The 72089-nt window shown below is 34.3% G+C and overlaps 1 protein-coding gene and 1 non-coding gene across 2 annotated transcripts; one reads left to right on the forward strand and one right to left on the reverse strand.

The window, feature by feature from the left end:
- The first annotated feature begins 22770 nt into the window (after window positions 1–22770).
- Window positions 22771–49448, forward strand: LOC110110688 (serine incorporator 1). Its single transcript, XM_020842286.2, has 6 exons — window positions 22771–23107; window positions 36731–36970; window positions 46806–46917; window positions 47010–47184; window positions 48556–48796; window positions 48916–49448. The coding sequence occupies exons 1-6, from the start codon at window positions 22924–22926 to the stop codon at window positions 49197–49199; spliced, it is 1236 nt and encodes a 411-aa protein (XP_020697945.1). The 5' UTR covers window positions 22771–22923; the 3' UTR covers window positions 49200–49448.
- Window positions 49449–66210: 16762 nt separating this feature from the next.
- On the reverse strand, window positions 66211–66317 carry LOC114579383. The gene has a single exon (XR_003700322.1). It is a non-coding gene; the product is annotated as a small nucleolar RNA R71 (small nucleolar RNA).
- Window positions 66318–72089: the final 5772 nt, after the last annotated feature.

The following is a 72089-nucleotide window of genomic DNA, read 5'->3' on the forward strand; positions in this document are numbered from 1 at the left end:
GGGGTAGTTCCCAAACAACTATCTAGTGATGTGTTGTAAAATGTTTGGAGTAAAAAGACAAATATCATAGTCTTAAATCTGAATTATGGTGATTATTTAACGGAGAATGGTTTAGTGGTGAAGCTTCATTTACAAAATGAATTAGAAAATGCAAAAAAGCTGCAAAATTCATTGTTGATCAAAGTATTTGGTGAGAATGTTCCCTTTCATGTCATTAGTATGGAATTGAGAAAACAATTGTCTCAATTTGGTAGATTTCATCTAACAGTGCTTGGAATGATGTGGGTTCTATGTGTGTTTTTTGAGCCAGAACCATTGGAGTCAGTCTTATCTGATGGGCCATGGTATGTTAATGGACATATCATAGGAATGGATAGATGGTCGCCATCCTTTTCTCCCACCTCTTTAAATGGGTTATCGGCTCATATATGGATTAGGAAGCTAAATCTCCCATTACAATGTTGGGATGAAATTAATGTATGTAGGATTGCATCAATGGTTGGTACTCCATATTTTATTAATGGAAATATGTTTCAATGGCGGAGAAGGGAATTTGCAAGAATTTATGTTCGTATCAAGTTGGATGGTAAGCTGCCTTTGGGTGTTTGGGTGGAGGGATGCTCAGGTAGATTCTTTTAGAGGATCATATATGAAAGGATATCCAATTTTTGCTTCAATTGTGGCAAGATTGGGCACTTAAAGAAGAATTGTATGGATAGTTATGTGGAGGTTATGCATGTTTCTGATCAAACAGAGAAGTTGGCAAAAGATGTAATTCCTCTTATGATAAAAAATTTCAGTAAAGTTGTTGATGCAAGTAAAGTTGATATTGCTGATGTTAGTAAAGTTGGTTATGGACTTTGGGTTCATGTCAATTATGGGAAGAGAAGGTTTAAAAATTATGACTTTAAGAAGGTTGGGTCCCGTCCATTGAAGGTAGATGATGGAAAGGGATCGGAAAAATGAAGAGTGCTAGTAGTGGAAAGGATCCTAATGCTATTTAGGTGGCTAATGGAAGTGAGGTCTCAGATCAATTGCTTGGAGGAGTGCAATCTGGCGGTGTAAATCCATATTTGGCTTTAATTCAAAAATGTCCTTTGCAATTGCCTGCTTTAGAAACAAGAGGGGGTATGGACTCTAATACTTCTATACTTTCTAATAATGATAACAAATTTAAAGTCTTAAATGATATTATTGAGGAAGGGGAAATAGCTTTCTCAAAGAATGTTATTGTGACGTCCCCTGGTATCTCTGTCAATAAATAAGGAATTGCTGATGGATCAATGGAGGTGAGAGTCGAGTTGATTAATGGAGATTCAAGATTTAAAGACGGTGGTTCTTCTAATGTCAATAAGAAAGGTTCTAAACAACTTAAAGGATTGGGTCCAATTCAATTAACTCATAGGAGTAGGAGAATAGAAGGTGAATAGAAAGATAAAGTGGGGATTTCATCCCCTCTTGTTCTATGATGTCTTCTATAGCTTTCTGAAACTATATAGGAGCTAGAGAAACAAAAGCTTCTCTATATCTCAAGGAGTTTGTGAAGGAGCATGGTGTCTTTTTTCTAGGTTTTTTGAAAACCGAATTGACTTCCATTGATAGGAGGGAAGTCAATTTGTTAATTGGTGCTGACTGGGATTATTTGCAAGTTCCATCAGAAGGTATGCCAGGAGGCATTCTAGTGTTATGGAAGTCAAGTTTGGATACATTTCATGTTTTGGAATCTTCTCCCCAATTTGTAATTGAAGAGTTAGATGTTCTTAATAAAGTATATGGAGGATTGCTTCTATTTATGGGAATAAGGATGTTTATAAAAAAAGGGTTCTTTAGGGAAACTGGAATTTTATTCTTCAAAAGACTTGCCTAAGGTGGTAGCTGGAGATTTTAATTGTTTACTTTCTAGGGAAGACAAAAGAGGTGGGAAGAGATTAATCTTTTCCCAAGGACCAAAAGAGATGAAGTCATTTTCAACTAATAATGACTTTCATGGGTTGGTTGTGTTGGGCCAAGATTCACTTAGTGTAACAAAAAGACTGGTGTTGATCGAATTCTAGAGAGATTGGATAGGTGTTTTTTGAATTCAACTGCTATTAGTTCTTCCCATCGTATGGTGGTTAGACATTGGCTAGAGTTACATCGGATCACTACCTGATCTTATTAAATGTTCTAGATCACAATCTTATGACTAAGAGAGTCATTAAATTTGAATATGTTTGGGCTTCTATCCTAGCTTCATCAGCGATGGTGAGGGGAGTTTGGAGGAAGAAATTTTTTGGGAGTTTTTCTCATATCCTTAACACCAAGTTGAAAAGAGCTTTGAAGGCTTTGTTTTATTGGAGTAAAGCCAAGCATAAAAATTTAGCTCAATTGAAGGAATGCCTTATGAAGGATTTATTGGAGCTACAAGTAAAAGGAGCATAAAGTGGATATCTATTGGTTGAAGATAGTTGGTCTATCAAAATAGAAGTGAATGAGCTGAATTCAACTTTGGCTTGGTTAAACACTTGGTGGAGACAACGTGCAAAGGTCAAGTGGTTGATTGATGGTGATTGTAATTCCAAGTTTTTTTCAAGCATTTGCTAGTGCAAGGAGGAATTCTAATTTTATCTTTAAAATTAAAGATGAAAATTGCTTTCTGGTGGAGGATCAACATCATATTGAAGAAGTTCTAACTTGTTTCCTTAAGGAAAAATTAAAGGGTAGAAGTTGTATACTAGAAGGTTGTCCTTCTCTGTGGAGTTGCCTGGATGAAGAAGACAAAAGAATGTTGAATAGAGAATTTTCCTTTAAAGAAGTGGAGGCTGTGGTCAAGGGGGCTGGCGACCATTCCTTTAAAGAATTGATTCTTCTTTAAAGAAATTACAATTCCTGAAAATAGAGAATTTTCCTTTAAAGAATCAATTCCTTAACAGAATTGATTCTTCTTTGCTTTCTAATTACCGGGCTGGTATTTGAGGCATTTTCAGAGATTACAAAGGTAGAGTGCTCCTTGCTTTTGGAAAGAATTCTTTACATTGGGACATTGCTCAATTAGAATTGGAAGCTATCCTTGTTCTTCGAGATTTCATACAAGGATGGATGTTTGAGAGTAATGGTGTTATCATTGAAAGTGATAACATCAATGTGATTTCTTATATTCAACAATCCTTGAAGAAGACTGATTGGCATTTGGAGGAGAGCTTCAATAATGAGCTTTGCTTTCTTAATGACTTTAATAAAATCATTTTTCACCATGTAAGTAGAAAGTGTAACAAAGTAGCTGATTTTTGTGCTACTTTGGCTTTAGATGGTATTTTTTTTTTTTTTTTTTTTTAGTTCCTCTTTTTTTTTTTTTTTTTTTGATAGTTCCTCTTTTGGTAGTATTCCATCCACCTTGATGGATTTGATCAAGATGGATGGCTACCCTTTTATCAATTGTAATTAGTTTGCTTTGATTCATTTTCAATGCAAATTTGCAAATTTCAAAAAAAAAAGGGGGCTGGCAACAATATTGCTCCAGGCAATAATGATATTTCTTATTCCTTTATGAAATCTTATTAGGTATTATTAAAGAAGATTTCTAGAATGCTATTAATTAGTTCTTTTAAACGGGGAAAATGAGTGTTGTTTGGAAAGAAACTTTAATTGTGCTGGTTCCTAAGATAAGCAACCCTATGGTTCCCTCAAATTACAAATTTATCAGCCTGTGTAATACAATTTACAAGGTAGTTGCAAAGGTTCTTTTGAACAGGTTGTCATCTATTATTCCTAAATTGATATATAAGGATCAAGTGACATTTCTTAAAGGAAGGTCGATGTCGGATCATATTCTGGTAACACAAGAATTATTCCATAAATTCAGGTATTCTAAATCTTCTAAGGGTTTAGTCTCTTTCAAAATAGATATGGAGCAAGCTTATGATTCTATGGGCTGGTCTACATTGGTGAAAGCTTTGGAGTATTTTGGCTTCCCATTTAAGTTTTTTAAATTGAATATGGAATGTGTTCAAGAACCAAGGTTCTCTTCGTTGATTAATTGAAACTTTTAAAATTGGATTAATGCTAGAAGTGGCTTATGTCAAGGTTGTCCTTTGTTGCCTTATTTATTTATTCTCTACTCCCAACTTTTATCAAATGCTTTTATGCAAAAAAAAAAGAAATTAAATTAGAGTACAAGTTTGTCCAAATGGCCCAAGGATTTCACATTTGCTTTACACAGATGACATTATTATTTTTTCAAAAGCTAAAACGAAGGAAGTGAAGGAGATCAAAAGAATTCTAATGGACTTTTGTGGTTGGACAAGTCAAAAAAATAAATGTTAACAAGTCTTGCATTTTGTTTGGAAAACCTGTATGGAAAAATAATAAGAAAGCAATTTCTTGTATTATGTGAATCAAATCTGTTAAGGAGTTTTATTACCTTGGAGTTAAAATTTCTTTGAGGAGGCTTGTAGGAGCAAATTTCTCGTTCATTATTGATAAAGCCTTTAGAATGTTGAATGTTTAAGGGGCGGGGGGGGGGGTAAGTTAATCTCATTAGTTAAAAAGATGTCTCTTGTAAAATCAGTTTTGCTTTCTTATCCAACATCTCATTGTACACATTCACCGATCCCGAAAGGAATTCTAGATGAGAATGATAAGATGTGTAGAAGCTTTATTTAGAATAAGATGAATGAAAGATGTGGGCTTCATTATGTTAGTTGAAATGTAATGTATGTTGATGGAATTTTGAAAACAAGTTTTGAAAAATATTAGTCCTCTTTGGGAATTTTAAAATTAAAGTTAAATTCTAATTCTAAAATCGAATTGCCCCGTTAAAAAAAGTATATCACCTCGAAAGATGAAAATAGAATTTCATGACGGGATTCAGATTTAGAATTATGAATCTCATCTTGAGTATTGTGACCGGATGCTAAAGAGAACTTCGTATGGCCCCGAAGGGCCAGGATGATGTTCAACTAAATATCCAGCTACAACAATTAAGAAGTGCGATCATTTCATATCCAAAGCTTTATCAAGGAAAGATATATCTCCCCAAAGGGAGAAAAAGTCATTCAATGATAATTCTTTGAATATGATAATAACGATCATTTTTAATCTTTTCCAAAGGAATCCAATATAAATTTTGAAAAATTAAAATATAAAATCAGGTGCGTGCGTGGTTCTAAATCTCCTACGAGTGCATGCCCTCATAGTTAATTACATCATAGGAAGACAAAGTCCCCTACGAAAACACTCGATTAAAATAGTGGCAAACATTTGTTAGATTTTCTAGAAGTGACATCAAAAAGAGGCGAATTTTGGAAGCATATAGGTGAGTGGAGTAAAATTGAGCATTTATTATCAGAATCAAGTGAGGAAAAGTAGGGGACACTTTGAGATTCGGGAACCACCCGGAAGTGTCCCAACTTAATCTAAGTGTTGGGCTTTACATTTTAGGATTAAAGGAAGATTTAATTAGAGTTGACCATTTTATTAAAAATTTTGTATTATATTCCTGAAAGTTGGGGTCTTATAATCAAAGATCTGTCCTAGATCCTAAATCTAATTTTGGACACTAAACCATAGTCGTCTGAACCTAACTAATGCAGTGCAAGATCTGGACTTACCCTGGCCTGAATTAAGGAGCCAACTAACCACCTAATCAATTTAAAATACATGAGTCCGATCTTTTATGAAATAGTGGTAGGGACACTTAAAGTTTTGGAGAGCTGGGGACGACATCTAGAGATTTTCCTAATTGGCCTCTTTGACTTATGTTGGGTGCAAAATGCTGACTAATGCAATTTAAAATTTTAACTCTTCTAAATATATTTCTAATGTAATGCATGCTGGTCAACGACTGTAAATCAAGAATGCTTGAAATTTTAAAAATAGGCTTAGAAAATAATTTTTTAGAAGACCAAACTTCCCCATGTCTGGTACCTCGTCCTCATAGGTCAGACTATCCGGACTCTACCTGTAGGCGGGAAAGGGTCTAAAGCAAGGAGAGAAGAAATGCAAAAATATGCATGCGACCCCGGGGTCGATCCCCAGCTAATTCTCTAGATTTGTTATCTTTCTATGTTATTTAGACTCACTAAATTTTAAACTATTTAATTATGAGTATAAAACTTTCACACCCTTACGAGCCTCACGTATCCAGGCGAAAACAAAAGTGGTACATAAATGCCAAAAAACTAAGAAAAGCAAGTGTTATATATGTAATCATTTCATCACATCAAATATAAATAAATTATTTAATAAATGTCCATAGGCAAAGTTCCCTTTCTTATTACAAACTAGGGTCTTACAGAAAGTAAAGTGGCCAGACACTACTGACAACAACCCGGATTCTAAACTTAATAGAGACGTAACTGGTTTTGAATGAGATAATTTCTATCTTCAAATCTTTAATCTTGTTCTCCTCCAAGCTCCTTTCCTTCAGGCTCCTTGGATTCTTCGTAGTAGGGTACCCAAATGGATAAGAGGACACTTCCTTTGAGGGGAAGGCCACTCTTTTCTCTTTGGGTAGGGAAGAAGTGATCCAAATTTGAATTTCCAAATAGAAAAAAGCTACTCCCCTAAGGGGTGTCCTTTTCTCTTTGGAGTCCAAGCTTTGGACCTATGTATCCAAATTCAAAACTCTATTTTCACAATACTTTATATTTACACAAATTACATTTATATGAAAATGAAAAATTATAGACTCTCCTGCAGGGTTATCCTAAGAAGTTAATAAATCAAAATCATTTATTTCCAAGCAGATATATATATGTGTAGAAAATTAAAAACACACTGGTCATACTCTTTTTATTATTTGGGGGGCTTAGCAGATGAAGCACCTGTGCAAGCATTTTATAATTTATTTTATTTAGCCCCCCTTTTTGCTGCCCTGCATGAGCATGGCCACCTACAAAAAACTATGTGAACATCAAGATCATTCATATTCTAAGGGTAATCTAGTTGCCAAACACATCAATCATCCATAGAGTGCAGTAAAAAGTAAGCAGACACAACAAGGCAATTTCATCCACAACATGCAGTAAAATCACAAAAAATCTGGCACACAGCGAAAAAGTAAACACCGGCCTAACCTTGATCTAGATTTGGTTATCCTAGCAAACCATCTAAAGTGTGTGTAAAAGGTCGTGTGGCTGGGGTAGATCCTAAGTTAGGTGATTAGTTAGAGTTGTCAAGTATTTGAGTTTGTTAAGGGTTAAAGAAAGATTTAAGTTAGAGTTTAAACATTAATATATTAAGAGTTTTATTTAAATATATTTTAAGGGTTAAATAATTACTACCTTTGTTTCACACTGAGGCCATGAAGTTTATTTCATCTTCCTTAGGGCTAAGCTAATAGCCTCGTAGGCCTGGGTCACCCAGTAGTAATCAGGGTTGATTAAGTTAATTTAAATTGGTTGAATTAAAAGAAAAGGTTAATATTAAAATGATTAGTTACTAATTTTAAAGAATTGGTTGAGAATTTTATTAATCAACTTAGAAAATTCTAGAGTTTGAAAGAATTAACGGGTTTTGAGAAATTATCTAGATGCACTGATTAGGGGGTCAAAAGTTGATTTTTAGAATTAGAGGAAAATTTAATGGTTTCATATTTTTAATAAATACTAGGCCATATTATGAGTTGTTAGACCACTAGCACACTCAATTTGGAGTTTTCTTTGAAAAGTTATGATTTTTAGAAGTTTTGACCCGATTTTCACCTAAGGTTGACCAAATTGTTGTCTTTTTTACTTTGACCAGATTTTGGGGTTTGACAATTTTATAAAATACTAGATTTTAAATAGAGTCATTAGCCACTGAGTTTTATTAATTTGGAATTTTTTATAATTAGTTATGAATTTTAGAAATTTGGGCATTTATTAGATTTATTAATTGTTATAATTAAGAGTCATTTTTAATGAATTGAACCCAAATAAGTCCTAAAGTCATTGAAATCTTCTCCAAAGATCATAAATGATCCAAAGAGAGATCAGCAAGTGTTTAAGAAAATTTTGTAATTTTTAATTACTTTTAATTAATTAAAATTGATTAAACATTGATTTTCACTAATTAAGAGTTGAATTATGGTTGATTAGAGGAATTATGGGTATTTTTTGGAATTAATCTAAATTTATGATGATTTATTAAATTTTCTAAGTCTTTAAAGGGCTGAAATTTGACATGCTTAATGTTCTATCCTAATGCCCTCCAAATTCAGTAAAATTTGATCCTGAGGTACCTAATATCATTAAGTTTACTATGTTCAAGTTTCACCACTATTGGGTATATGTACAATCCCCTATGAATTTTCTAATTTTTCTAGACATTTACTTAATTATTTTTCCTAGGTGCCTCTACTATTTAAATAGGCTTGAAATTTGGTATGCCTAACCCTAACACACATGTGATCATACCATAGAAGCATCACAGCAAAATACTAAAATCCAAAGGAGTTATGAATATTCAAAGTTTTGGGTCCAAACTGGACCCTTAGCTTTGAAAAATTCATATCACAGAAAAATAAAGAGCATCAAATCCTATAAAAATTACATAATATGCCTAAGATGCTCATAAACGTTCCACCAAAATTTGGGCTCCATCTGACCTCTAGATTGCAAGTAAATTGAGAAATATTGAAATTAAACAAATTCAATTTACTTATAATCCATTGTGCAAAACAAGTTAAATTTAATTTTAATAAATACTACAACTAAATATCTTTTAATGAGCCTAAAAATGGCCAATTTGGTGGAAAATTTAATTTTTTATGAATTTTGGAAGATTTGGGACATTTAAAACATTTTTTTATTCAATTATGGGTCAAATCAGCTGTTGGCCAATCATTGGCTGCGGCAATGTGGCGGTGCGGCATGGTGCCATGTGTCGGGTCCTGAACGGACCACTTAAACACGTCAGATCAATAGATCCGATCATCAGATCACAAAGAGGAGCGATCGACGGCTTTGGTTGAACTAGAGTTAAAAAATTTCAAATGCCCATAACTTTCAAAATACTTGACAAAATTGCACAAAATTTGAACTGTAGCTAGAGGGCAACGAGATCTAACATTGCCTGGAGTTTGGAGGCTCCATAGATTGTATATTTGCTATAGTTTCAAATTTAATTTAAACTAAAAATAAAGATATCGTACAATATATCCAGTGGAATTTCATGATCGTAAGCTTGTTGGAAAGCTGCGGTGATCCTCTACAACTTTGATGAAGACACCAAGAGCTAGATCTAGCTGAATCAAGAGTTATATTAAAAAATTTTTCTTTCTCTCTCTATAATGCTCTCTCCTCACTAAACTAGTGATTTGAGGCTTGAAAATGGTGGGGGAAGGCTTGAGAAGGCCTTGGGGAGTACTGGAATGTGTGGGGGAGCTCTTGGAAGGTTGGAGGCTGCTGGAGTTTTAGAACTTAGGTGAAAATGAGCATGCTATAGGATTAGGGCAAGTTCTCCCATCCTAAGCCCTTTCTTTTGATTTGGATGGCTAGGATTCAATTAAGAAGGGCTTAGATGAGTGACATGTGTCCATGAGTAGCTTAAAACCAGGGGAAAGGGCTGTGGTTGAGAGTGATCTCTCTTGGTTAATGGGAAAGGGGACCACACCTTTTCCCCTATTTGGCTAAATCCAAGTCAAGCCTTGTTTAAGGGGCTGCTTTAAGCTCTATTAGGGGAGGAAATGAGTCACATTACAACATGTTTGAATAGGTTTTGGAATGAGGATTGGATTGCCAAGGTGGCATGGCCATCTTAGCTCAAATGAGAGCTTTTTTGACCATTTGACTGGTCAAACCAGTCAATGGGAATGAGGTGGCATCCAAGGGAGTGCATTTGGGTGGTAGCATGTATGGCCAAGAGTTTGAGGTCAAGGATTTGAAGTTTTGAAAAAATACATGAAGTTGGAGAGGGTTTTGACCTCTCCAAATGAGTTGACCAAGTCAACCCAAGATGAGGATTTACTTGAAAGTCTTCGGACATGTGAAGGGTGTCCAATTAAATAATTTTGAAGGGTTGATTTGATTCAAATGGGTTGAATGATTGAATTTAACAAGTGTGTAGTTTAAGGGTTGATTTGGTCAACCATGGTTGACTTGGTCAACTTGGTCAAACCATGAGTCAATTTTGGGTCAAATAAGTTCAATGAGTGTTTTGAGATCAATGGAAGTGATCTCATGCATTGGGTAGGCCATTTGGGTTAAAATGGATGTTTAAATCCATTAAGGGTATTTTCGCCAACCATGATTGACTTGATCAACCAGGTCAAATCAAAGAGTAATTTTGGGTTCAATGTGTTCCTAAAGTCATTTAGGATCCATTGGAATGAAATTATGAGTTTAATATGGGTTGGACATGTTGAAACTTGGGGAAAAGACCAAAAATATCCTTAGAGGGTATTTTGATCATTCTGACCCCTAGTCAAACCTGGGTAAAATTGGGTCTGTGAAAGTGTTGATTGTTGGTCAATATGTCATGGGGGAGGCCATGGTCATGTTCAAGTGGTTTGGGGAAGGTCCCAAGGTCAAATTCTTCTAGGTGACAAGTCTAGTGGCATAGGCCATAAATATCTGAATGTTTTACAGTCATTAGAATTGAGTTTAGTTTATGGGCTTAAAAACATTGAATTGAGCTCAAACTTGGAGGGTTGACCCCAGAGACATGTCTTATCAACTTGTAATTAATAGAATTTGAATCGGGGGTCAGTTAACTAGGTTTTAAAGTATTTGAAGAAGCATTAGATAAGGCTTTCAAGAACTAAGCCCTTGGCCTTAGATTTTGGTCTGGGTGTCCTAAGATCTAGATTGATCCTAGAGTCTAAAACTAGAAGGGTCCTATGATCTAGGAAGTTCTGGGCTCTAGAGTTCAGAAAAAGGTTAAAGTGACCCATCCAAAAATGAGGTCAACAAATGGACCCCCAATATGTGTAGGAGGAGGAACTTCTGTTGCACATATTGGCGTTGATCGAATGACAAGTTGGAATAGGATTTTGGAAGTCTAAGAAAGGGCATCACCCAACCTTAGGTCTATAGGATGCTGATTGAAGACTTACTCCTAATAGATAGATTAACTGGGAAACTAAGGTAGGGATCACATAACCTTAGGTCTAAGGAAGGGCATCACCCAACCTTAGGTCTATAGGATGTTGATAGAAGACTTACTCCTAATAGACAGATTAACTGGGAAATCAAGGTAGGCATCACCTAACCTTTGATCTAAGCAAAAGCATCACCCAACCTTAGGTTTATAGGATGCTGATAGAAGACTTACTCATAATAGACAAATTAACTTGGAAACCAAGGTAGGCATCACCTAACCTTGGGTCTAAGGAAGGGCATCACCCAACCTTAGGTCTATAGGATGCTGATAAAAGACTTACTCCTAATAGACATATTAACTAGGAAACTAAGGTAGGCATCACCTAACCCTGGGTCTAAGGAAGGGCATTACCCAACCTTAGGTCTATAGGATGTTAATAGAAGACTTACACCTAATAGACAATTTAACTCAGAAACCAAGGTAAGAATCACCTAACCTTGGGTCAAATAAAGAGCATCACCCAACCTTAGGTCTACAGGATGCTAATAGAAGACTTACTTATAGTAGATAAATTAATTGGGAAACCAAGGCAAACATAACCTAACCCTGGGTCTAAGGAAGGGCATCACCCAAACTTAGGTCTATAGGATGCTAATAGAAGACTTACTCCTAATAGATAGAATAACTGGGAAACTAAGGTAGGCATCACCTAACCCTGGGTCTAATAAAGGGCATCACCCAATCTTAGGTCTACAGGATGCTGATAGAAGACTTACTCCTAATAGACAGATTAACTGGGAAACCAAGGTAGTCATCACCTAACCCTAGGTCTAAGGAAGGGCATCATCCAACCTTAGGTCTATAGGATGCTGATAGAAGACTTACTTCTAATAGACAGATAAACTGGGAAACCAAGATAGGCATCACCTAACCCTAGGTCTAAGGAAAGGCATCACCGAACCTTAGGTTTATAGAATGCTGATAGAAGACTTACTCCTAATAGACAAATTAACTGAGATGGTCATATGGGGAGAAAACTTGCTCCACACAGAGGACCAAAACTGGGAAACTAGGATGGTGCCATGAAGGGCGTACCCCATCACTAGCGAGTGTGATTTAGGATGGTGCCATGAAGGGCGTACTCTACCACTAATCCCCATGTCAAATGCCAAGATGGTGCTTCGAAGGGTATACTCCACCACTAGCGGATCTAATCCTAAGGGAAGGAAGGACCAAACCTTAATAAAAAGTGAACTAAAAACAATCGATTGATGATTTTGAATTTGATTTAATTTAATTTTTTTAATTTGGAGGGGTGAATTTGATGTTTAATTTGATACTCATTCGGCATGGTATTTCTTGAAGAACTACCCAAATGAGAGGAAGCATCTGGTGGTATCTTCAAAATTAATCAATTGTCACGAACCTCCCTTATAAATCATCTCTAAGGTGGTCGATCCAGTCAATATTGATTCAAAGCTTCCATTAATCTTATGGTGGACTAAAATTGGTCTCCAAAGAACTATGGCCAAGTCTCCTACTTGGAAAGTCTTGAGGCGACATAATTTATCATGAGCTTGAATCATACGTGACTTATGTAATTTCAAATTTTGTTGAGTTTAAAAGAAACTTTTTTCGAGGCCTTCGAGATACTCCAATCAGAGTCAGACACTCTACTTAGTTGTGACTCAATTTTGAAAATTAATTCCTAGCGATGTAAAACACACCTCTATATGAGAACAATCTTGGACACAACATAGAGTATTATTTTACTGAGCGGATCTTAAAAGGAATGATGCCTATGTTTAAGGAATCACATATTTCCCTCAAGAATGAGATTTGGATTCTTATCAATGGTAGAAGATTCATTCTTTTTATTGAAAAATTCCTCTTAATCATTTGGACCCTATCAGAATGACAAGTGGGAACAAATTTAAAAGTATAGTGAGAAGTAAAGTGACTTCAATTGACCCGAAAAGAGCTAAGGTTTTGGATTTTGTTGACCCAGATCAAGTTTAATAGAAACTGAACTAGGTTCTCCCTTATAGAAATTTTGAATTAAAATTAATTTAAAAAATATTTAAGATGGATAGAGAAATTTAATCTTCTCAATTCTCTTGTATTGATTTTTCTATCTGATAGAGCATTTATGTAGGAAAATAAATCTAGATTCAAGATTTTTAAAAGTCAAGCTATTAAATATGATTGGGCTCTTTAAGATTTAAGGATTTAAAAAGAAGGAAGCCTCTTTCACTTTTTTTTTTGTGATGTGCTTTGCACACCTATTTTTATTTCTTTGGCGCACTTTGCGCTTCTTTTAATTTTGAATTTTTTTTAATGCACTTTGTGTATCCTTTAAATTTTTGTAACAAGAGGCTTCAATTTCTTTAAAACCTTAACATGATTGCACTTTTTGTTTTAATCCAGGATTGTATCACAAGTATAAGAGAAGAAAACTCATTCTCTTATCCAATGAAGAATAATCTCCAAATTGAACCCAATCTTTTGATAAGAAAAAAATCAACTTGACTTAGAAAATCGTTGAATAGATTTAGGACATGCAAGAGAAGCCTATAAGATGGAAAATCGCTAGAAGACTAAAAAGATTTTCATTTTTAAAATCAACTTAAGTTTGATACAAATTTTAATTCAAAAATCCAATTGACCCGCAGAAGCGATGGTAAGGATGGGAATTTAAAGATCTAGTGGAGTCAACCACAACTCTCTCCTATTTTTGGTTTAAAGAAGATGTCAATTTTCATTAAAAGGATGGATCAACTATCTTGAAAATTCTGACACAGTACACTTGAGAAATAATATGATTTCCTTCAAAATAGCAAGTCCAGGTGGCAAGACCCTATCAATATAAATTATATTTCCATAATCTCTTAAGAGAGAGAGATTATTATGGGGTCTGCACTACTCCTAACTAGTGCTGCATCATCTCAATCTAAGGATCTATTACGATAATACCCCTTTTAGAAGTTAAATTCAAATGGTGCCACTATCTGATATGATCTAAGAACCATTATTTTTTTCCTCCCTAATTACTAGTAACCTAGCAATTATGAGAGTGGCTCCCCGGGTGGTTTCTGCACATCCTCCTCTATAGATGATATAATGGGGCACATGTAGTAACGTGACCAAATTTCATCTAGTAGAGTTGATGGGTCATAACCCTCAACTAGGGGCCTATGGTCTATTACTGGTGATTACTTAGTTCTTTCTTGATTGATTTTCTCTGTATAGTAGTCAAGAAGGTGTATTGGAGATTGCGCTCTCATTTTCACAAGCTCCCTCCTTTGAGTAACAGAAGTAGGGTGAAAAACATTTCCACTATGGAGGGGGTAGGTTTAAGGAACAACAAGTTCTCGACTGGCCTCAGATTTGACTTGCTTTAAGGCTCCTGACTCAGCAGCCCTTTTAGCCTTAGTAACCTTCTTTTTTACTCTTTTAAGGCAGTTCTTTCACTTATTTTTGCTGGCGACAGGGGTGCTAGAACTTAACCCAATCTCAAATTGAGATGGTAATTCTTCCATTGTTAATGGTTCTTGGTTCTTATCCTCATGAGTAGAGAGCATAATGGTCGAAGGGGTGACAACGACCTCCATCCTAGAGATTGGGGAGTCAACTCCTAACCTTAAAGTAATCTCGACTAAGGGGACATCCCTTTATATTCCAGCAGAGAGATCAATCATTTCTTCTCTATTGACTAATAACTTGAAGTTTTGAAATTCAACTCCAAACTAGATCGCGCTGCTAGAGGTTATTCCTTCTACTATTAAGTTTCTATCCAAGGAGAAGATGAGTTTCCCAGCCATTTGAGTATTTGAATTCCTGGAATTAAGGAAAAATAATTTGAATTACTCAATTTTGGATTAGAATTTAAATTTTGAGCGTGATTAATTTAATCTAAATCTTGAACCTCAGCATGCTGAGTTTTCACCAAACAAGAGAGTTTACAAAATTGATTAGGAAAATTCAAGGAACCTTGCTTGACTCCTTTGCTCTGCCAATTAACTTGGAGGCAAAATGTTAAAGCCGGGCTTGGACAGAGGTTTCCTCGTTCACCTCTCTTCTTGATAGGTCTTATCTTTTAGATGTTGGTTGCACTCGCCCAAGAGAGAAATGGGTAGAGGGACCAATGGAAGAAAATATAGTTAAAACTATCGATGAAACAAAATTTTTCCATTATTAAAGATTGAGAGAGAGAGATTTAGTCCCATCGGGCGCGCCATTTTTTGTTGGTGGAATTTTGAAAACATGTTTTGAAAAATATTAGTTATGTTTGGGAATTTTAAAATTAAAGTTAAATTCTAATTCTAAAATCGAATTACCCTGTTAGAAAAAGTATATCACCTCGAAAGGTGAAAATAGAATTTCAGGACGGGATTCAGATTTAGAATTATGAATCTCATCTTGAGTATTATGACCGTATGCTAAAGAGAACTTCGTATGACCCTGAAAGGCCAGGATGAGGTTCAACTAAATATCCAGCTACAACAATCAATAAGTGTGATCGTTAAGTTCATATCCAAAGCTTTATCAAGGAAAGATATATCTCCCCAAAGAGAGAAAATACCATTCAATGATAATTCTTTGAATATGATATTAATGATCATCCTTAATCTTTCTTAAAGGAATCCAATATAAATTTTGAAAAATTAATTTTTAAAGTCAGGTGCATGTGTGGTTCTAAATATCCTACGAGCGCAAGCCCTCATAGTTAATTATATCGTAGGAAGACAAAGTCTCCTACAAAAACTCTCAATTAAAATAGTGATAAAATTTTGTTAGATTTTCTAGGAGTGGTGTAAAAAAGAGACGAATTTTGGAAGCACATAGGTGAGTGGATCAAATTGAGCAGTTATTATCAGAATCAATGGAAGAAAAGTAGGGGACACTTTGAGATTCTGGAACCATCCAGAAGTGTCCCAACTTAATCTAAGTGTTGGGCATTACATTTTAGGATTAAAGGAAGATTTAATTAGAGTTGATCATTTTATTAGAAATTTAAGATTATATTCCTAAAAGTTGGGGTCTTATAATCAAAGATCTGCCCCGAATCCTAAATTTAATTTTGGACACTAGACCACAGTCATCCAAACCTAACTAATGTCCGACACCTCATCCTCATAGGTCAGACTATATGGACTCTACTAGTAGGCGGAAAAGGGTCTAAAGCAAGGAGAGAAGAAATGCAAAAATATGCATGCGACCCCGGGGTTGATCCCCGGCTAATTCCCTAGATTCGTTATCTTTCTATGTTATTTAGACTCACTAAATTTTAAACTATTTAATTATGAGTATAAAACTTTCACATCCTCACGAGCCTCACGTATCTAGGTGAAAACAAAAGTAGCACACAAATGCTAAAAAACTAAGAAATACAAGTAGTTCTATATGAAATCATTTCATTACATCAAATATAAATGAATTAATTAATAAATGTCCATAGAAAAAGTTGCCTTGCTTATTACAAATCAGGGTCTTGCAGAAAGCAAAGTGGCCAGACACCACTGACAATAACCCAAATTCTAAACCTAGTAGAGATGCAAGTGGTTTTGAATGTGATACTTTCTGTCTTTAAATCTTCAATCTCGTTCTCCTTCAAGCTCCTTTCCTTTAGGCTCCTTGGATTCTTCGTAGTAGGCTACCCAAATGGATAAGAGGACACTTCCTTTGAGGGGAAGGCCACTCTTTCCTCTTTGGGTAGGGAAGAAGTGATCCAAATTTGGATTTCCAAATAGAAAAGGGCTACTCCCCTAAAGGAATTCCTTTTCTCTTTGGAGTCCAAGCTTTGGACCTATGTATCTCAATTCAAAACTCTACTTTCACAACACTTTATATTTACATAAATTACATTTATATGAAAATGAAAAATTCTAGACTCTCATGCAGGCTTATCCTAAGTAGTTAATAAATCAAAAGTATTTATTCCCAAGTAGTTATATATGTGCAAATAAATAAATAAACACACTGGACACGCTCTTTTTATTATTTGGGGGCTTAGCAGCTGAAGCACCTGTGCAAGCATTTTTATAATTGATTTTATTTAGCCCCCATTTTTACTACCCTGTATGAGTGTGGCCACCTGCAGAAAACTATGTAAACATCCAGATCGTTCATATACTAAGGGTTATCTAGCCACCAAACACATCAATCATCCATATAGTGCAGTAAAAACTAAGCAAACACAACAAGGCAATTTCATCCACAACATATAGTAAAATCACAAAAAATCCAACACACAGAGGAAAAGTAAACACCGGCCTAACCTACATCTAGAGTTGGTTGTCCTAGCAAACCATCTAAAGTGAGTGTAAAAGGTCGTGTAGCTGGGGTAGATCCTAAGTTAGGTGATTAGTTAGAGTTGTCTAATATTTGAGTTTGTTAAGGGTTAAAGGGAGATTTAAGTTAGAGTTTAAATATTAATATATTAAGAGTATTATTTAAATATATTTTAAGATTTAAATAATTACTATCTTTATTTTACATCGAGGCCATGAAGTTTATTTCACCTTTCTTAGGGCTAAGCTAATAGCCTCGTAGGCTTGGGTTACCCAATAGTAATTGGGGTTGATTAAGTTAATTTAAATTAGTTAGAATTAAAATAAAATGTTAATATTAAAAGGATTGGTTACTTTATTTTAAAGAATTGGTTGAGAATTTTATTAATCAAGTTAGAAAATTCTGGAGTTTGAATGAATTAACGGGTTTTGAGAAATTATCTAGATACACTAAGGGGTCAAAAATTGATTTTTAGAATTAGAGGGAAATTTAAAGGTTTCATATTTTTAATAAATACTAGGCCTTATTATGAGTTATTAGAATGGTAACACACTTAATTTGAAGTTTTTCTATAAAAAGTTATAATTTTTAGAAGTTTTGACCCGATTTTGACCTAAGGTTGACCAAATTATTGACTTTTTGACTTTGACCAGATTTTGGGGATTTGATAATTTTAGAAAATACTAAATTTTAATTAGAGTAATTAGCCACTAAGTTTGGTTGATTTGAAATTTTTTACAATTAGTTATGAATTTTAGAATTTGGGCATTTATTGGATTTATTAATTGTTATAATTAAGGGTCCTTTTTAATGAATTGAACCCAAACAAGTCCTAAAGTCCTTGAAATCTTCTCGAAAGATCAGATATGATCCAAAGAGAGATAAGCAAGTGCTTAAGAAATTATTTGGATTTTTAATTATTTTTAATTAATTAAAATGGATTAAACATTAATTTTGATTAAAATTAAATTAAAGTGAATTTTAATGTCAAATTAAATGGATTTTAATTTTCACTGATTAAGAGTTGAATTATGGTTGATTAGAGGTATTATGGGTATTTTTTTCTATTAATCTAAAATTATGATGATTTATTGAATTTTCTAAGTCCTTTAAGGGGCTGAAATTTGACATGCTTAATGTTTTATCCTAAATGACCTCAAAATTCAGTAAAATTTGATCCTGAGGTACCTGATGTCATTAAGTTTACTATGTTCAAGTTTCACCCCTATTGGGTGTGTGTATAATCCCCTATGAATTTTCTAATTTTTTTAGATATTTTCTTAATTATTTTTCCTAGGTGTCCCTACTATTTAAATAGGCTTGAAATTTGATATGGTTAACCCTGACATACATGTGATCATACCACAGAAACATCATAGCAAAATACTAAAACTCTAAGGAGTTATGAATTTTTAAAGTTTTGGGTCCAAACTGGACCATTTGCTTTGAAAATTCAAAAAACAAAAAAAAAAAAAGAAAGCATCAAATCCTACAAAAATTACATAATATTCCTAAGATGCTCATAAATGTTCCACCAAAATTTGGGCTCCATTTGACCTCTGGATTGCAAGTAAATTGATAAAAATTAAAACTAAACAAATTCAATTTACTCATAATCCATTGCTCAAAACATGTTAAATTTAATTTTAATAAATACTACAACTAAATATCTTTCTAACGAGCCTAAAAATTGCCAATTTGGTGAAAAATTGATTTTTTTATGAATTTTGAGAAATTTGGGACATTTAAAACATTTTTATTCAATTATGGGTCAAATCAGCCGTTGGCCAATCATTGGCTGCGACAACGTGGCGGCGCATCATGATGCCATGTGTCAGGTCCTGAACGGACCACTTAACCATGTCGGATCAACAGATTCGACAACGTCGGATCAATAGATCCGACCGTTGGACCACAAAGAGGAGCGATCGACGGTTCTGGTTGAACTAGAGTTAAAAAATTTTAAATGCCAATATCTTTCAAAATATTAGACAAAATTATACGAAATTTGAACTATAGCTAGAGAGAAACGTGATCTAACATTGCCTGGAGTTTGGAGGCTCTATGGATTGTTTATTTGCTATAGTTTCAAATTTAATTTTAAACTAAAAATGAAGATATCGTATAATCTCTCCAGTGGAATTTCACCATCTTGGGCTTATTAGAAAGCTATAGTGATCCTCTACAACTTTGATGAAGACACCAAGAGCTGGATCTAGCTGGATTAAGAGTTACAATGAAAAATCTTCTTTCTCTCTCTAGAATGCTCTCTCCTCACTAAACTAGTGATTTGAGGCTTGAAAATGGTGGAAAAAGGCTTGAGAAGGCCTTGGGGAGTGCTGAAAAGTGTGGGAGGAGCTCTTTGAAGGTTGGAGGCTGCTGGAGTTTTGGAACTTAGGTGAAAATGAGCATGCTATGGGATTAGGGCAAGTTATCCCATCTTAAGCCCTTTCTTTTGATTTGGATGGCTAGGATTTAATTAAGAAGGGCTTAGATGGGTGACATGTGTCCCATAAGTAGCTGAAAACTAGGGGAAAGGGCTGTGTTGAGAGTGAACTCTCTTGGTCAATGGGAAAGGGGACCACACCTTTTCCTCTATTTAGCTAAACCCAAGCCAAACCTCGTTTAAGGGGATGCTTTAAGCTCTATTAGGGGAGAAAATGGGTCACATCACAACATGTTTGAATAGGTTTTGGAATGAGGATTGGATTGCTAAGGTGGCATGGCCATCTTAGCTCAAATGAGAGCTTTTTTGACCATTTGACTGGTCAAACCAGTCAATGGGAATGAGGTGGCATCCAAGGGAGTGCATTTGGGTGGTAGCATGTATGGCCAAGAGTTTGAGGTCAAGGATTTGAAGTTTTAAGATGGAGAGGGTTTTGAACTCTCCAAATGAGTTGACCAAGTCAACCCAAGATGAGGATTGACTTGAAAGTCTTTGGACAAGTGAAGGGTGTCCAATTAAGTAATTTTGAAGGGTTGATTTGATTCAAATGGGTTGAATGATTGAATTTGACAAGTGTGTAAGTTAAGGGTTGATTTGGTCAACCATGGTTGACTTGGTCAACGTGGTCAAACCATGAGTCAAGTTTGGGTCAAATAAGTTCAGTGAGTGTTTTGAGATCAATGGAAGTGCTCTCTTGCATTGGGTAGTCCATTTGGGTTAAAAATGGATGTTTAAATCCATTAAGGGCATTTTGGTCAACCATGATTGACTTGGTCAACTAGGTCAAACCAAAGAGTAATTTTGGGTTCAATGTGTTCCTAAAGTCATTTAGGATCCATTGGAATGAAATTTGGAGTTTAATATGGGTTGTACATGTTGAAACTTGGGGAAAAGACCAAAAATATCCTTAGAGGGTATTTTGGTCATTCTGACCCCTAGTCAAACCTGGGTAAAATTGGGTCTAAGAAAGTGTTGATTGCTGGTCAATATGTCATGGGGGAGGCCATGGACATGTTCAAGTGGTTTGGGGTAGGTCCCAAGGTCAAATTCCACTATGTAATAAGTCTAGTGGCATAGGTCATAAATATCTGAATGTTTTACAACCATTGGAATTAAGTTTAGTTTTTGGGCTTAGAAACATCAAATTGAGCTCAAACTTGGAGGGTTGACCCCAGAGATATGTCTTATCAACTTGTAATTGATAGACTCTGAATCGAGGGTCAGTTAATTGGGTTTTGAAGTATTTGAAGAAGCACTAGATAAGGCTTTCAAGACCTAAGCCCTTGGCCTTGGATTTTGTTCTAGGTGTCCTAAGATCTAGATTGATCATAGTGTCTGGAAACTAAAAGGATCCTATGATCTAGGAAGTCCAGGGCTCTAGAGTTTAGAAAAAGGTTAAAGTGACCTCATCCAAAAATGAGGTCAACAATGTGTAGGCCATTGAAGTGGGGAGGTCATGATTTACATTCCTATTCATCCAAAGTTGGGCCTTTGAGGGCTAAACTTGTTTGGAAATATGTACAAGATAAAGTCTCAATGCTGCATAAGGTTCTTTTTCTGAAATATGGTTCTGAGTGGTGATGGAACTTTGAAGAAGGCTAGCTCAATTGCTTGGAAATTAATTACCGATGGTGGAAATTCTCTCAAGTCAATAGTTAGATGGAGCATTGCTAATGGTGAGTCTATTGATGTCCTTAAGGACACTTGGGTTATGGATAAAAGTATAAATAGGCGGCCTACATTTGTGTTTTTACTATAAAATAATGAAGTGATGGTGGATCAGTTCATTACAGATGGCTGGTGGAATATAGGTGAACTCAGCAAATTCTTCAGAAAGGAACTGGTAGACCTGATATGTCAAATATAGATTTTACAAGGTTTAGGTGAAGATATGATGGAGCTTATCTTTCAAAAATATGGAAAGTCTATTTCTGCATTGGCATTTGAAGCATCGATTCATGATAATTCTGGTTATCAAATATGGGAATGGATTGAAAAGGCTAAGCTTATTCCACTGGTGGAGGATTTTCAACAATGCTATTCCTACATATCAATTCTTACCATATAGAAGATTGCTAGGGAGAAATTGTTGTTTAAGAAGCTGTAATGAGATTGAAGACATTGAACATGTTGCAACCAAATGTAAGAAGCTGAAGGAAGTATTTAAACATTTAAATAGATGGGGCTTTGGTATTCCATCCTTTGAATCTTTTGAAGATTGTTGTAAGTGGATGGCTTTATAGAATATTTTGTTAGTTAAGTTGTATTGCAATGCTGTTTATTTTTCATTCAAGGATAAGAACAAGCTGATTCACGAAGGCAAAGAGGAAAGCTCAATGGTGATTGCTGCTAATACCGTGAGCTATGCTGCAGTTTCTGCATCTAAGGATAGTTTTAACTTGGGCCACTAGGGTGTTAATCAGCCAATTAGGCTGTTGGATAATCATTGGCACGCTCCTCCACCCGATTGGATCAAAGTTAATGTTGATGCATCGTTATTACTGTCGTATAAAGCTGGAATTGGTGGTTTTTCAGAGACTACAAAGGTAGATTTCTTCTAGTGTTTGGACATGCATGTGTACATTGGGATGTTTCTTGATTGGAACTTTTAGCCATTCACTCTCAAGGATGTTATAAAAGATTGGATGTTCAATTATAAGGGTCTAATCATTGAAGGGGATAATGCTAACATCATTAAGTTTTATCAAGATACAATTAGGAGAGGTGGTCAGGGAATAGAAGATCTTATTTTTGTCATGGATTTCAAATATGCGATTTTCAATTGTATAGATATGAATTATAATAATTTAATAGATTTATGTGCCAACTATGTTTTTTTTTTCTTTGGGAAGGTATTAGTATAAATAAAGTTTCACCTTATTTTATTAATTTGTTAAAAGAGGAATCAAATGTTAATAGCTTGTAGTTTATATATATATTTTTTTAGTGGTTAATGCAATTTGATTGTATCTTAAAAAAAAAGGACAAAATAAGAAATCATATTCATTGGAGTCCGATGTTGGAGTCCGGACTAAGCGCAGAATAATTTCTGGTAGGCCCGAGGGACTTCTTTCGTGTTCAAAAGCGTTTCCCTTTTTACCTAGCATCCTCCATGTCGATAAAGCATTGCCGACGGGGAAAGTGGTGATAGTAGGGATAAATACAAAGGAAAGCGGTGATCGGAGATGTGGGCGGCTTCTTGTCTTGCTTCGTGCTGCGCGAGCTGCACCTGCGGCCTTTGCACTTCGGCCGCGGCAGGGATCTCTCGCCGTTCGGCTAGGCTCGCCTACTGCGGTCTATTCGCTCTCTCCCTCGTACTCTCCTGGATCCTTCGAGAGGTGGCTGCCCCTCTGCTCGAGAAAATTCCATGTGAGCCTTTCTTGTCTTTCTCTATCTCTTCTCATACCCACAACTTCATGTCCACTTGGTCGTTCGGGAATTGAATGAGTTTTCCATGTCTATTTTAGTTCCTTTAGCTGAGCCTGAAGTTCTTTGATTTGATGTCTGGGTGATTTTACTTGATTTATCTTCTCCTACCCTCTCCTATGTTAGTTTGTTTTTGCAGTTTGGGGGTCGAACAAATCTTCCATCTCGTCTATCTTTGGGTTCTGTTCACGGATTTGCCTGTTTAATCAATTCTTGTATGATTTTTAGTTAAAGTTCCTTTGGCCTTAATCTTGATTATAGCCCCTCCTAATCCCGACAAGGTTTCTTTTAACACGATCAAATGTGAACCTACAGCAAGCTAAGGATCCCAATCTGATACTTCATCCTGTTGATTATGCTTACCCTATTGGAGTTTTTGTTCAGGTGCATTTTGCAAACCATCACGCACTATTTTAGCCAGATCATAAGTAGTGCAATTAATTATTTAATTTTACTAGCGTAACAGTCGTGGGGAAGCAAAATGGATGCTTGGACTGCATGCTCTGCCCGTGTTTATGATCTTTCTATGGACGAGTGTTAGCATTTTGAATTTTGAGTACCTTGATTGACTGGATTGGCTCTTTGTTTCATAGTCTGTTTATTCTTAATGAATTTTTAGACTTAGGACGTCACTTATCTGTTCTTTGTCCTAATAATGCCTGCAACTCTGATACAATCTACCTGCCTATATATATTCTTGATGATTCAGCGATAGTAGTCCCTAATCTGGTTATACTATACTATCATTATCCTACTCGTGGCAAAAAAAAAAAAAAAATCCTACTTGTGGCATGCATAATGAATTATAGGAGTATTTGAGCGTTGTTGTTACTGTTGAAATTGAAACTTTGTTGCCTTCTTGATTTTGTAGTTTGGTTTAGTGCCTTCTGCTTCACATTATGTCAAAACAGAAAACCTGCCTACTATCTGGCTAGACAAGTATGCGATTGTATTAAAGTGATTTTCATGGACTCAGAGTTTGCTAGGTTACCATTTGTTTGCGTTGCACTTGTTTTTAGTCACAAATGAAAACTATTTGTTTACCATCAGTACATTTTCTCCTTCCAAACAGCAAAATGGGCAAAATGGAAACGTTGGTCCCTGCCACATTAGTATTGCTAAAAATCACTATATACTTTTTATGCCTGTATATGCATAAATAATATGCTGAAATAGTGGATGGTTTTTACAGATATGTCAGGTGGTTTTATAAAAATCCACTCCTCTAGAGTGTTTTCTGCTTCTCAAGGTTTTCTTAATAACTTTTTTATTAAGGTCTTTCATGAATTTTAACTTCATGTTTCAAGGGAAGGGAAATTTGCATTTTACTTTCTGCTATAGGTGGGTGGTTCATAATACTTACAGGAACTGGTGATATGAAATATTTTCTCACATCAAACTTTAATCATCACTGGGTAAATATGTGCAAAAACAATTTAATATTCTCTTGGGGAATAGTCAGATCTTATTCCTCAAGTTCATCTTCTCACGAGGCTTAAATTTCATGTTTATCTATCTTTTCTAAATTGGTAACATTGTATGATTCCATATTTTTGCTTGAGCATTCAATCAGACAGTGAAGCAGAAATAGGAACACAGAAAAATCAAACATGTGCATATCTTTCAGTTTATGTCCTGGGCATCCATTGACCTTGAGTCTTTTTGATATTGAATGATGGATACAAATCTTTTATCTAATTTAGGGGATGGAAAAAGTGTTTCGCTCATATGATTGCAAATATAGTGAAATCTGATACTTTAATTGGAATTGTGTTGGATTGAATTGTTAACCTCCCAATTGATGTTTGGCTTGTTTCAATGGACAATAGTATTAGCATTGCTTAAGTTCCCATGGCGAAGCAGTAATTTTGAAAAAATGAAGTTTTAATTCTAGTTCTTCACCTAAACTTTTTAAATTTTTTTTAATTTTTAAAATTTAAAATTTAAATTTTTTTAATTTTTTTGTGTTCTTCACCTAAACCAAGTGTTATATCCTTACCCGCATTTTTACACTTTGTGCTTTGCACCCAACAACTCGTCTCCCAACAGTGATGAACAAACTGGCGAGTTTGAGAAAATAGTTATTTGAAATTTATTTTTACAAAATAACTTATAAGAAAAAAATTAATTTCCAAAATACTCCTATTTTTAACACCATTAGGTCAAACACTTATTACTTTAGATGGTGGGATCATTTAGGTCCCTATTTAAAAAGTAAAGGGACTAAAATTTAATTTTTAAATAGTCGGAGATTATTTTAGTTCTTCATAAAGAGTTGGGGGATTATTTTTGTCCTTATCACATTTTTTAGTATAGAGTCGATCATTATTATTAGGTGCTTTTGGATTCGTATTTAATTATATAAAGAAGATTTTCTTATAGTCAAGTTAAATCAACATTTCAAAAATATTGCATACTTTTGGAGGAAACCAAATTTTTATTTGAGTGGCAATGCATATGTACATATACCATTGCTAAAGGTATAAAGCTTAAATTTAGATGTGGGACAATCTCAGAAGGACTTTCATGTGTCAGAAAGTGTTGTTGAGATTGATGTTGTAAATAAGAAATTCAATATTTGATGAATCTTGATATTGATGTCATACTATTAGCCAATGGTCTAATCCTATTCTCTTAATGCTATGACCCATTTACACAATTTAGAATCTAGAAGAGATATCAAGGAGTATTGGTTTTTTTTCCTAGCTCATGTTTTAGGGATTAAATTAGATATATCTTGTTTGTCTCCTATTTATTGTAGACGACATTTTATTTGACTTTTAAGAGCATGACAACATCAACAACAACAACAACAACATCAAGCCTTTATCCCATTGGAGCTAGGAAAAAAAATCAATACTTTTAAAAGGACACAATGGAGAAAATGGATTCAAGTAATCGTCCCCACGTAGTGGGACAAAGGCTTGATGTTGTTGTTGTTGTCTCTTTCTTATTGTAAATAAGAGAATTGCTCCCTGTTTTGCTGTAGACAACAAATATGAACTTCTCCATGTGCCAAACAACTCCTTTGATGTTTTCCTTTTCTGATTTACTATATACAACCGCTGAAGTATTCTTAGTGTGGATGGCTAGAAAGAGGGTGCAACAAGCAAACAGTAACTCCTAGGGCTGACAGTCAGAGAAAAAAAAGGAGAGAATTTTTTGATTTCTAATGTAGGAATTAAGCTTATTTATAAGTTTCTATAATAGGTAATTAACTTAAATGATATTTATCTTTTCTAAACTAACTAGATCAATTAGGGAATCTTTTCTTCCAAGTGTCTCTATAAAATAAGGAAGTTCAAATTATAATCTTATTCAAAACTAGTTTAAAATTCAAAATTTAACCTAATTATACTCTTTTCTCAATAGCTTTCCAATTGCTTAGATTTTTAGCCTCCCTTTCTTAATCATCAGGCCTCCGATTGCGTCTTTACAATACCCGCACATTTCTTATGATTAGATTTTCATTGTTAATAGAGTGATTAAAAAATTGACATTATTGGCAATCCTCATTAATAGATTGGGGTAATTGAAATTTTAATTAACACATTCCCTTGCATATTTCCTTTATATGATGTCCAAATTGTAATGATAGATGATTTTCTAATTTACCTAATATGATGCATAGTATGCTCTCATGCAAAGAAAAAATTAAGGATTCACATATCACTATTAACCAATTAATTTAACTCACTTTTTAAAATGAAAACAAACACAACTATAATTTAAGACCAATTAATATTGGAATGATAAAAATTGTTCGAGTATTCCAATTTAAAATTGGAAACAAATAAAATTTATGAGCAAATCGGATTAATTTTTACAAATTAGATTTCCAATGTGCGCTTTTTTTGTCTAAATCAAGAGATTTGAGTAAGTCAATAACTCGCTATGTAGTGATTTAGAACAAGATATGAAAATTCCCAAGTAAAAAAAAACTTAGCCTCATGTTGGAATGAGGAAAACACTTATTCCAAAATTAGCTAATTTCATTTATATTGCACTCAAAGAAATCACACATCGAACTAGCACTCATAAGATTAAAACTAAAATGAAAAAAATATCTTCATGTCAAAATCTTTTATTTGAATGTCTCATATCAACTATTTATAGTCTCCTCATAATTTAGGCTAATGAATAATATTGACAAAGGATAGATCCCAATTAAAGTTTAGTTTAATTTTAAATTTACAGATCATCAACACGTTCTTTTGCCAAACTGCCAATGCCAATGTTTGTAAACATTATCTTCAACATCAGTTAAATCCATAGGTCACATCACCACCTCTATGGCTCTATTAAATAACAAGAAATAAAGCAGTCAACCCCCCATTTAATTAGGTAATAAGAAATAAAGCAGCCATCATCCCTTCAATTTAATGAATAAATCCAATATTTCACCATCAACAAGCCACCATTTGAGAGATAAAGTCAAATTCAACCACTAAAGTAGAAATAACCAAAAGCTTATACTTCCAACCTCCATTGCCTAAATCATCCAAAATCCACCACCCAACCTTACCACTTGACCTAGGGCTAGTGGTGGGAGAGAGTTGGAGCGAGAAAACAAACTTGGGTTGGAATTGATTAATTTATATTGCAGGAATCAAATTTATTTGCAGATAATAATACCAGATTATTAATTCAAATTATCCATATAGTTTTTTCTCAATTTACTCCATAAATGAAGTGACTTTATCCTTCATAAAATAAGAAAAATATGAAGTTATATAAAATAAGCTTAAAATTCAAAGTTCATTATAATTTGCCAATCTTTGAATCTTCATATGTTGGTTTATATTTTCTATCTCCTGATCTTGATCACTTAGCCTTTGACTAAAGGTCTATTTTCATGATGATTGGATCTTCAACTAAACGATGTGATCTAAAATCCAGCATTATCGATATGTTCCATCAAGATATTAGATCATTAAAATTTCAATGACCATGATCTCTTTGATATTTTCATGAATTGATGCCCAAATCCTGATTATAGCTGATCTGATTGATCATCTTTTAGATCTGATCTTTAGATTAGCCAATAAAGAGAAAGAAAGAGTACTTTACTTATCTTTTCTTTTTGATAATTGTGCTGCAAGGTGGTATCAATATATATTTGCAGCTAATGCATGGAGGAAATTATTCGTGTATTGCAAGTGTATGGTATATAAATTCTATCGAAGGTTTTTTTATATTGATATGGGGTTTACATAGCTTGCCAAACAATATTATTTCAACGGGTTGATAGTTCATCATATTATATTGTTGATGAAAATGTTGGTTCCTAAATTATTAGAGCAATGAAATGCAATGATCCTACTGTCCAACTGTGTTCTTGGATAGACCCTTGTGAAGCATGAATATCAACATGAGACACAACACTAATATTAACTAGGCTATATGTATAAAGTACAAACTTTAAGAATAAATGAAAAAAAACTAGCATTGGTAAATTACAATTAAATTTCAATTTTTTATTCCAGTTTGCTTAATTGTCAATAATATGCCAACATTAACATTAGTTAGTAGACTTGATTTTGTCAACATCAACACTGGACTATCCATCATAATGCCAAAACCCAAAAAGAAAGAGAGTATATAATATTAAAATTAACCAAAAAACATATGAACTCATTGGTGTATTAGTAATTGGATCAAACACCCTTCACACTATGATGATATCAATGCTCTTCAATAGCACCATTATTATCATCATTGAGAGATAATACAGTTTGTAAAGCTTGCCCCCCCCCCCCCAATGAAGGAATAATATAGTTTATTATATCATTATCTGTTGCAGTCATATCAGGGCATATCTTGGTGATATCCAACTCTAATTTTATTAAATAAATTATATTATACTTGATTTTTCATGTGTTAGATAATCGAGCATGTGTTAGGGCGTGTCAGAGGTGTTTGCTTCACCAACACATGTTCAACACAAACAAAAAAGACTTTTTGGCGTGTAGTCCATTATTAGTCAATGGAGCTTTGATCTTTTTTGGTCCTTTTTTAAAGTTCCCTTCAATAATAAATTTAACTAATGCTATGCTAGCAACTAGTAAAACCTATTTTATCTGATCCTATTGTTGTCTTGCTCACATCCAACATAATGCATCTATTTTGCTCTCTACTAAATAAATGATTTTAGAGTAAAATATACAAAGTAAATGCAATCAATTGACTTTATTTACTTTTTGATAAGAACATGAATTGTATGTTAAAGTAACTTAGTTTTCTTTTGCAACTCAACGGCCAAACCAATTTAAAAAGTTTTTTTCTTGGGTAAGTTGAGGGTCGAGCCCATTCATTTACTATAAAGCATAATTACAATGGTTAAAAAATAGAACTCAAAACAAACTTGAAATAAACCATTAAGTTGCACTAAAAATAGCAATGCTCAAAATTAAAATAGCAGTTGAAAACCGAAGCAAATAATAGTAAGAAAAGTATATGATGTGTTTAAAATACTTAAAAGCCTGGACTTAAAGTGGGCAAAATATATCCAAAACCCAATAGATATATAGAGCACACAATAGGTCCAATTTTCAAGTAGGCATCCACAGGCTGTTAACAAAACCGGATGGACAAAATTCATTCATCACAGTCCATCGAGTGAAATCCACAACCAAATTATGTTAGGCCCCAATGAAGTGTTTTGTTTTTAATGGACTCTTTGATTATACAAGAAAGTGTGATAAATCAATTAACTTTGCAACCAAATTTTGTTCATTTCTTTCTCTCCAAATGTTGTAAATGCAACATATAGAAAGGAGAAAAAGATTTCTACATGTGAGGACGTTATTGCGCAGTTCGTAAAAATGCTCAAGAATTCACATAAGATAAGACCGCAAAAGAAAGGATACAGCAGCTGGATGAACTCTACTCAAGACAATAGAAGAGTAGTCTGATACGAAGTAAATGTAGAACTTGAAGAAATCTTTGGTTGAATATTCAATTTCAACAAAATAGAAATTGGTAACAAGTAAATGATGAAGAACACTCAAGCACACTTTTTATTGGATTATACACACACAATGGAAAAGACAAGATATAGGTGATCTATGATTAGGGAGGTAGATCGGCTCTCCCAATTAACCTAGATGCCGTTAGGAAGCACTCAAAGAAAACAACTATAGCAAAACACAAAAAATAGCAATCACATCCTCTAAACCCTAGACAACCCCCCCTTAAATAGCTCTAGAACACAAAATCATAAATAGAACCTTCATAAACAATTAATCATGATTTAGAAAATCTTCCTAAACAATTAAACATAATTTAGGAAATTTTCCTAAACAATTAAATATGATTTAGGAAACCTTTCTAATTAAAACCTCCCTAATTAAATCTTTCTTAACACAATAATCATATTTAGAACCTTTTTAATTCCATCCCAATCAAATTAGCCCTCTTTATCTAATTAAATATTCTTAATTCACTCCCAATCTTGGTCTTCTATGATAAGTACTTACTCCTCTTTGATCTTCTTGCTTGCCGCCCACCTAGTGGGGCCAACCGGCTTAGGTAGTCTTGCATAATCATACTCAAAAAACAAATGGCTATTGCTCTCATTTTGCTCCAAATAGAGAGGGCATTGCATATCAGCCTTGTTTTGAATGTTTAAAGCCTTGTGTTTTCAACCTGCCAACCATGACCAACCAAGCATAGAAAGAAGGGAGTACCATTTATGCCAAATTAGTTTCTCCTAGAATACTTTGTCCAAGTTTGAATAGTAAATCTTTAATATTGGGTCTAGAAGAGAGTAATATCACCTTTAATTTCACTATAAACATGAATATTTTTATTTTTATTTTTTCAAACACTTCCTCAAAGATCATAGGACTACACCAAGCACCATTATAAATAAAAACAGATAGTAGAGCATTGAAGTCAAGACCATAACTCAAAACTGATGCACCAAACATCTTGAAAAGGCTTTTCCCATCCAACGAAGTGTCCCAGAAGAGAGACCAAGCGCCCTCATCATGAATTTTATGGGATATGCAGGGTTTAATCTTACGGGCCATAGCATTGATATTATTCAAAGGATGGAACCCGTTGGAGTTAGAAACCTTCCGTATAGAGCCATATTTATTTCTCCACCAATTAGCAATAAGACTTCTGGGATCCCAATTCCTCCAAATCAAAGAGTAGTTGTGAGCAAAATTGAGGGCAGAAAAGCAGGGAGGCAAGTATTTGACAAACATATAAAAGTTACTTTTTACGATTTCAAAAATATATCTAGGAAGTAAATAATCAATTACTTAAATTTTAGCTCTTCCTTTGTCTTGGATCATAATATGATAGATTAGAGGCTGAGAGGAGTATCAGTTCTTTAGTCTGAATTTTATTTTGTTCTTCAAGATTCTACAATTTTGATTGAGCATGTAGAAGTGTATGCATCTTCATCTGGTTATCGTTTACCTCCTGTGTCTGAGTTTCCTCTTCAAGTTAGCAAAAATTTCTTTTGTGCAAATGGTTATCATCTTATGATCAGAAGTTTACGGCCATCATCTTATCTATAGTTCAGTGCAAGTTCACGAATGGGAGTGTTTGTATCCTATTGAATAAAAGCCTATGGTTAGCTCGTAATGAACAAGCAGTGGGTGTATTTATAATCCTATTGAGTAAAAGCTTATATGGTTAGCTTGTAATGAACAAGCCTCATGCCTTTTCTTAAGCAATTATGCTCAAAGAGCAAAAGCTCAAAATAGTTGCCCGACTATTGATAAATGTCAAATTTAATCCCAGGGTTTCGCATTGCCCCATTTTAGCCCATTGACTATTAGAAATTGTGTCAATTCAATCCCAGAGCCTTAAATAAGAGTTAAAGTTAACTCCAGAGTTAAAGTTAACTCCAAAGTTAAAGTTAAATATTAATGATATTTTAGGTATTACAAGGGAATATGAGATTATATTGCTCTATTTTATCATTTAATAAATTATATTATACCGGTAATCTAATACATAATAAGGGTGAATAAATAGTGAAAAAAATTATATTTTTTAAAAACAAAACCTAACATATTTTAATGTAAAATGAAATTTATTTTAATAATTTTTAATCTACTACATAATTCATAAAATTATGAAAATATGGTAAAGAAGAACAATGTTAGGTTTTGCTTTAAAAAATAATTTTTTTCACTTTTTATTCACCCTTATTATGTATTAGATAAACTATGTGCTATAATTTATTAAATGATAAAATATAGTAATGTAAACAATATAATCTCATATTCACTTGTCATGCCTAAAATATGCTTCATATTTAACTTATGAGTTAACTTTATGATGTAGAATGGGAAACAGGATTTTTCTAATGGTCTTGAAGAGCAAATCGTCCAAAAAATCTGAAACAATTCCTTACTGGCAATCTGAAATATTTCAGATTTTTCTCACAAAATCTGATAGGAATTCCAGCATTTTCCCCACAAAATCTGAGAAGAAATTCAGCGGGTAATAAGCAGAGGAAAGGAGGGAGAGGGGAGAACTGATGCGGCGGGATCCAAGGGAGGCTGAGGGAAATTCAATTCCTTGAATCCGTGAAATGAATTAGAAAAAAAAAAGAAATAGCCCAGGGAGAATTCGGCTAGAGCAGGTTGAATTCCAAGCTCTTCCTAAAGAAAAACAAAGGAACTTGAAGAGGCCTTAGGAAATTCCAATAGTGTAGCCGGCGGTATATAGAGGGAAAATAGGGATTTAATTCCTGAATATGCTCTCAGTTTTGGGAAGGAAATTAACGGCTTGGGATTTGATTAATGCTAGAGAATTAAGGAAAGAATAATTAAATCCTATTTGAATTTCATAAAATGGAAACTTTTCAAAGAGAGGTTATGAAGCAATTAGGAAATAACTCCTAATTGGCTCATAAAGGGGCCGGCGGCTTGCATGAATAAGGGGAGCATTGAATGTTGTGATTGAGGGCTTCTAAACTTGATTTTAGGAGTTAGGAAAGTAATGAAATAAATCCAATTTGAATTTCAAATTCAAATTGATTTAAATTAAGTACTTTCCTGAAATAGACAAACTTAAATTAGGAAATAAAATTTGAATTTCAAATTAAGTCCAAATGTCATTCACCCCAAATTAGGAAACTCAAGAAGGAAGAGGGATGGGTGAAGCCAGCGGCTAGGGAGCCATGGCCGGCGGTTGGGAGACTCTTATGGTGATGTGGTCGGCGGCTTAAGGTGGAAAAGGAGACGACGATGGTGGACGTAGGTAGAGGATGACGACGACAGCTAGGAACAATAAGAAGGAACGAAACAAAACAAAGAAGAGGATAAAAACCGCGAGCCTTGGACTCTTCCGAAGACTGACGGGTGATGTTTTGCCCTTCTCCAAGGGACTTCAAGTCACGAGCCCGGACCCATCCTGCGGCTGGTGAAGACTCCGATTCCTCTCCATAGAAATTTTACTATCGTCCTCTCACAAGAGCACAATTATTGAACACAAATTTTTAATATCAATTCTTCATCCTCATTACAATAGCTTAAGGCCCTATATATAGGCCACAACATAAGAAAAACTCAAAATTACAAAATTACCCCTTGGGTCATAGCACTCGCATAAACTAACCTAGGGGTAAAACATGAAATAACATAAAATAAGAGCTAAAATTCAGAAAATAACTCATAAATGACAATTTAAATTATAGCCATCGATTTACGACGCCTCCTATGATAGATGCTCCAAATCTTCGTGCCGATGTCCGCATCATTCTCCCCAGGTGGGAGAATACTCGACTCCGTCGAGTAAGCATCACAACTGCTCATGTACAACTCTGGATTGTTATTTGGAAACAATAAACCCAATGACCTTTTTTCAAAGATTTTCAAACAACCCCGGTTGTCCACAAGGTCAGCTTGCTTGTTGCACTTTAGCTCGCCAATTTCTTTAACTGTAGTCAAGGGCTCACCTTCCAAACTGTCGCACTTCTTTTCGCTTGCAGGAACTTGTTCACTCTCATAGATGGCTTCACAAGCGATAGGAGCAATATTAAGTTCTATGGATATCATTTCTAGAGCTTCATCAACCTTCTCCGTTGTAGGAGTTTTAATGGGGTCAGAAGAAACCTTTGCTTCTGTAGGAGTTGTAATTGACTCAACCAATTCATCATCTTCTTCATGTTCTTCCTTGATCACCTTAGATTTCTCTTTGATTTGCACAGTGAGTGGGAAATTGAAGGCTTCATTCGCCTCCATCCATTTGTCAACTCTATCCACTATTTCTCTGTTTCTTAGTACCCGTTTTCTATCCTTTGATGAAGGAGATCTTGAAGGCGTGTAAAGCGGTGAGTCAGTCCTACCTCGCACTAGGTTATCGAATTGTTCGATTGTTTGACGGTGGAAGTCGGCTAAGTCCGCTTGATTCTCCTTGAGATGTTGACTAATGACGCTTATTTAACCTACCACCTAGTCTAGAGTTATTCCAAGTCGATCCGAGTCCATGCTCTGATACCAAACTGATGTAGAACGTGAAACGAGATTTTTCTAATGGTCTTGAAGAGCAAATCATCCCAAAAATCTGAAACAATTCCTTACGGCCAATCTGAAATATTTCAGATTTTTCTCACAAAATCTGATAGGAATTCCAGCATTTTCCCCACAAAATATGAGAAAAAATTCAGCAGGTAATAAGCAGAGGAAAGGACGGAGAGGGGAGAACTAATGCGGCAGGATCCAAGGGAGGCTGAGGGAAATTCAATTCCTTGAATCCGTGAAATGAATTAGAAAAAAAAAGGAAATAGCCCAGGGAGAATTCGGCTAGAGCAGATTGAATTCCAAGCTCTTCCTAAAGAAAAACAAAGGAACCTAAAGAGGCCTTAGGAAATTCCAGTAGTGTAGCCGGCGGGATATTGAGGGAAAATATGGATTTAATTCCTGAATATGCTCTCAGTTTTGGGAAGGAAATTAACGGCTTGGGATTTGATTAATGTTAGGGAATTAAGGAAAGAATAATTAAATCCTTTTTGAATTTGAAATTCAAATAGAATTTAAAATGGAAACTTTCTCAAAGAGAGGTTATGAAGCAATTAGGAAATAACTCCTAATTGGCTCATAAAGGGGTCAGCGGCTTGCATGAATAAGGGGAGCATTGAATGTTGTGATTGAGAGCTTCTAAACTTGATTTTAGGAGTTAGGAAAGTAATGAAATAAATCCAATTTGAATTTCAAATTCAAATTGATTGAAATTAAGTACTTTCCTGAAATAGACGAACTTAAATTAGGAAAAAAAAATTTGACTTTCAAATTTAGATAATTTGAATTTCAAATTAAGTCCACATGTCATTCACCCCAAATTAGGAAACTCAAGAAGGAAGAGGGATGGGTGAAGCCGGTGGCTAGGGAGCCATGGCCGGCGGTTGGGAGACTCTTATGGTGAGGTGGCTGGCGGCTTAAGGTGGAAAAAGAGACGACGATGGTGGACGTAGGTAGAGGATGACGACGATGGCTAGGAACAATAAGAAGGAGCGAAACAAAACAAAGAAGAGATAAAAACGAAAGATAAAGGATAAAAGCCGCGAGCCTTGGACTCTTCCGAAGACTGATGGGTGATGCTTTGCCCTTCTCCAAGGGACTTCAAGTCACGAGCCCGAACCCATCCTGCGGCTGGTGAAGACTCCGATTCCTATGCATAGTATTCTCACTATCGTCCTCTCACAAGAGCACAATTGTTGAACACAAATTTTTAATATCAATTCTTCATCCTCATTACAATAGCTTAAGGCCCTATATATAGGCCATAACATAAGAAAAACTCAAAATTACAAAATTGCCCCTTGGGCCATAACACTCACATAAACTAACCTAAGGGTGGTAAAACAAGAAATAGCATAAAATAAGAGCTAAAGTTCAGAAAATAACTCATAAATGACAATTTAAATTATAGCCGTCAATTTACAACGCCTCCTGTGATAGATGCGCCAAATCTTCGTGCCGATGTCCGCATCACTATAACTCTTATCTTAGGCTCTATGACTAAATTGACTCAATTTCTAATAGTTGAGGGACTAAAATGGGGCATTGAGAAACTCTGGAACTAAATTAGACATTTATCAATAGTCTGGGGACTATTTTGAACTTTTACTCTGTGCTCAAATCTTTGAGGGACGTATTCTTTTTAGTTGATTATTACTTGTTTTAGACTAGCCAATAGGAGCTTGTTCTTGCATTAAAAATCAAAGGACTCATATTTTGAGAGCATGCAATTAGTGCATAGAAGTTTTATGAGATGGCTAGTTGTCTGTAGTCAGGGTTATGTTCCAAAAAGCAGACTTTTTTACCATGCTTTGTCCATCTTTATGCTAAGAATTTCCTGTTACAGCAAATCTTGTGCTAGTTTTAAGGCTTTATTTATCGCTCTTACTTTTTGTTTATTGTTCAAAGCCAGTAGTTGATCTTTACCTCTGCAGAAATTTACCAACTTAAAGATATCTTATTATATTTGATTATTATATACTTCATTTGCCTATGGCATACAGAATAGCATTTCTTTTGATCTTCTATTACCCTATATGTCTTTTTTTTTCAAGTGTTAAAATTGTTGTTGCTATTGCAGGGATAAATACTTTCACCCGCACTCCACCAAAAGAATGGTTTCAGACCAATGCAGTTCTTCGTGTCAGTTTGGGAAATTTCTTGTTTTTTATCGTGCTTGCCTTGATGATGATAGGGGTCAAGGATCAGAATGACAAACGAGTTTCATGGCACCATGGTGGATGGATTTTGAAGATTGTTGTATGGGCGGTGCTAGTTGTTCTTATGTTCTTCCTCCCAAATGTGTTCATTACAATTTATGGTAACTTATTTGGCATTGAATGCATTGTTCGTTCTATAATTGATTTGTCTGTTCTTTCTGATTGAGATTTGTTTTTTGTGATTCAGCAAGTTATTTAATTGTCTTGATTTTTTTTCATTCATAGATTATTAGAAAAGAACATGCCTTTCCATTAGCATTGATAAAAGTAGACTTTGTTTTGGAGTAAGTTATGATTATTGAATTAGTTGGACATGCAAAAATACAACCATATTAAAGAAAAAAATACATCTAGCAGCACCTATATACCCAACAGGCTGCAGCCAATAAATTTGAAATTTATATTAAAATATTTCATATATTAGGTTCTCAAGAATTATTATTTTTACACTAATAAAGTAGCACATAATAGCATTAGATAGAATGAAATGCTTCGAAACATAAAGCTAGATTTGAAGCAAAGATAAACTAAGTAAATTGTACGAAAAACTACCAAAATACCAAGCAACTTTGACTAAAGTCACTAAATATTAGTAAGAAAATACAATTAAACTCAAATGCATCATATAATATAACTCCCAAATCATAACTTTCTACTTCAAGGTTGTTGTTTTATTGTTTCCTTTATAGCATCAAATGAAATAAAAAGCAAGATGAAAGAAAGAGAAATATTGATACGGTTGGCCGTAAAATGACCTCTAACATTAGATCGATCATAATCACCTCTCAAACCGCAATGAACAAGATCAATTTTTATTACTTTGAACTTGGATTAAATTATGAAAATCATTTTCTTATGTTTCTAACTCAATTATTAGTTCGGTCAAATTAACTTAATAACAACTTTTGTGCCATTGATGTTTTCCCCATAAATTAAACTTGTGTTTATGTTGGCAAAACATTTCCCCAAGTCATTGAGGAAGAAAAAAAACATAAAGTTTTGAATGTTGTCAATGCTTCAATGTAGACTAAACATCTGCAGAATAACAATAATGCTAGCTAACAAACATGAATGGTAACCTTCACAATTATAAACTGAGTTTGATTATTCTTAGCAGCATACAATCCTAGCAGATAAAATAATCAGGCAATTGATTCAAACGACACCAGACCACTGAATAAACACCATTCAAAATAAATGAAGACTTTCTACATGTATTACCCAATATATCTAAACTATATTGAGATAACAATCTTCTTTATGGGATTCTGCTGGGAAAAATAAATATGATATGATTGAAACTCTCACTACATAATCTTTAATTCCGTTGTGGCTAGTTCCAATAGAAACATTGTAGAAGAAGGCAAAGAAGTTTCTCTAGCGACTTTTTCATATCTCTTCTATACGCAAAGCGCACAAAATTGAAGCGATAAAATGCATGGAGAATAATCGAAGTGCGTAGGAGAAAAGATCATTACCTTCGTACTGAGCTCTCATCGTAACTATCCTCTCATCGTAACTATCGACCCGACATGACCTTCATCTAGAAGAAAGCAAAAAGGCTTCTTTGGTGACATTTTCAAAGCTCTTCTTCATGCGAAGCTGAAGAAAACATGGCAATGTCGTGAAGAGGCTTAATAGAGAAGCAAAATGTGAAGAGGCGCAAAATCAGATGGTAGAGATTAATTTTAATTCAAGAAACAAAGGCTTGTATTATTTATGGGAAGAATCACACGCCACACTTATATAGTAGCATAGATTGTGACTGGGTGTAAGAAAAACTGTGGACTCAAAGATTGCAAGCACCTATTAGATTTCATTTTCTAGTTGATTTACTACCAGATGCCACCAAGATGGGAGAGCACTGTTGGGCGATGGCTTGATAGCCATGCTACCTAATTCCCTCATTCACCTCAAACCATGATTGGAGTTCAGCAGCCAAATCATTATTCCTCTTTGGTGTAGGAAGGCATCAAATCCAAGATCGCTGGCATAGCATACACGCACCATGAAGAAGAATCAAATTCCTCATAATATGCTTAAGGCAGCAGCAAGATGTAACGAAGAGAACATGGAGAGCATTAAAATTGAAGCAAGGATAAGTGAAAAAGTAAATAGGACATGCAACAGCAACTAATCTTTTTATCGTTGTTGTTGTTGTTGTTATTATTATTATTATTATTATTATTATTAGAGTTTTATTATTTTGCAGTTTAAATTTCATGTGCAAATTGTCTATGCAACCAACTTACACAGTTCCAACTCTTATAACTTACGAAAAGCTCATTCTTTCGCTGGATGACAGCTTGAGATTTTTTTTTTCTCTAAGCTGTTCAACCCTTGATAGCATGCTGAGCTTCTGGTTATTTCAACCATTCAAGTGCTTTTAGGTTTTGCGTATTCTCCATTGAAATGCAAAAGTTTTTATAAGCATGTGGCCATTATCTTTATAGTTTTTGTATACTTTCCATTTTTAATCTCATTGCTGTATACTTTGAAGATTCTTTGAAATAATTGAAAAATCATTTTTCTCCATGTGTAGTTATTTATTTTTCTTTTGGGAAGATGTAAACTTTTAGGAGTACATTTTTCAGGCTTTTACAACAACAACAACTAGCTTTTATCCCACTATGTTGGGTCGATTACATGAAGAGTAAAGTTAATTACCTAGTATGTGACCAAATCTAATACATCTACTTTTTAGGTCTACCTCTACCTTTTTTTAACATAAGTCAAATCTAATACATCTACTTTTCTAATTGGGTCATCGGAAGGCCGTTGTTTTATGTGACCAAACCATCTAAGGTGACTCTCTCTAATCTTATATTCCACTTGAGCTACTCCAACCTTTTCTAATAAATGCTCATTTTGTATCCCGTCTTTAAGAGTAAAGCCACTCATCCACCTAAGCATCCTCATCTCTGCAACACTTAACTTAATATTATGTTTCTCTTGGCCAACATTCTGCACCATAAAGCATTGCAGGTCTCACTACCATCTTATAGAATTTTCCCTTAAGTTTGAGAATGACTTTTCTATCACATAACAAGACCGATGCATTCCTCCACTTAAAGTATCCAACTTGTATTCTACTAATAATTTCACAATCTATTTCACCATCACTATGAACAATAATCCCAAGATATCTATAACGTGTGCTCTTATTAATGATTTGATCGCCCAAAGTCACAATCCCCCCACTAAATATATTATTACTAAAATTACACTCAATATATTCAATTTTAGATCTACTCAAACGAAAGCCTTTAGACTCTAAGGTTGACCTCCATAATTCAAGTTTACCTTCAACTCCCTCTCTAGTCTCATCAACAAGAAGAATATCATCAACAAAAAGCATGCAACAAGATACAAACTCTTATAAATGTCTAGTGAGAACATCCATGACTATAACAAAATGATATGGGCTTAAGGCTGATCTTTGATGCAATCCAACTGAAATAGGAAAATACATGGTCAAACCACGTTTTGTATGAACACAAGTAATAGCTCATGCATACATATTTGACTTGAATATAAGCTTTATTAACCCCTTTATTGTATAGAACTCTCCATAGCACTTCTCTTGGAACTTTATCATATGCTTCTCTAAATCAATAAAAAACATATGTAGATCCTCCTTATTCTCTCTATGCTTCTCCATCAAACCTCTCAATAAATGTATAACTTCCATATTAGACCTACCTGGTAGGAATCCAAATTGATTTTGAGAAACATTAGTGTCATGCCGCAGCCTATGCTCTATAACTCTCTCCCATAGTTTTAAAGTATGACACATTAACTTAATTCTTCTATAATTCACACAATCTTGTTCATCACCTTTATTCAAAAAAATAGGAATCAACACACTTTTTACATGCTTTCAACATAAAAATTGTCAAAACTAACTCAATTAAATTATTCAGTTACTTATTATACATGTAATAGCCTAGTTAACATTTGTTAGACCGGTCTCTGTTGGACCGGTCCAACCGCTCCTTGGTCCTCACTCTTGAAGTTGCTACCGAAGCGCTAGGTGGGGCCCACCAAGGAATTGAATTAGGAAAAAGGGAAGAGAAGGGGGGGGGGGGGGGGGGGGGGGGGGGGGTACTAGGGTTAGGAGTAATTTTGTATGCTTTAAGTAGGAGAGACATAGGAGGTTTAGGTTATGCAATTATTTGGTTGTTTTGGGTTCTCAGAGTTTGGTGACTTGGGCTCTAGCGGCATCTAGGGATTGGTACCTCTTGAATTGAGGATCAACTGTATCTTAATATTTTCTTTCCGTGATTTTTGATTATCGCAATAAAACTACTGTTTTCAAGTTTTTCCCCTTGGAGTTGGTGGATATTTCTCGCTACTTTTGCCCAAATTGTTAGGTTTTACTTGAGGTCTTCAAGTATTTCCTATCAAATTGGTATCAGAGAAGATTTTGGTACTCTATTTGTGGGCTATTTTTGTGAAAATCAGCGGCTATTTTTTGCTAGAAGTGGGGGTGTTTGCTATTTTTTGGGGTCAAGATCTTGATTTTTGAGTCTACAAAAATTCGGGTATTGATGACTGCCAAGAAAGTAGATGCGCTGGAAGAACTCCTTGAAGGGGAGATGAGCCAAATGAAAGCAACAGTGGAGGATAAAATATCAGCCAAGGCCAAGTTTCAGTTCTCTACGAGATGGTGAAGAAGACGTTAGAGAATCAAAATCAAACGGTGAGAGGCAAGGGGTCCGGTAGGGAGAAATATGAATTCTGAAATCCGTAGGAGGGAAAACGATGTGGAGATCATTGAAGAGAAAGGTGGGAGGTGGAGAGAGATGTTTTTATGGGGCATGAACCAAGGGGTGCTGGTTGGTAAAGAAAAGAAGGGGATTATGGTAGGAGGGGTGCTGATTTTGAAGGGTGGAGAGGAGAAAGTGAAGAGGGGTATGGGTATGAGTGGGGAAGGGAGGATTGAGACACTTGAGGAGGACCAAACACTTGGGAAAGGGGAAATTATGAAGGAATCAAGGATATGATTCGAAGGTGTGGAGGATGAAGATGTCCATTTTTTTATGGGAGGATGCACATAGGTGGATCTATAAGGTGAAAATGTATTTCATTATCCATGGGTTGATGGAGGAAGAAAAATTGATGGCAACTGGCTTATGAAAGGAAGGCGTTGTCTTGATACTAGTGGAGAGATATGAGGAGGCCCATACGGAGTTGGAGGGAGTTCAAGGAATGCTTATTGAAACTTTTCCTAACCGACTGGGGAAGGGACTTCTATGAACTTCTATGAGCAGTTCTTTGCACTAGTGCAGGAATGTTCATTGGTGGACTATTACGAGAGATTTGAGTACTTGGCAAGTCGATTGGATTGACTATTAGATATTGTTCTTGAGGGGAAGTTTATGAAGGGGCTCAAATCAGAGATCCGGATAGCAGTGAGGTTCATGAGGCCTCGTGACTTAGGAGAAGTTATGCAGCTGTACAATTATTGGAGGATCAGAAGTACCAGGAGATGAGAGCCAGAAGCGGCAATTCAGGTGACTCTTACAAGATGACTACTACCCTGTTAGCACCCAAGCGGCCTGCAGCGGGCAATCTTTGTGAGACTACCGGGGAGAAGCCAATAGGAGGAGGAAGTGGAGGGAACTTTAAAAGACTGGCTGAGAGGGACATGCAGAAGAAGAGGGTAAAGAGATTGTACTTCAAATGTGATGAGAAGTTTACTCTAGGGCACATGTGTATGGACCATATTTTTAAAGTGTCATCGTCTGTAATGATAAGGAAACTGAGGATTGAGATGAGAGTGAGGTAGAGAGAGGTGGAGGACAAGCTGCATTTGGATGTGGCAGAGGTCTCCTTGAACTCATTGGTAGTATTCACTTGAATCATACCATGAAGGTGAATGGGGAAATAGCAGATATGGAGGTGGTGGTGCTGATTGATAGTGAGGCTACACACAATTTCATATCCAACCTGTTCATGGACTAATTGGGGGTGACATTAGTGGATATATGGTGTTATGGAGTGATGATGGTCATAAGGAAAGTAGAAACATGCCAAAGGATCTGTAGGGGAGTGGTTTTGACCATACATGGGATCCAAGTGAGGGAGGATTTTCTCTCGTTGGACTTAGTGAGCATTGATGTCATCCTGGGGATGAAGTGGCTGCAGGTATTGGGGGACACCAAGGTTAATTGGGGGACATTGACGATGGAGCTAGTGGTGGAAGCGAAAAGGGTAGTGATCAAAGGAGATGCATGGCTCTCCAAAGCCATTGTATCACTTAAAATCATAGCGAGGAGCATATAGGAGGTGGGAGAAAGTTATATGGTGGAGCTACACAGGTTGGAGAGGATCAGACTCGAGGAGGGTGAGGACTTCTCTTTTTTAGTGCAACCATTGATTCAGTAATTCAATGAGGTTTTCTAGCCACCTCAGGGATTGCCACCACCAACGGAGTAGGAACATGCTATCACCTTGAGGGAAGGTGTGTCACCCATCAGTGTCAGACCCTACCGCTATCCTCAATTTCAGAAGGATGAAATGGAGAAGTTGATCAGAGAGATGCTGGAGGCTGGGATTATTAGGCCCAGTATGAGTCCTTTTTCCAGCCCAGTGTTACTGATCAAGAAAAAATATGGGAGTTGGAGGTTTTGTGTGGACTACAGAGCAGTGAATAAGGAAACTATGCCAAACAAGTTTCCCATCCCAGTGATAGATGAGCTACTAAATGAGTTAGTGGGGTAGTTATTTTCTCCAAGATAGATCAGAAGTCAGGGTACCATTAGATCAGGATGAAAAAGGAGGATGTACCAAAGACTATTTTCAGAACTCATGCCTTCTGGCATCACTAATGCCCATTACTTTCAGTCCCTCATGAACAAGGTCTTCCGACCCTATCTCAGGCGATTTGTGTTGGTGTTTTTTTGATGATATTATGGCTTACAACAGGTCAGAGGATGAGCATTGGGAGCACTTGAGGAGGGTTTTAGAGGTGTTACAGGAGCACCAGCTAAGGGCCAATCTAAAAAATATTGTTTTGCCCAGGCTAGTGTGGAGCACTTGGGGCATGTACTCTCTAAAGAAGGGGTGGAAGTAGATCATACCAAAATTAAAGCTATGTTGAGATGGCCAATACCTAAGAATCTCATGGAGTTGAGGGGATTCTTAGGAATCATGGGCTATTACGGGAGATTCGTGAAGGGGTACAACACCATCGCATGACCACTAACATAACAATTAAAAAAGGATGGTTTCTTATGCGGAGAGGTGGCCACATCAGCTTTTGAAAGCTTGAAGCATACCATGACCACTATGTCGGTCTTGACCCAACCATATTTCACTCAGCTCTTCATAGTGGAGATAGATGCCTCAGGGTATGTATTGGGAGCAGTACTCATGCAGAGCCATTGACCCATCACCTACTTCAGCCAGGTTTTGACAGCTAGGCCACGATGAAATCAGTCTATGAGAGAGAATTGATGGCCATTGTGTTAGCCATCCTGAAGTGGCGACCCTACTTATTAGGTAGGCATTTTATTGTTAGGACGGATCAGTGGAGTCTGAACTACTTGTTGGAGTAGAGGATGGTGACAAAGGAGCACCAGAGATGGCTGTCAAGATTGTTGGGATATGATTTTGAAATCCAATATATGTCAGTGATGGTGAACAAGGAAGCAAACCCCTTGTCTAGATGTATGGGAGAGTTACAGACGATAACAATGTCGATACCACTTATGCCTGGGAGGCCGTTAAGGAGGAGAGTGGATGAGGAGTTGGGAAGGATTAGTGTTGATTTATTGAAGGAAGGGAGTAGCCATATAGGGTATTCTTTAGAAGGTGAGAGGCTTCTGCACTAGGGGAGATTTGTGATGCCTAGGACATCAGTCCATATTCCACACCTGCTCCAGAAGTTCCATGGGAGCATTATTGGGAGTCATTCAGGAGTGTAAAAGACATACATCAGACTCGCCTCAAAGTTGTTTTGGAAGGGATACACAAGGATGTGGAGGAGATGGTAGGATGTGCGATCTGTCAGAGGAACAAATACATGACAATGTCTTTAGGAGAACTACTATAGCCTTTAGCTCTACCAGGTCATGTGTGGGAAGAGGTTTTCATAGATTTCATAGATGGATTACCTCGATCAGAAGGGTTCATATTGATTTTTTTGGTAGTAGATAGATTGAGCAAGTATGCCCATTTCATTCCCCTACGACACCCATACACAATAGTAACAGTGGCATCAGCTTTCATCAGGGAGGTGGTTAAACTGCACGGGATACCAGAGTCTATAGTATTTGATATAGATAAGGTGTTCCTCAGCCATTTCTGGAGGGAGTTATTCAGACTACATGGGAAAATACCGAAGAGGAGCACTTCCTATCACACGCAGACAGATGGGCAGATAGAGGTGGTCAATAGGACCTTGGAGACATACCTATGATGCTTTGTGGCAGAGACCCAGGCTGTGGGCTAAGTGGTTAGTATGGGCAAAGTACTGATGCAACACTTCATATCATTATACTCCTCAGATGACCCCATTCAAAGTGTTGTACTGGAGGGATTCACCTCACTTGGTGCACTTTGGATATAAAAGCACCACAGTTTCGTCAGTAGAGGTGTATTTGGAGGAGAGGGACCAGGTGTTGGAAGAATTGAAGAGGCATCTATTGAGGGCTCAATATATTATGAAGAGACCGACAAGTGGTCATAGGAAGGACACCAATTTGAGGTAGGGGAGATGGTTTTCTTAAAGCTCTGGCCTTATAGGCAGAAGACCGTTGCTAACATGAGGAATGAGAAGCTTACCTCAAGATATTTTGGGCCATTTAAGGTATTAGAGAGAATTGGAGTGGTGACATATCAGTTGAAACTACCACCGATAGCAACCATACATCCTGTTTTCCATGTATCACAACTGAGCAGGGCAATTGGGGATCACACAGCGAGTTCTGAGTTACCAGTGACGTTGACAGAGAACTTGGATGTTGTATTAGAATTGTTGGAGTTGATGGGTGTTCGTCAGGGAGATGAGGGAATCAAGGAAGTTCTGATCAAATGGAAGAGCATATCGGACTACGATGCCACATGGGAGCCTTATGAGTGGGTGAAGCATCAATTTCCCTTCTTTCATTTTGAGGACAAGGTGATTCTTTGGAAGGGGGGTATTGTTAGACCGGTCCCTGCTGGACCGGTCCAGCCGACCCTCTTGAAGTTGTGCCAAAGCCCTGGGTGAGGCCCACTTGGAAATTTAATTAGGAAGGTGAGAGGGGGCGGCGGCTAGGGTAAGGGGGAATTTTGTATGCTAAGTAGGAGAGAAATATGAGGTTTAGGGTTATGCTATTATTGTGGCTGTTTTGGGTTCTTAGAGTTTGGCGACCTGGGCTCTAGCGGCGTCTAGGGATTGGGAGAGAGATCCTGCTCTCGAATTGAGGATAACTGTATATTGGTATTTTCTTTTCGTGATTTTTGATAATCGTAATAGAACTGCTGTTTTCTGGTTTTTCTCCTTGGAGTTGGTGGATATTTCTCGTTGTTTTTGTCCAGATTGTTAGGTTTTACTTGAGATCTTTAAGTGTTTTCTATCAACATCTTCAACACTACTTGTCCTTTGTCAATTTAGCAGCCATGATTGTTGATGTTTGTTAGAATTTTTTGCCCGTTAAAGCTATTATGCTGTTTAGTGTATTGATCAGTAATATATTAAGAGAGAGACTCGATTTATTTTATGTTGTGAGCTTGTGATAGTATCTCATCACCTGCACTAAGCAAGGCAGTTTTTCTTTTAATGTTTTCTGTATTTTGTCATCTGGATTCCTGTTATTAATCTTCTGTTGGATTACCACCTTGTCATAACTACGTTTCATGCATTCACATTGCCAGAACTTATTTTGTTAATCTTAATTATTCACATGTTCACATAATCTTGTATTTCATCTATCTTATACGCTGCAGAGACATTGTCAAAATTTGGCTCTGGATTTTTTTTACTGGTTCAAGTGGTCCTGCTTCTGGATTTCACTTACGCATGGAATGACTCGTGGGTTGAGAAAGATGAGCAAAAATGGTTTGTAAATTTGATTAATATTGGTTTCTCTATCCTTTTTTTTTTTTGCGGCCTTTCACTCAATTTTTTTTTGCATTTCCTTTGTGTTGCAGGTACATTGCTTTACTTTCAATATCTGGATTGTGCTATATTGCTACGTACTCATTCTCAGCGGTGCTTTTTATCTGGTTCAACCCATCTGGCCATGATTGCGGCCTTAATGTTTTCTTCATCGTTATGACCATGATTCTTGCTTTTGCTTTTGTTGTTATTGCACTGCATCCCAAGGTGGGTAGTAATGTTTGATTTTAACGAAATTGCTTGTGAGATTCATGTGGTTTTTCCAACGGGCTTTTAAAATCATGGAAATATTTCTTTGAACGATAAGATTACATTAAATGTTTAAAAAAGTTCTGTTTATCCCGAACTAACCGTATTTTACAAATAACAACCTTCGTGTGAGAATGGTTGTGATCTTATGAAAAGAGGAACGAACAGGACTGCTATAGATACCTTGCCACTATGACACCATTACTATGTGCGATCTACATTAAGTTCATAGCAGGTTTTAATATTTTTTGCTAATGTTCAAAGTTTAACACATCTATTGGATTGAAATATGTACGATTCTTGTTTTCAATATTTTAATCATATTGATGTAGTTACAGCTATAACTTCTGAAGTTACTGCTGGAGTCCCCATAATGCTACTTGTTAGTTGAGTTACTGATAGGTACTGAATGGATAGATAATGATTTGTCTCCTTGTTTAAGCAGTGCACATAAACCATTAAACATAGTCTTGTCATAATTTGTTCTTCTCTGTTGTAATTTTCGATACCATGGTAAATTAGCAAAAAAATTATCTGACTCAGTATAAAGTTTGACATTGATAAAATCAGTAGCAAATCTGTCTTTTTTGTTTTTCTTGATAAGCTATTAAATTGTCTGTTCCGTGGCATTGTTTGATTGTAAACTCATTTTCACAGCCAAGCTACTATAATATATTTGAAGAAGTTAAAACTATGCTTTTGAACATTTCTATGCTAGGGATTATTAAGAAACACAATTTGGCATATAACACAAATAAAAAAGATTTAATATGAGAGGCGATTGATGGATCCTAGGACTCAAAAAGTTTGTCCATTGAAGTAAACCATTACTTTTAAAAGGAAATGTACCCTATCAAGGGTTTGTTTTTCTAGAAAGTTTAGGAAATAAACTACTATTTTACCTTAGACAAGCGTACAGAACTTCCCATTAGATTATTAGCTCTTATGTATTGGTAGAACATCTTTTCTACATATTTAAATAACTTTTATAGTTTATCAAATTGTTCATGATATCTATTAACTACTGGGATGCTTTGCTACATTAAAATTTCATTTTTCTATTGTTTTCTTTTTTGTATACTTCCCATTAGTATTAGCTCCAGGATCCTCAAATTGTGATGGAAATGAAGTATATCAATTGTCGTTATGCTGTTAACCCTTGTTTTCTCTTGGTTTTATTGATAACTTTATTTTTTTTGCCGACTCCAAATAGTTGGGATAAGGTTAATGATGATGATTTTTTTTTTTTGATGTGCTTGTGTTTTTTTCATTTTTTAATTTGGACATCTTGTATATTCAAATATTTTAGTTGACTTTTCTCTGAAACAGGTGAATGGCAGCCTCTTACCTGCTTCTGTTATCTCCGTGTACTGTGCATATCTGTGCTATAGCGCTCTCTCAAGCGAGCCCAGAGACTATGAGTGCAATGGTCTCAACAACCACTCAAAACCTGTTTCCACAGCTACCCTGGTTTTAGGAATGCTAACAACTGTCCTTTCAGTAGTTTACTCTGCTGTCAGGGCTGGTTCTTCAACAACATTTCTCTCACCGCCGTCCTCTCCAAAATCCAGTACTAAACATTATTTTATCAGTTCAAGAATTTCTAGATATTTTTCTCTTCATTTTCCTCATCAACCTTGCACAATTCATCCCCCTTATTATGATCAAAATCTATGGAATGTGCTGCAGGTTCGTCAAAGCCATTGATTGAAGGAGAAATTGAGTCAGGGAAGAATGATACAAAGCCTGTTACGTACTCTTATTTCTTCTTCTATCTTATATTTGCACTGGCCAGCATGTATTCTGCCATGCTTCTTACTGGCTGGAGTAGCTCAACATCTGGCACCTCAGAGCAGATTAACGTCGGATGGACTTCAGTTTGGATTCGTATCTGCACACAGTGGGCAACAGCTGCTCTATATGTGTGGACTCTTGTGGCCCCTCTTATCTTCTCTGATCGTGAATTCTATTGAGATCTCCTCTCTCTACATGGTTTGGCTCGAATTGCTCTGAGTACATAATGGTATTGCTTTCTTTGTTTTAGTCTTATTATAACTAGCGTGTAAGGGATAAAGCGCAAGACATGGAAGTGCTTAGAAAGACAGCTTGTAAATATTTGTTGAAGTTCATGCTACTTCACTATTTGTCTATAACAGTATATGTTTGAGTAGATGTTCAAATCATTCAGTGTTTATAATTATCCAAATTATAGTTTTATTGGACTGTGCATTTGCAAGGCAAATAAATTGAAGTGAATTGCAATACATGCTTACGACACTTGAAAGAAAACAGTGTTATATATATATATATATATATATATAATGTCTATTCTCACCATTTGTAAAGTATATTTATAATTGTAATGAGTAGTTATTTAGTAAGGGAAATGCTTGATTTGCAAGGCGAACTTTTGACCTCAAGCATTTGTTTTGTTTGTAAGATGGTTGCGCGGAAATATTTTTGGAAAAACAAAACTTTTGCGGGGTTTATTTTTATTTATGAGGTTTGAAATATTCAAGTTCTTATATATTTACAAAAATATACCCTTCATTGCAAGGTGAACTGGTAGGGGGATATAAAAGACTTCATTAGGTGGCTACGTCATTGTGTTGGTTATATATGCTCATTGGGAGTATCTTATCATTTGATAATTTAAAGTGGTAGATAATTGCTTGATTATTTTGCTCTCCTAGTTATGAAATAGCTCCCGTATACTTTTTGATGTCCACTAAGAAGAATATGAGTTGATAAGAGCTTACATTACTAGTTTCATGAGGGAAATGCTAGAAATCCTTGACCTAACCTATATATTGTTATTAACCTTTATGGTTTGAGAGATGGTACATTAAAGGTTATACATAAAGAATCGTCTTGAGAGGATGTCTGACTTGCTATCCTTGGACAACAAAGATTTAAAAATCAAAGAATTTACCAAGGGTTTTAAGCTTTTTTCATTATCTACTTGATCATCAATCTCATTTGATAAGAAATCGCAAGACCATACCCTTCATGGCAAGAGGTGGGGGTATAAGGATTACCTAGCCATATAACTTCAGATGAGTCTGATGACTTACTATGAGGTCCAAGACTCAAGTTCTTAGCTCTCTTAGCTCTTTATGCTCATCATACAAACATATAGAAATCCCTCCCTAAAATTATAGTTTATAGTATTAACGATGATACAAAATTGCGAATGCTTAAATTGTGGTTGAAACTTTGAAAATTAGTGAAGAAAAGGGTTATCCAAATATTAATTATACTACTAAGACCAAAATCATGACAATAATGCATGAAAACATCCTAGAAAATTATTAAATGAAAGAAGGCCACTTGATTGAGTTTCTAAAAAAGGGGAGGATAGAAAATCTTAGCGAGCTTAAGTTTTGGCTCTTTGAATCTAGTCCCATCACCTTTGTGTGATTAGTCGCTATGATTATAAGAGTTCATTAGGTTAGCAAGATTTACCAATAGGGGGAAACTCACAATACTAACTTATTACTAAAAGTTCGTTAGGGTTGTTAAGCCATTGTGAACTAGCTTGTAGCTAATCAAGAGGGGGGGGGTTGAATTAGTAGTTTTAAAAATTCTTAAACAAAAAAAGAATTTTTTTTCTAAGTATGGATCTTACTGTACGATATATCATTCGTATGTACGCCATCCAGGGTACAAATTTGATAGGTCTCTTTTCGTCCCAGCGAATTTGAAGTTTTTTTTTTGAATGGTTCATACCGTACGATGTCGTCATCGTACGTACGCCATCCAAGGTACGAATTGGATGGGTCATTTTTCGTTCAGATGATTTTGAAAATTTTCTGAGCAGTTCGTTTCGTACGATGTCGTCATCGTACGTACGCCATCCATGGTACGAATTGGAAGGGTCCCTTTTCATCCTGACAAACTTGAAAATTTTTTTGCAAGTGATCGTACCGTACGATGTTGTCATCGTATGTACGCCATCCAGAGTACGAAATTGTGGGGTTCCTCTTCATCCCAACGAAGTTGAAAAATTTTCTAACTGTCCGTACAATACAAAATGAGTTCGTATTGGACGATCTTCATGTACGAAAACATTTCGTACTGATTCACATAAGGTTCATACGCAACAATTTTTGAACTGTTTGTATATACAAACATACGATCGTACTGTACGATCGTGTACGCTAAAAATTAAAAATTTCAATTTATTGGACAGTTTTTGTGCCTTCAATATAAAAGGTCCACTAAAACTGACGTGAAAGTCTCGTCTTCATGATTTTTCTAGAGCAAGTGAAAGAGAGAGTGCGGGAGAGTGTTTGAGTGAGATTTCTTGCAAGTTTAGTGTGAAGGTTTCACAAGGTTACTCAAAGGTAAGGATCTCTTTGTATTTTTGGTGATTACTCTTCTTTTCTTCTTTCTAGTTGCTCATGAGAAAATTTTTTATAAGAAGATCCGGTACTGTGCCGACACTTGGAGAGTGTGAATAGACGATGGTTCTTTGCCAACACTTGGAGGGTGTGAAAGGATAATGGTTCTCTGCCGACACTTGGAGAGTGCAAACAGACAACGTTCTCTGTCGACACTTGGAGAGTGTGAAAGAATGACGGTTTTTTGCCGTACGAGGGATTGGTGGAAGAGAGGTTTTTGTAAAGGCTTCTCCACCTTGCTGTTGGGGCAAAATGAGAGCACTTTGGTAATAGTGTAATACCCAAAGAGGGAGTCTTTAGGGAGTGGATGTAGGTCGTGTTTGGCCGAACCACTATAAATCTTTATGTATTTTAATTTCCGCATTTATTTACTATAAGTTATTTACTATGGTTGAAAAGATTATTTTAAAAATTAAAATTTAACTTGCTACAAAATTCAAAATGTTTTTCTAAAAATCCAAGAGAATTTTTAAAGTACCAATTCATCCCCCCATCTTGGTTAGCCTTGGGACAATAGCTTAGGTTTAACAACTTATATAAAATCAACATTCATATGATAAATGCAATAACTTGATAAAAAAAAAATGTGAAAGTTATTTAATGACTTTGAACACTATTCATATGACATAAATTACTATAACAAGATAAAAAATATCTCAATTTTAAAATTCAATTATTAATTTGAAATAGATTTTTGCTTTGAAAAGAAAATTACACTACCGAAGGAGTTAGAGGAAGATAAATAATCAATGGTGTTTCTTCCATTAATTGATTTAGGAATGTCAATCATTATTTAAAATTTTTTAAAAATAAAAGCAAGGTAAAAATTTCATTCCAGTAGTGACCAAAAATTGAAGGAGAAAATAACATAAAAAAGAAACACAAAAAAATAGCAGCACATAAATAAAAATAAACATGTAAAAAAAAAATAAAAGAATGATTAGAAAATATAAGATTAAGAGTTCAGTAATCATCAAGTTCATGTATTTATGTCTATAACCCCTAATCTGGTTCTTAAGATGCTGAAAGTTTTAAAGGCCAGTAGTTTAGTAAATATGTCAGCCAGATGGTTTTTAGTTGCTATATGATGAAGCTCAATATCTCCTTTAATAACATGATCCCTAATAAAGTGATGCCTTACATCAATGTGCTTGGTTCTAGAATATTAGATATGATTATTAGAAAAGCATATGACACTAATGTTATCACATAAAATTGACATTGTGCCTACAGGTTATCCTAAATCCAGAATTTGTTGTTTTAAATAAAAGATTTGGGCCACACAACTTTCTAAGGAAATGTACTCAGCTTTAGCAGTAAAAAGTGCAACAGAGTTTTATTTTCTACTAGATTAGGAGACTAAGGATTGTCCTATGAATTGATATATTCTAGATGTGCTCTTTTTGTCCATCATATATCCTACAAAATCAGAATCAAAATATTCAATAATTTCAAAAGAGGTGTATACCTTGGATATAAAATTCCTAAGTTTTGGGTTCCTAAGAGATATTTAAGGATTCTTTTAACTACAATTAGGTAGGATTCTTTATGATCAAATTGAAATCTAGCACAGAGGCAAACACTAAATATTATATCAGGTCGGATAACAGTTAAGTAAAGAAGTGATCCAATTTTTCCTCTATATTTCTTTTGATTAATTAATTTTCTATTTGAATCCTTACCTAATTAAACACTGGAGATAATGGAAGTATTTATTGGCTTAACTTTATCAATTTCATATTTTTTCAAGATGTCATTAATATATTTTGATTAATTAAGAAAAGTTTCATCATCCATTTATTTCATGCTAAATCTCAAAAAGTAGGATAATTCTCTCATCATACTCATCTTAAATTTCTTACTCATTATTTTAGAAAAATCATCACATAAATTTTCATCCGAAGATCCAAAAAGTATATCATCAACATAGATATGGATAATGAGTAATTCATCTTCTACTCTTCTCAGAAAAGGATGGTGTCTACGCTCCCTTTAACAAACTTCCTTTTTAGTAGGAATGTGCTAAGCCTCTTATACCATGCCCTGGGTACTTATTTTAATCAATACAAAGCTTTTTTAATTTAAAAACATGATTTAAAAATTAGAAATTCTCAAAGCTTGGGGGTTTCTCTACAAACATATCTTCTTTTATTACCCTATTTAAAAAAGCACTATTTACATCCATTTGGAAAAGCTTAAATATCTTATAATAGATAAATACTATTAGCACTCTAATGGCTTCTAATCGGGCTACGAGGGTAAAAGTTTTCTCAAAATCAATCACTTTTATTTAGTTGTATCTCTTAGCCACTAATCTTACCTTATTCCTACTACCACACAAGAATCATTTATTTTATTCTTAAAGACCCATTTGGTTCCTACTATACTCAGGTCCTTAGGTCTTTCTACTAGATCCTAGACATCATTCCTAACAAATTGGTTTAGTTCCACTTGCATGGCTAGGATCCAAAATTCATTAGAAAGGGCTTGATTAATGTTGGTGGGTTCAGTCATTGAAATAAAGATAGAGTGGTTTACTTCCTTTCTAAGTCCATGCCTAATTCTAACAACTTCATAATGGTCTTTTAAGATCAGTTCCTTAAGATGACTCAAAGAATATTTCCATTCTCTAGGCAATGTATTTTGAGGTTCCATCATTTCCTCCAGATTTGTAGTTTCTACTTCTTGGTTAATCTCACCTACTTCTTCTTCCTCAATCCTAGATTTTTCAGAATCAGATCATCAAACACTACATGAGTAGTCTTCTTCACCATCAATACCCTCTTATTAAACACTATATAGGATTTCTCTACACTTGAATAGCCTAAGAACACTCCATCAAATTTTGGGTCAAATATTTTTAAGAGTGATTTCCCATTATCTAGAATGAAAACTTATATCTAAAGTAATGAAGGTGAGAAATGTTGGGTGTCCTACCTTTAATAATCTCATAGGATGTCTTATTCAGTTTGGATCTAACATTCACCATATTCAACACATAATAGGTTATGTTCACTGTTTCTACCCAAAAGTATTTTGGAGGTGAATACTCATCAAGCATGGCTCTAGCGACTTTCAGTAAGGTCTTGTTCTTCCTTTTAGCTACCCCGTTCTATTGAGGGGTCCTAAGAGGTGAAAAGTTATGATTAATCCTTTGCTCCTCATAGTAATTTTAAAATCTCTCATTTTTAAATTCTCCACCATAGTCATTATGGATGGTCAAGATATCATAACCTAGCTTTTTCTAATTCCAAGTGGAGAAAGATTTAAATTCATTAAATGACTCACTTTTATGGGATAGAAATCTATCCAAGTGAATATAGAGTAGTCATTGACTATTACAAACCCAAAGACCTTTCCCCCTAAGCTTTTAGTATTAATAGGTCCAAATAAATCTATGTGAAGGACTTCTAAATTTTAGTGGTACTAATATCCTTAATGGAATGAAAAGAGGATTTGATTTATTTCCCAAATTGATAGGCATCACACAAGAGGTTCTTAGTGAATTCAAGCTTGGGGATTCCTATTACTAAGTCCTTTTGGGTTACTCTTCTATGTATTTTCATGCTAGCAGGACACAATCTCCTTTGCCACAACCAAGACTCATCAACAACAATTTTTTAAAAAAATAAAATAATATATTCAATATTATTTAAATCAAATATGTAGACATTGTTGATCATTTTTCTCTGCAAAATAATATTATTATTTAAGCTTATAATGCATCAATTTGACAAAAAATTTATGTTGAATCCTTTATCATAGAGCTGACTGATGATGAGAAAATTATGTTGTAATCCATCAACATATAAAATATTTTCAATCAAAAGATTCTTGGAGTTTCTGATTATACCTGCGCTCACCACTTTTCAGGTGGTGTTGTCTCCAAGTGTGACCTTACCTCCAACTATGGCCTCCAGTGAAATGAATTGATTTGTATCTCAAGTCATATGACATGAGCATCCGCTATCCAGGTACCACATGCTCTCATGAGGTATTATGTAAGAGAACACATATAAAATCATCAAATATTATATTTAGGAACCCAAACAAGTTTGGGTATCTTCTTATGAAAAGAAGAATGCAATGAATATGTGTTATGTTATGAATCATGCAATTTTGGTCTCCACATCAAATTTTTTTTACGGTGAACAGTGCATGTGTGGAAGATATGTCCTAGCATGCCACATGAAAAATATCTAACACTAGAAAAATGGTTTACTAATCTACTCGGGTTATAGTGCATCTTCATTAGTTTGAATGATGCATGTTGATATGATGAATTATGAAACTCAAGCATTGTGGGTGGTTTTTTATTTTCTTTAAAAGCATTCAATTGAGATTCTAAAAACTTATTTGTATTTTCAAGAATTGAAAATTTTATTTTTAAAGTATGCTCCTTATTATCTAAATCAGTTACAAGAGTATCTAAGTCCTTATATGTAATTTCTAACTAAATATTTAAACTTTTCACAGAATCATGCTCATCAGTCAATTCATAATACTTTTTGTTCAAAGAATCAAATTCATTTAATAAAGTCATGTGATTGTTATTGAGTATAGAATGATTTTTAATCAAAACTTCATGCTCTTTTTATAAGTTTAGAAATTTCAGTTTCAAACTAATATGTGATTTTTTAAGCTTTCTATAAGATGAATGAATATTCTCAGAAATATCAAGCAATTGATTGTATGTTAATTCACACACCTCTTCTTGATTAGAGTGACCAAGATGATCATCCACCATTAAACACAAGTTTGTTGTCTCATCTTCAGCTTCCGTTTCAGAGGAGTAAGATGTTGAATCTGCCTAGAAAATCTTTTGGATTAGTTTCTTATCTTTTATGAACTTAGGCTTTTCTTCACCCTTCTGTTTTCTTAGGTGAGCTTTTAGAGTTGGGTAATCAGACTTTAGATGCACTAGCTTCCTATATTCAAAACAAATAATGTTAGAAGAAACTTTAGATATCTTATGGTTCTTACCTTTGTTCCATATATAATAATGCTTTTGCTTTTTCCTTAAGAAGCTCTTGAATTACCTAGTAATTAAAGCAACATCATCACTTTCAGAACCAGAAGAATCAGTGTCTGAATCATTAGCCTTTAAGACTATAATTTTCTCTTTTTTCTTCTCACTTGTATTAAGCTGCCTTTTGTTCACTCTTTGCTCGTAAGAAATTAGTGATCTAAGTAAGTTATCGATTGAATAAGCATTTAAATCCTTAGACTGAATAATGACAATAATTTTTACATCAAAGGAAGAAGGTAAACATGTCAAAATCTTGTTAACTTTTTTATAGTTTGTTAGTTCTCTTCCTAAGGCATACAGTGACGTGACTATTTGTGTAAATCTAGTATATATTTTAGATATTGACTCATTAGGTTTCATGTGAAAAAGTTCATAGCCATGAAGTAAAATATTCAACATATATTACTTAACTTCACTTGTGCCTTCATAAATAATGCATAATCTATTTCAAATTTATTTACTAGTTACACATGATGAAACACACATGTAATCTTCGGATTTTAGTACACAAAAAAATAGTTTAAATATTTTGCATTAAGTTGTGCCAGATCTTTATCATTAAAAGTCCATTAAAAAAAGGAAGTTCAGTCTTTATGCCATTAATTTCATGTGTTTGTATAGAATAACCTTCTTTTAGAAGCATCCACATTCAATAATATATAGATTGCAAAAAGGTGGACATACATGTTTTCCAAAAATTAAAATGTATATTATCAAAAAGTGGTAGTCTAGTATTCAAATATTCTTTCACAGTGTTTTTATTTCCAAAGTTAGGCATGGATAAAAATTCAAAAGTTTTTTAAAACTTGATTTTATAAATACAGCTCTAATACTACTTGAAAGTTTGTTAGGGTTGTTAAGCCATTATAAATTAGCATGTGGCTAACTAAGAACGGGGTGAATTGTTTGTTTTAAAAATTCTTAAATAAAAAAAATATTTTTGAAACCTTTTTGATTATTTTAAAATAAATAATATCAACCCTTGATGCCGAAGCGATTAACAAAATAGAATATAAATTTTAGCCATACAATCAACCACAGAAAATTAAAGTGCGAAAATTAAAATACATAAAATAATAAGAAAGAATACAATATTTATAATGATTTAGTCAACTTGACTTACGTCAACTCTTTGGAGACACCCTCTCCAAGTATTGCACTAAAGCTTCAGTGAATCTCTGTTTGCTCCCACAGCAAGGCGGAGAAGTCCTTACAAAATCTTTCCACCATCCCGGTGAGGTAGAGAAGCTTGAATCCTTTTTCACCTTCTTGGTAAAGTCAAAGAACCTAGAATCCTTTTACTCCCTCCTGGAGTAAGTAGAGATCCTGATCTGATGCTGATGATATTCTCCCTAGAGCCACCAAGGAACCAAGGATGAAGCTTGAAGAAGACAAACAAATCCTTGCTTGGAGCAACCTTTATGATTCACCTCACAAACTCCCCCTCATAAGATTCTTCCTCTCTCTCTCTCTCTCTCTCTCTCTCTCTCTCTCTCAAACTCTCCTTCTATAAGCTCCATTAGGTTAGGATTTCAGCAAAAGATCCCTCATCAGCAAGTGAGAGAGCTTAAATAGAAGGCCTTAAAAATGCCCTAATTTTCAACTTTCCATGAAAGACCGTCCAGGACGATCGATTGATTGTCATATACGATTAGTTTAAATCAGCCCTTCCAGCTAGAACGATATGTGTTTCCTATATGATTAGAAATATTTATTCTGATTGTTCAGGATGATGTAGACATCGTCTTGTATGATTAGTTTAAAATCATACATTATAATCCAACAGATAGTTAGGGATGTCCAGGAGATAAATCGGGACAATATAAAAATATAACTGATCATCCAGGATGATGTAGAGATAGTCCTTTATGGTTAGTTCCAAAATATACTTTATCATCCAGTAGATAGTTTGGGACATCTAGGAGATTTAGAAGAGAATTAAGGTTTTTATTCCAGATAGTCCAGTATGATTCTGTGATCGTCCAGGATGATATAATCGATCAATATAACCTTAATTCCTCTCCTAATCATTGGATCAATTTAGACATGATTATCTTCCATCATCTAAGACGATGTCAATCATCTGGGATGATTAGATAAAAAATGCAATTTCAAAAACATGCCTAAAATATGATTGGCAGATGAATTTCATACATGGGACTGATCGTCCTAGAAGATCTTAATCATCTAGTAAGATTAGTTAATTTTTTCATCTTAACAGGATGCCTTAATTAGAGTTTCTATTTTTAACAGATCATCTAGGACAATTTTAAATCGTCCTGTACGATATAACCAAAAAAAGAAAAACTCTAACTCACCAAATTTCTCCTAATGAGTGTGTATGTGCAAGGTTACTTAGCTTCAAGATCAATTAAAATACATTTGACACAAGAAAAGGTAAAAGATACATTCAAATAGAAATTACAAACTGACTCAATCCTAGTCTACCTGATCTTAAGCTGATTTGATGTTCCAAGTGAACTTGTGGACCTGAAATGTTAGTTAGTAAGGCAAATAAAATAAATATTGAAGAATAGCAGTAGTCGAGAAACAATAATATTTGTTATCATCAAAATCACAATACTTGGGTTCAGATTTGCAACAATTATGCCTTTATAATATCGAGGTAAATTAAAATTGAAATTATGATTTTCCTAAGAACCTTTTATAATGAATACCTTTTCCAAAATAAATTTTCTTAAAATTATAAAATGGTATAAATATTCATTTATATTTTTTTTTGAAGTTTATTAGTGTTCATAAAATTTGGGGCATTATTTGTATTCTCTTTTACAAGGTCTTTGAAAAGAACAATGCAAGTCACAAGAACATTAAAACCTTAATGAGGACTCTAATTAAATTGATTAATACATTTTAACACCTAAAATATATAATAAGTATTTTAGATGTGTTGGGATATAAATCATCACCTATAGCTCACTTAATCAATTTTATAGTTATGTGAGACGCATCTCCGTAAAACACCATATTCAATAAAAATTCATTAATATTTCCTAATGAGCACATGGATAATAATAGTTAAGAGTAATTTAGTTCAATCTTAGAAGTGTTCTCTAGACTTGATAAGAGTACACTAGGTTAAAATTTTATATTTGTGTCTTGAATATTGAGGATGCCAAAAACTAATAGTTGATGTGCCTAATATCTACCTAGTGATGATCAATCAAAGAATAAAACACTAAATGAACCTCAATTTAATGTGCATGTCTAGTTTGAAAAGTGCAAAAATAGAGAAAAAATTATATGAGGTAGAATATTTAAAGAAAAAAAAATGGATAAATTGACCAAGCTTGATAAATATTATTAGAGGCTATGTTAGAATACATCCTTATATCATTCTAAATAATTTTCTCTCTTATAGGACAGAAATGCATAATTTTAAATCAAGAAGAATGAGCCACATCAAGCATAAGGTAGATTAAACCTCGAAGTTTATGAATTTTTATTTTATTAGAAGACATTGATCCATTTTTGGCAGATTTATCTTAAAAAATCTCATTCTACATTAAATTATAACGATAACAATTTTTCTAAGGAAATAAGTGGTTTTTATTTTTCTTCTTTGGCCTTATGCCAAATAAATAGGGTTTTCCAAACTAAGAAATTTAAGTCAAATTTTTATGATACTCACACCTTAATAAAGGTTTTATTTTCAAGCATCATCTAGCATGCCTAACCAAAGGAGTTCATAGTCGATCAAATATTATGATTTCAAGACCAAACAGTTTCTATTTTATAGATAAATAAGGGTTATTATGCTTAGAATATCTTGACATTGGGATTCAAATGTTGAGGTTAATTTTTACATTATTGATCAAGAAAAGTAAAAAAAAAAAAGAGTCCATACAACTGAAGTTAGATGTATGTTATTTAAGCATAGCTTATAGAACAATAAAAATTTAAATGGCTCATATTAACCACAAAGCTAAGAAGCCATAAAGCTCAATCTAGATGTAGGATAGCTGGATAATAGCTTAGAGAATCAAAAGAAGTATGGAATCTCCAAATGAATGAGAAAAGTTGAAAACCCATAAAGTTTGAGATAAATAAAAGTTAAATGATTAAAATGTATGGGACAAAAAGGAATAATAGAAATCTAGATGATTAAGAAAAGTTAAAATATCACAAAGCTCGAGCAGAAGTAAGATATAAGCCTAAAATATAGGAAACAAACTTACAATTATTTCCAAACTCATGTTAATGAAGTTTATTAAACATCTTAAACATAAAAACTTAAAATAAATCTTAAAATAATAAAGTAAAGCCAAAAGGAAAAAAAAAAAAACTTAGATAAAATTTAAGTTGATCACCAAAACCCAGGAGCCAAAAGTTTAAGAAAACTCTAAACATTTGAGTGAAGTGAAAAGGTTCCAAATCTATAGTAGATGTAATTAATTAATTATAAGTAAGGGACCATAAAAGCTTACAACACTCCTAGTGATTAATCAAATCAAAAGGGCCATAAATCAATGTCAAATCTTTAACTGGTTTAGTATAACATATAAGTAGATAGGACCCCATAAAAATAAAGTATAACCTTTATATTCACCAACCAACCCCAAAAAGTTTAAAATTTAATAAAGATATAATTACTTATTAAAATCTACTTATTGAGACTTATTAAGGGGTAAGTGTTTCATTGGTTATTCTGAAGATCCTAAGTAGATAAACAACTATGTTAAATCTAAGTATTATATTTGGCATTATAATATGCATATGTTTAATCATCGAGGTGCTAGAAAAGAAATTTACATGTAATTACTTTAAAACCAGTAAAAGAGGCATGTCTTAAAACAATTAAGGTTTCATATTACGTAAGTGGCTAAATTATTATATAAATAGAATGAAGAAAGAATTATATCTTAAAATTTTTAAAAAGTGAAAAATTCAAACTAAGGTTAAGTAAATGAAATCAAGAAAGCACTATTCCACAACTACATTATTATCTAGTAAAGCCCAAAAGGTCAATATGTAGCCACTTGACTGAACATTTGGTTGTTATATATGCAATTTCCCCATTAAATAAGTATTAAAGTTCTAAACTACAAATTAAAAAGGTATGAGATGATAAAAAATCAACTAATTTTCCCTAAATAAAGTGATAAGTTAAGAAAAAGAAAAGTCTAAAGATCACTAGATGAATTGCAGTGAAATTAATGTTCAAAGAGGTTACTTACAACAATTTAAAATTATAAAATGAATATATTGACTAAGAAAAAAAAGGAGGCCTGGATAGTAATGATAAAGAGTAAATAGAGGGAAGCTATATCTATGTGGTGGGAAAATAAGTAGCTACATAATATAAATGGAGAGAAATCAATCCTAACTAAAGGAATGGGGTAGAAAGGTCACCAAATTAATGCCAAGAAAAAAGCCACAATGATAAGTTCAAAAGGTTATAAACTTCTAAAATTATATATAATCATCATATGAATGAACCTTGATAAGGGGAGTTAAATTTATTCCTTAAGGAGAGATGAATCGAATCTTCATTCATATTGTGGGATCCAAAAATTCACGTACTAACCTCTATGTTCCTTCTTTCAATGGGCAATGTTTTAATGTGATTGAGGTTCTAGGATAAATTATCAAAAGGAATATAGGATTTTATTTAAGACACTACCTTATGATTTTCCCCTCATTTTGCAAGGACTTTTACGATCTAGAGTTTGGTTTCACATAGATAAAATCCCTTATGGATAGTTATCCCTCCTAATAATGAGAGAGAACTTTCAATTAAGGCTATTCATTATTTAGACACTGAGTACCTGGTGTATAATAACAACAACTTTAGGGTTTTGAATTTGGAATTTAAAATTTTTGAAGACTTTTAAATTTATCACCATATACTTAAAATGAGTGATGGGGGAATGATGATCAGCTCGATTAATATCATATGGATAAATCAAACTAGGTCACTATGGTCATAGTATACTTAGTTAGAGGAGGTAGGAAACCCAACCTGACTAAAGGATCCTTATCAACAATCATGGGTTACTTCGTATAAGGATTCCTTGTAGATTGGAGATGAATGTTTGTCTAAGATGATATATTTAATTCCACCTTGCCTAATGCAGGGTTTAATGTCCTATTTATTATACCCTATTAATTTTTTATATAATGGCATTATATCAAGATCATAGGATTTTTTACAGGTTTCTTATCATGGATTTTCATGGTTGGGAATACTTTTGCTGGGGCCATGCTGAGCAATGATTGTATCTTTCTTTTGAAGCTTAACCTTTTTATTGTTCTCCTTCCTAAGAATCGGTTGGAGCTGGTTTCTACTGGTTGTGGGGTCTTTGGGTGGTTGTTTTACTGGTATGGTTGTGTTTTTGGCATTTTTGTTGGTGGGTTTCTGCTGAGGTTTTTTGGGAACATTTTTGGGCTGATAGCTGCTTACCTGGGGTTGTTCTACTGGTTTGTCTCTGCTGGTTGTGTTATTCTTTTTGATGGTTTAGAGTTGGTGCTGGTTTATAGGTGTTGGTTCCTTGGCAGGTTTCGGATTGGCTTTACCTGGTGTATTGAGGGAGTGGGGCTCTTTGGTGGGATGGAGCAGCATAAGGTTATGCCTTATGATTCTTGTGATACTCTATATATCCTGAGCTCTATTTTCCCATCCCCTCATTGCCTGAGCTGCTACTCCTCTGGCTTGCAGATTAATGCTTTTGCTCTTCTTGAGATCTCCTTCTTCCTAATTACTTTCTATTGGGTGGTTTCTAGTTTGGTGGCATATTCTTTTTTTTTTTGTTGGCATTGGCTATTTCCACTTTGTTTTTTATACTAGGGCCTGTAACTTGGGTTGGACTTTGGTGGTTCCTATTTGTTGGCTGTCCTTTGGTGGGGATATGACATACTGGTGGTTCTCTTACCTCTTTTTGAGCTTACTAGTTTTTTGGGTATATCTTGTGCTTTGGTTCCTTTTTTGCAAGTTCCTTTATTGTGTAGGTCTGTTCGTTTCTAACTTTTTAAGACAAGGAACTCGTGTTGATCAAAATTTCTTTGCCGCTCTCCTTTTTTGGGTGCCCTTGCTTGTGAACCATAGAATGTACCTAGGTTGTTTTGTATTTCTGAGTAGTAGGGATCTTGAGCTCATAGGTTTTTTTGCTTTTTACCTTATAGCTCTTTCGAGCAGTAGTGAGCTCGAGGTCCCTTTAAGGACCTTGTACATTTTCCTTTTAATCAACACATAGGCACCTTTGAGGGTTTTCCCTAATAAAAGAAATAATATAATGGCATTAGCCATTGGGGAATATATTGACTTTTAGTCATGATTATAATATAGTGGAACTATTGAGCAATATTATCGGTCGGAGATCCTCAATCTTAATCATTTACCTTGTGGATCCATTGGATCAAAGCACTGTCTTTATGGAGTGGTTGGATTAAACGACTGATTAGAATATCACATCATAACCATTTACAATATAGAGCTATTAGACCAAACCATTAGTCTTGTGGAGCCGTTGGACCAAATGATTGATTGGAGGATATCTGTCACATCCATAAAAAAAGCCCAAATTCTGTCTGTACATCACAATAGCGCCAAATTCTAGTTTATATAAGTGAGAGGAGTGCCATGTGGACTTCACTGAGCTCAAAAGTTAGCTTCTCCATAGCACTATAATTATAAATGTTTAGTCCATGATCTGCCTACAAAGCAACATGTTAATTCAATATATAATGGGTACACATAAGCAATTTCTCCAATAGAGAAAACTCTTCAATGTTGCGGCGTTAATTCATTTTATGGATGTCGCGGTGCAAATGTCTCGAACATTGCAGCATAAAAATCTATTGTATATATATATATAATAAATAGAATATTTGTTATGTTAGTAGGGGAGTTTAGTCACTTAGTAAAATTTAAACTTTAGAGTGTCTCTATGAAATTTTCTTAGGAGTGACAACTAAGGGAATTCTGGGAGCACTAAATCCACTTCTTTATGGTATTTGGATAGTATTTGTGGAAAAAATTCAATAAGTTCAAGGAGGAGTATAGAGGTGAACGTTGAACCATCCGATGATATCTTTTCTTATTTACTTTCTTTCTTTCTTATATGTTATTAATGAAAATGATTTTGCTCTAATTGTTCTTCATAGCTAGCTAATTCCTAAAGTTTTGATTTCTATGGTGTAAATTAAATATGGAATACTAATGATTTATTTTAATAATTAAATTAATGAGATGTTTTTAATGTACCAGGTCTTCATTTAATATGCATAGTGTCCATATGTGTAGTTAATATCAGGTGTAATATGTAGCTTAGGAATAGAAACTAGGCACAACCAAGTATGTTGGATTGGTATGAAGTAAGTGTAGGCATAATGCTTATCATCTATCAAATTTATAGAGATGGATTTCTATGAGGGGTGATTAATAGTATATGCTTTACTAACTCTTATATTATTTTCATAGGGTGATAGACTATGGGAGTTTAGAGTAATATTTAGAGTGGAATACGTTAAACCCATTCTTTTGTCTCTTCATGCTTGACTTAGCGATCAATGATTCTTATGCTATAAATAACATCATATTATTAAGAGAATCAGTAGGAAACATATTAACTTTATATTTCTCTAATCCAAAATATTTTATTCATATAAGTGTATCAATTACTTAACTATTGATTTTACTGAAGTAATTGAATATCCACTAAACCTTATTTTTATTGAGTAGGATAATTATTGAAGTTAAAGTAGATAATACTAGTATTTGTAAGTAAATATTCTTCCTCGTGGAATGGATATTTTATACTCTATCACTATATTACTTGATTCTACTTGTATACTTATATATATTAAGTGGGGTCTTTATATATTTTTATATCAAAGAAAACCTATCCATTATTTAGGAATTGATAGAGTCTTAAATCATATACACAAATCATTCGGTTACTCCAACACCCCAATAAGTTTTGGCATCGTTGTCAGGGAGGAATTTGTTTTATTTATAAAATTACTATATTGTTGAATCAACTGCATAATTAGTCCTAATGTATTCTTTTGTTTTAATTTATAGATTGCATATTTTTGATTGCATGCTTACAAGACATAAAGGGAAGGCACATTTAAGTTATGATTCTAAAATTGAGAGAACCCTTTCTAAAAGTAAACCGATAAAAATATTTTAAAATGGTCAATCCTATTGAAAAAATATATCAATATAGTCCTCTTAAGGATTTTGCAAATCCTTTAGTTGATGAAATTCACCAAAGCATAAATAGACTCTCAATTTAAGCAAATAATTTTGAATTAAGTTTTGCAATAATTTAGATGGTACTAAATTCCCAGTTTAAGGGAACTCCCTTTGAAGACCCTAACTTATTTTTAACAAAATTCATAGAAATTTGTGAAACATTTAAGTACAATAGTGTTAGTCATGATGTCATTAGACTTAGATTGTTCTCATGTTTTCTAAGAGATAAGGAAAAAATGTAATTAAATTCTTTATCCCCAAGATCTATTACCATATGAAATGTGTTGACCCACAAATTTCCAGGTATGCATTTCTTACCTTCTAAAACTACCAAGCTTAGAAATGATATTACTTCTTTTACTCAGTTAGAAGAATAATCTATCTATGAGAGTTGGGAGAGATTCAAAGAGATGCTCAGAAAGTGAACTCACCATGCCCTACCTGATTGGTTGATAATTCAAACTTTTTACAATGGATTGGTAGGATCCCTTAGAGCCATAATTGAAGTTGCAGCCAGAGGATTTTTAAAGTCAAAGCCTTCTGAAGATGCATATGAATTAATTGAAGAAATAGAAAAAAAACATTTTTAGTGCAATGTGGATAGGGTGAATCCTAAGAAAGTTCTTGGAGTCTATGAAAATGACTCTTTATCTATTTTGAATGCATAACTTGCAGCAATACTAATGAAATTGAGCATTTTAGGCTTAAGTTTTGATTCATTTTTACATTTGGAAGATAAAAGTTCAATAAAAAAATGATATCCAAGGGATTAAAAATATAATTTTATTAGAATATAAAATAATTTATATTCAAATACATATAATCCAAGTTGGAGGAATCACCGAAATTTTAATTGGTCAGATAATAATGGTGGAAATCAATAGAATTTTAGTCAAAATAACCAAGTCACAAATTGGAATAAACAAGATCAAGCTATTAATAATATAAGACTAGCACATCCTCCTAGATTAAATCAAAACAATAATTATGGAACTGGAAAGACACCCTTAAAAGATGTGGTCATGCATTTGGAAACTCAATTACAAAACCAAGTTGCTTCAATTAAAAATTTGGAAAGTCGATTAAGTCAGCTTTCAATTTCTATGACTAGTAGACACATTGGATCTCTTCCTAGTAACACTGAAGTTAATCCTAAAGAGAATTAAAGATATGCTAATGGGATCCAATTTAAGAATGGAAATCATCCACCTTAGCTAAATGGAAAATCAAGTTAAAGTTTGGCTGAAGACTATAAACTTAGCAATGATTAGATTGCAAACCAACCTTAGGTCAAGTTAGTTATCCAGTATGGCTGAAGATTATAAACTTAATGCTGTTTAGGGAGGGAACCCTATCCTCTATATTAGGTTATTCTTAATATACTTTAGAAAAAACTTTGATAGATAAAAAGGCAGTGTCGTAGTGCGCGCCATACCTTTGAATGCCGTAGTGCCCCGACAAGATTTAATAATTGAAATTTCAAAATTTTCAAACTTTGCTCCCACTAAAATCTATAAAACCAATTAGGAGGAAATTTTGCTTCTAGTTCTTACCTACTCTTGAGTGAATATCATACTTTCTTCTCTTGAAGTATAATCTTATACAAAAATTATAAACGAAAAGATAACCGAGCTAATACAAGAGATTGTAAACAAATGAATGCACAATTTTACTATATTAATATCCAATTATTAAAACTATATTATTCAATTCAACATTTAAAAGATAATGATTAAATCTATAAATTATAATATCAAATTATGTAAATATAACAATGATTGATTAAGTTTAAATTATGGTATTTTTTCTGACTAGAAGTATAACCTTTATTCATTTTTACTAATTCTAGACATTAATGTATTATCCTATATTGTAGTAATTTTTTATCATCACTTTGTTTGGTTAATCACTTAATCAGAATTACAATATTTTATTTGCTTTAGGACAAGAAAGAGTATAAGTTAAGGAGAATTTGAATAAGTGTAAATAATTTTATATTTTATTTGTTAATTTGTTAGTGAAAACATATTATTTTAGTTGCGTTTGTGCAAGAAAATATAGTAATTGAGCAAAATTTTTAAGAATGGCATAACATCATGGCGTTAGACATAATACTGCTACGACTTCATTTTTGACATCACCAGAGTGCCAAAATATGGACATGGAGGTGCCCAATTTCTGTTTGACCATGCCACAACATTGGAGGAGTCAATGCCATAAAGCCCAGCCAACTATCCTAGCACTATAACATCATAGGAGTTAGCACTGCAAAGTCTAGTCTCTGTCTGTACAACAACGAGTTGATAAATTTTAGTACTACCGAATCAGAAGAGAGTCACATGGACTTCACAGGGGTAAACATCAACAATGCTTCATCACTACAGTTGAAATTATTTAGGCCACGATCTACTAGTGAAGTGACGTATCAATTCATTTAATAGTAGGTCCATGTTAGTAAGCACTGCAATGGAGAAAACCCTTTAGTGCTGTGGTGTTAGTTCATTTTATGGGCATCGTAGCTAAGTGTCTCAAGCATCAAGGTGCCATAATGCATTTTATGTATTTTTCTATAAATAATATGTTTGTTATGTTTGTAGGGGAGTTCAGTCACTTAGTAAGATTGAAACTTCAGAGTGTCTCTCTAAAATCTCCTTAAGAGTGACAACTAAGGGAATTTAGGGAGCATTGGATCCACTTCTTTAATGTATTTGGTCAGTGTTTGTGGAAGCAATTCTGTAAGTTTAAGGATGAGTGCAAAGGAGAATGTTGAACCATCTAGTGATATCTATTTTTCTTTGCTATCTTTCTTGTATGTTATTAATGAAAATAAGTTATTCTAATTATTCTTCAAGGTAATTCCCAAAATTTTGAATTGATGGTGTAAATTTAATATGGAATACTAATGATTTATCTCATCTTTAGATTAATGATATGATGTTTTTAATATACCAGGTCTATATTTAATGCACATAGTAGTCATATGTGTAGTTAATATCAAGTGTAATATAGAACCTAAGAATAGGAAAGCACACACAACCAAGTATATTAGATTGGTATGTTACAAATATAGGCATAGTGTTTGTCATCTGTCAAATTTATAGACATGGATTATTATGAGGGGGTGATTAATAATACATGGTTTACATACACCTCTAAGATTTTATAGGGTGATATACTTGTGTTAAGAGTGGAATACATTAAACCCATCCATTGTTCCTTCTACTTCACTTAGCGATCGATGATGCTTATGCTTTGAATTACATCAGATTATTAAGAGAATCAGTAGGAAATATATTAATTTTATATTTCATCAATCCAAAATATTTTATTCATATAAGTGTATTCATTACTTTATTATTAATATTACTGATGTGGTTGAATCTCCACCAAACCTTATTTTTATTGAGTAGGATAATTATCGTAGTTAGAGTAGATAGTACTAGTATTTGTAAGTAAATATTCTTCCTCATGGGATCAATACTCTACTCTATCATTATATTACTTGATTCGACATGCATACTTGCATATATTAAGTAGGCTTTTTATAATATTGTATACTAAAGAAAACCTAAGCATTATTTAGGGATTGATAGAGCCTTAAATCATATTCACAATTTTTTAGGATACTCCACTACTCCCATCAATAAATTTTAATAATATTCTTGACTAGATATTTGCTCTTTATGAGCTAAAGTTATTCCCAAATTTATCCTCCTTACCAAATCATTATGGAGAGTGGATGGGTTTTTTCTTTAAATGTTAGGTGATTTATGTTATATTTACATATTCAAACTTTGGTAAATATCATATTAAAATTTTATTTAAATTTAAGCCCATAAGCGATTAAGTTTATGATTTGGAGGGCATTTAAATGTTAAATACCCCTCTTGTTAGTATTAGCTTTCAATATGACTATCGTTGAGGTTTAATCCTATTAAATATTTTTGGTTTTCAATAAAGGATAGGGCTCAAATTGAGTGTTATAATATTTAACAAAGAGTAACCTCCTTTTAAAATTTACATTCAACATGGTCATTATTGAAGCTTGGTCTTCTAAACTTTATTTATTTATTGACAAAGGATCAGTGTTAATTTGAGTGTTATGACATTTAATAATAGAGTCCCCTTTGGTTGAGATTTAAATTTAACACACCCTTTATTGTGGTTTGATCATGTTAACTCTATCTATTTATTAATAAAGTTTCAATCTTAATTTAAGTTTTGTAGCTATTGACCTCATTTTTGTATGAGGCCGCTGGGACCTGTCAGGGTTTTCCTATGGTGACCAAATGATTGAGGGGTGTCCACTACTAAATCATATTGGTCACATTTAGGACCCAATCAAAGTCTAGTCAAATCCTGTACTGCCCCTCAATTCAATTTCCAAATCAACTTTTAATGAACTTTCAATCAATGTCTAAATATAACCCAATCAATGTCAATCATTTATTTGACTCTCATTAATATGGGTTAAAGAAAAATCAACCACTCAATTCCAAAATTCAACCCAAATCTAAGTTTCCAAACAAAACCTCAAGTTTAAGAACCCATTTCAAGCTAAATCAACCCTTCAAAATCACCTAATTAGACATTCCAAGCAAGTCAAAAAATTTCCAAGTTAAACTCTTCTTAGGTTGGCTTGGTGAACTCATTTGGAGGGGTCAAAGCCCTCTCTAATCTCATGTGTTTGCTCAAAACTTCAAAACATTAGTCTCAAATGCTTGGGCCATATATGGAACCACCCAAATATATTCCCTTAACTGCCACATCACTCCCATTGACTAGTTTGACCAATCAAATGGTCAAATAAACTATCATTCAAGCTTTGGTGGCCATCCCACCTTGTCAATCTAATCCTCATTTTAAAACCTGCTCAAACATGATGTGATGTAGACCAATTTCTCTCTTAAGAGGCCCCCTTAATACCAACTCCCTAAATAAAGCCAAGCATTAGTTCATCCAAGTGGGGGAAAGGTGTGGTCCCCCTCCCAAAACCAATCCCTCTCAACCCACCAACTTTCTTCTGGTTTTGGGCTTCCTTGGGGACACTTATCACCCATCCAAAGCATCCTTAATTAAATCCTAACCATCCAGCATTAATTCAAGGGGTTAAGTGTAGGGAATTTGATCTAATACCAATCATTCCATCTCATTTCATCTAAGTCCCTACACCGAGAGCCTCCAACCTTCCAAGAGCCTTCCCCATCCTCTCTAATCCTCCCCAAGTCCATTCCAAGCCTTTCCCCATCCTTTCTTTCCCTCAAATAACTATTCTAGTGAGGAGAGACCATTCTAGTGAGAGAAAACCTTCTCTCTTTAACAACTTCAAATACAACCGTTAAAATCCTATGAAGTTCAACAAATATATTGAGGACATTAGCAGGAGAAAAAGGATTCCAAGGTCTAAAAATTGCACTAGCTAGATTGTAAGATTTTATCACTTTTAGATAGAAATTCAATTTAAAACTACAAAAAATCTATAATACATGGAGTCTCCAAACTTCAGGCATTACATGATTACATTGCCTTTGAGGTATGTTTCAAATTTTGTTAGATTTCACTGAGTATTTTGAAATATATGGACATTTAAAGTTTGGTCCAATTTAAAATACTTTGAAGGCATGATCGGATGACCTAGATTCAGCCATGCTATCATTCCTGAACCGTGCGTCTCACTAGGGCATGAATACTGGTCGAAACATGATCACGGGGATGATGTGGCCATTTTCTTTCCGTTGAATTATCCACAGTTGGATTCAACAGCCGGATCTCAAAATCGAATGTGGATAAGTGGCCTATTCTAGGCCCAATGCGTGTTTTTGTGCCGTGGCGCCACATCGCCATCCATCCAATCATTGCCAATGATTGGATTGGCAGCGTCGGCACCTGATTTGACTAGAATTGGATTTAAAAATTCATTTAATGCTTAGAAACTTCCAAAATTCACATAAAATTCATTTTTCACCAAAAATAATGTTTTTGGTACCTTTGGAAATGGAATTTGATGTAGTATTTACTAAAATTAAAATTGGAGTGTTTTAACCCTTGGGTTGGGAGATATTTTAATTTGTTTGAAATTATTTATTCCTAATTTTCTCCCAATCTTGGGATCAAACTGATCCCAAATTTTGGTGGAATTTTTTTGGTTATCTTAGGTATATACTATTATTTCCTAGGGTTAGATACCCAATGGATTTCTATGCGTGAATTT

Source organism: Dendrobium catenatum, unplaced genomic scaffold (genome assembly GCF_001605985.2).
Source record: "Dendrobium catenatum unplaced genomic scaffold, ASM160598v2 fragScaff_scaffold_361, whole genome shotgun sequence".
Taxonomy (NCBI): domain Eukaryota; kingdom Viridiplantae; phylum Streptophyta; class Magnoliopsida; order Asparagales; family Orchidaceae; genus Dendrobium; species Dendrobium catenatum.

Bases quoted from the DNA above. Each gene is read 5' to 3' on its own strand.
- LOC110110688 (XM_020842286.2), top strand. From the start codon at position 22,924: ATGTGGGCGGCTTCTTGTCTTGCTTCGTGCTGCGCGAGCTGCACCTGC. The intron at 36,971-46,805 runs GTAACTTATTTG...TATACGCTGCAG, and splicing joins TGTGTTCATTACAATTTATG to AGACATTGTCAAAATTTGGC. The intron at 47,185-48,555 runs GTGGGTAGTAAT...TCTCTGAAACAG, and splicing joins TTATTGCACTGCATCCCAAG to GTGAATGGCAGCCTCTTACC.